Source organism: Eschrichtius robustus, chromosome 13 (assembly GCF_028021215.1).
Source record: "Eschrichtius robustus isolate mEscRob2 chromosome 13, mEscRob2.pri, whole genome shotgun sequence".
Classification (NCBI taxonomy): Eukaryota; Metazoa; Chordata; class Mammalia; order Artiodactyla; family Eschrichtiidae; genus Eschrichtius; species Eschrichtius robustus.
In genome coordinates this window covers 7,346,422-7,418,510 of record NC_090836.1, presented here as the reverse complement: position 1 = coordinate 7,418,510, position 72,089 = coordinate 7,346,422, and the positions used below count along the sequence as shown (strand labels likewise).

At 36.9% G+C, this 72,089-nt stretch overlaps 3 protein-coding genes across 3 annotated transcripts; 2 read left to right on the top strand and 1 right to left on the bottom strand.

Moving 5' to 3' along the window:
- The first annotated feature begins 14,085 nt into the window (after window positions 1-14,085).
- Window positions 14,086-21,370, top strand: CLEC4D (C-type lectin domain family 4 member D). The gene is made up of 6 exons (XM_068560858.1): window positions 14,086-14,113; window positions 15,905-15,997; window positions 18,834-18,938; window positions 19,672-19,823; window positions 20,881-20,996; window positions 21,295-21,370. Exons 1-6 carry the CDS (start codon window positions 14,086-14,088, stop codon window positions 21,368-21,370), a joined length of 570 nt encoding a protein of 189 aa, XP_068416959.1.
- Window positions 21,371-25,615: 4,245 nt separating this feature from the next.
- On the bottom strand, window positions 25,616-30,624 carry CLEC4E (C-type lectin domain family 4 member E). Its single transcript, XM_068560857.1, has 6 exons — window positions 30,588-30,624; window positions 29,689-29,781; window positions 28,999-29,088; window positions 27,182-27,333; window positions 26,451-26,566; window positions 25,616-25,766 (listed from the first exon to the last, which is right to left on the bottom strand). Exons 1-6 carry the CDS (start codon window positions 30,622-30,624, stop codon window positions 25,616-25,618), a joined length of 639 nt encoding a protein of 212 aa, XP_068416958.1.
- Window positions 30,625-41,126: 10,502 nt separating this feature from the next.
- On the top strand, window positions 41,127-57,076 carry LOC137775221 (vomeronasal type-2 receptor 26-like). The gene is given in 5 exon segments (XM_068560886.1): window positions 41,127-41,239; window positions 43,283-43,401; window positions 43,404-43,528; window positions 43,530-44,110; window positions 56,743-57,076. Coding segments are annotated over 5 exon segments (1,272 nt in total).
- The last annotated feature ends 15,013 nt before the right edge of the window (window positions 57,077-72,089 follow it).

Genomic DNA, 72,089 nt, shown 5'->3' with positions numbered 1-72,089 from the left:
AACAAGAGAAGCCACCAAAATGAGAAGCCCGTGCATCACAATGAAGAGTAGCCCTCGCTCGCTGCAACTAGAGAAAGCCCACGCACAGCAACGAAGACCGAACGCAGCCAAAACTTAATTAATTAATTAATTAATTAATTAAAAATTAATATGAAATAGATGGTTTTCTAGAAAATAAAATTATTGGAAATGACTAAGAAGAGTTAGAAATCCTAAGCCTCAAAATCATAGAGAAAAAGGGAAATGTGGTCAAAGAAATAGTCTTAAACAGGCAGCAAGTCCTGAGAACTTTACAGGTAAATTTAACCAAATTTCTAAGAAGTGTATATATACCTACATGCTGTGGTCTGAATACTTGTGTCCCCCCAAAATTCATATGTTGAAATCCTAATGCCCAAACATGATAGTATTAGGTGGTGGGGCCTTTGGGAGGTGCTTAGATCATGAGGGTAGAGCCCTCAAGAATGGGACTAGTGCCTTATAAAAGAAGCTCCAGAGAACCCCTAGACTTTCCTTCCACCATGTGAAGACACAGCAAGAAGGTGCTAGCTATGAACTAAGAAGAGGGTCCTCACCAAAATGTGATCATGCTGGTGCCTTGATTTGGAATTCCCAGCTCCAGAACTGTGAGAAATAAATTTCTGTTCTTTATAAGCTACCAAGTGTCCAGTATTTTGTTATAGCATTCCAAACAGACTACGACATACAGGTAAACTTAATGAAATGGTTCAGAAAATAGAAAAAGAAGAAAAGCATTCTGACTCATTCTACAAAGTTAACATAAACTGATTTCAATCTTGTAGAGCACACACACACAAACTATAGGTCATCTCACTTATGGATAGAGATGCTTAGAGCAAATCCTACGATGTATTTATAAAGAATGCCATATCACAACCGTGCCAGGTCTAGTCAATCAGCGCTCAGCATCCATTCCCACCTCCTTCATTGTGCCTACCGGTGCTTCAGAGACTGGAACGCTATGTACTACATTTTCCAGACTATCTTCTAACTATTCTCTTGATGCAAATTTGTAACCACCAATTAAATTCAATAGTGTGAGACTTGGACCTAAAAATGAAACAGGAGCTAACTTTCTGCTGATAATCAAGGTCATAAATCGTGAATTTCCAGATGTAATTGTTGTAGCTAGACTGAGTATTCTTGTGTCCAGCCACAAGCCCCTTATGGGTGAAAAGAAAATTGTGATGATGGTGGCATGGAGGCAACACCCTCTGGATCCTGTAGATCCTGGGATCACTGCTACTGCAGTATGATCTTGAACTCAAAGGTATCAGTCAAGAATCCCCAACTGTCATTAACTTGGTCTCCAATCAATTATTTTCCATATTTGAACTTTGGGTGTACAAAAATTTTTAATTATAATTTGAGATTCATAATACACTAACCTCTTGACATTCTTGTTTTCTTTTGTTGTGTTTGATGTTTATTATATGAACATCACTGCCCAATATAAAAGCTAGAACTTTATCTAGAACATGTCTATGTGCTCCTCCCAGTCCTGCCTCCTGCTTACCATACAAATGTCACCATTATATTGAACTTTGATGATCAAATCCTTGATTTGTTTTCACTTTTACCATATATGTGCCTAAATAATACAAGCATACTGTATAGTTATCCATACTGGTTAAAGTTATCCCCACAGAACAATTCTTCATTTTAATAACCATACTGGTTATTAAAACATACTGGTTAAAGTTATCCCCACAAAACAACTCTTCATTTTAATAACCACATTTCATAGACCCTAGATCTCTCTTAATACAGCATTTATTGGATGATGTTTCTATACGAAAAATGTAGATTTATGTACTCCCTAATGTGGTTGTACCAGTATAAACTCAAATCAGCAACGTATAAGAGATCTCATTTATCTACATCACCAATTCTTGGTATCACCTGTTTGTTAGTTTTTGCCATTAAAAAGGGTATGAAATGGTATATTAATGTGATCTTGACTCGCAGGTCTCAAATAATGAGTGAAGCTGAGCATCTCTATAAAAATATGTTTATTAGATTAGGTATTTCCTCTTCCATGAAGTGCTTTTCAATTATTTTGCCCAATTTTTGTCTTTCTAATTGTTTCACGACAGTTGTTTACATGTTTTTGGTATTAATACTGTGCTGGTTATAAGTGATTGAAATATCTTCTCCCAGTTCAGTTTTCAAAAATTTAAACTTTAAAAACTCTATAAAGCGTTTTGATAAACACAAGTTCATAATTTTAGTGAAAAAATTTTTTAATTATTTTCCTTCTTGGTCATGTATTTTGAATCTTTTCAAAGAAATCCTGCCATGATATCCAGCCTCCAAAATGGCCCTCAATGAGTCCCACCTTCTGGTATTCATAACTTTGGGTAGTCCCCTTTTTATCATATCAGGTGTGGTCTATGTGACAAATAAAATGCAGCAGAAGTTATAGTGTTTGACTTTTGAGGCTTGATCATAAAAGACATTGCTGCTTTTACTTGCTCTCTTGGATTACTCACCCTGGGGGAAGCCAGCCACCATATTGTGAGGACATTCAAGGAACCCAGTGGAGATTTCCCTGTGGTGACAAACTGAGGTCTCCTACCAAGTTGACAGCCATGTGAGTGAGTCATCTAGAAAGCAGATCCTTCAGCTCCTGCCAGGCCTTCAGATGACTGCAGACCCAGTCACCATCTTGACCAAAGAGTTTTCTCTATGGAATTTTGAGGAAGGAAAATAATAATTTTCAAAAGTTACCTCCTTGTAAGTCTTTTAATAGGCAAAATAGTACAATATCTGGCACAAGGAACATGGAACAGAAGTATTAAAAAGGAAAAAAAGAATGAATAACAAATTAAAGAAAAAACATGAAGTAAAACTCATCCTAAGATTAGTGGAAAAGATGATACTAGAAGAGGGATAATTGAGGAGAGAAAGGCATCTGAATATCCCCATGAACCTCTATGATAAGGATTATACATAAATTATAAGAGGAAATTATCATTTTACGATGGGTCTAAATTTTAAAGGTGTCAGTGAATAAAGTTCCACTCATAAGTAAATCTTCTTCATTTCACATATTGAATTCCATTTAGAATCACAGAAAACATTCCAGCCCCATCCTCTCTTTTCCCAAAAAACGATTGAAGTACATTCCTCTGCAGAAGAGTTGAGCTCATTTTGGTGCCAAAATCTAAGGAGAAACAAAGGTTAAAATCACCTCAGTGAATGCATAGTGATTGATTAGAATATATGTAGGGTTAGGGTTGAAAAGAATGGGGTTCAACATTCAATGCTCAATCATTGAAAGAACACCCTAATGATTGCTTTCCTCTTTTCATACTGCCCTCCTCAAAAAACTCATGTGCAGACACATACTTTCACATTTGCTAATCTAAAATTCTCCTAGAAAAATTTTTTGTGAAATAGAGTAAGTTTGAACTTTTCCCCTAAAGTCTGATCTTCGCTTCCTCTTCTATACAGAGCACTTATCCTGACCTCTTTCACTTGTGTGCTCTTATCATCTTCCTAAATCTCTCTGTTTTTATGGAGCTACATAAAATGAATGTCAGAATGCTTGAGTCTGGAATACAATCTGTGGTAGGGTTGGGTGGGGAGGGGTAGGACATTATTTTTGAAATTAAAAGACCTGGTATTGCTGCTGACTCATTTTGACCTAAGGAAGTAATTTAATCTCCCCAGATATTAAATTCTTCATCTACAAAAATAAGAATCACAATAAGGTCCCCAAATAGTTCACAAGGTTGTATAAGAATCAAATGAAATAATGTATAATTAAATTCTGGGGTTTTTTTTAAGCCACAAATAAATAGTATTATTATACAATTATCCTATTAGAATTGAACATAATACTGATTCAGATATTTTAAATCTTATTAATTGGAGAAATATTTAATTGAAGTGTTTAGGGGCAGCAAATGTAATGGTTAAGAGCACCATCTTTGGAGTTATATAGACATGGAGTTGAGACCCAGTTTCTCATCTTACCTTGGGCAAGTTATTTGATTTTTCATTAATAAAATGAATTCTGAAAAAGAAGTTTTTATGAAGTTTAAGTGAGATAATGCATGTACTTAGTAAGAGCTTAATGATTGTTAAACTCTGTTATCATTCTTATAACTGTTATTGTTAGCATTGATAATTGCTGTTAACAAAATTTCCCTATTTTTTGATGTAAACAAGACCCTATGAGTGGTTAAGAATCCGCCTGCCAATGCAGGGGACACGGGTTCGAGCCCTGGTCTGGGAAGATCCCACATGCCGCAGAGTAACTAAGCCCATGTGTCACAACTTCTGAGCCTGGGCTGTAGAGCCCGTGAGCTACAACTACTGAAGCTCAGGTGCCTAGAGCCCGTGTTCCGCAACAAGAGAAGCCACCACAATGGGAAGCTTGTGCACCACAATGAAGAGTAGCCCCCACTCGCTGCAACTAGAGAAAGCCTGCACACAGCAACAAAGACCCAACGCAGCCAAAAATAAAACAAATTAAAAAAATGAATTTCTTAAAAAAAAAAAAAAAGACCCTATGGTTCATTAATCTGAGTCTGCACTCACCTGACATTTTCCTTGTAAGATGTCTGATCAGTCCATTGCCAACTGCCATTCCCTTGTGGATCTGAGAGTCCCAAAAAATAAGACAATGATTTATTCAGCTGCTGGACAATGAAATCCTGCATGAAGAAAAAGAGTCATAGGCTGAAATTTCCAGATTGGATAGAGTAAGGGTTATTTATAGCTCTGGGGAAAAGAATATGCAAGGTTTAAGGAACAGTCTTATGATAGCCAAGAGAAATGGCCACAAACACCAACACTGTCACAGGAGGAAGCAAGTTGTATCCTATGAATTCCCATCTCAGACAGAATTATTTTCTTTACCAAGAGACAGAATTCTTTTTAAATGTACATATCAGTTTTTGTGCTTCCAATCTTTTTTTTAAATTTTACATATTTATATGTGTTTCATCTTATTTATCATTGTTTTTCAGTAAAATTGCCTTTGGGTTATCAAAATTCGAATTTGTTTCTCTACTCTCCTAAGTAGTACTTCTCTAGGAAGTTGTTTAAATTACTTGTGAAAGTTAAACATAAAGGAGTTCTTACTAAATTTGAATTGTAGTGTGCGATTAATTTCTTAAACAATTATTAGTCTTGACCAAGAGTGGCCAAGATAGCAGCGTAGAAACACCCCGAGTTCACCTCTTCCCACAACACACCAAGATTACAACTATTTATAAAGGAATTATCAATGAGAATTACCTTCAGACTAGTAGAAAAGATCTTCTATAACTAAAGATATAAAAAAGGAACCACAATGTGACCAGTAGGTGGGGCAGAGACATGGTATAGTCAAGATCCACACACCAGGTAGGTGACCCACAAATGGGATGATAATTAAAATTACAGAGATTACCTACAAGAAGCAATAAGCATAGAGTAGCTAGCTGGATAAAAAACAAACCCCAAGAGACTCTTTTCAGCTTTAAGAACACACACAGACTGAAAGTGAACAAATGGAAAAAGATATTCCACATATTTGGCATTTTTTCCAATCAAACTGGACTACTTTCTCCCACCATGTACAAAAATAAACTCAAAATGGACTGACTTAAATGTAAGACCTCAAACCATAAAAACTCCTAGAAGAAAACATGGGCAGTATAATCTTTGATATTGGCTAACACTATATTTTTTATGTCTCTTCAAGCAAGGGAAACAAAAATAAAAAATGAGACTACATCAAACAAAAAAGCTTTTGTACAGTGAAGGAAACTATCAACAAAACAAAAAGGCAGATATTTGGAAATGATATATCTGATAGGGGTTAATATGCAAAATATACAAATAACTCATAAAACTGAACATCAAAAAAACCAACTCAAAAAATGAGCAGAGGACTTAAATAGACATTTTTCTAAAGATGACATACAGATGGCCAATAGACACATGAAAAGATGCTCAACATTACTAATCATCATGGAAATGCAAATCAAAACCACAATGAGATATCACCACACATCTGTAAGAATGGCTTTTATCAAAAAGACAACAAATGACAAGTGTTGGCAAAGATGTGGAGAAAAGGGAATTCTTGTACACTGTTGGTGGGAGTGTAAATTGGTGCAGTTACTATGGAGAACAATATGGAGAGTACTCAAGAAATTAAAAATAAGACTACCATATATTCCAGCAATTCCACTTCTGAGTATTTATCTGAAGAAAACAAAAACACTATTTAGAAAAGCATATTATATGCACTATGTTCACTGCAGCATTATTTACAATAGCCAAAATATGGAGGCAACCAAAGTGTCCATCAATAAATTAATGGATAAAGAAGATTTTTTATATATATACATATATACATATATATATATATATATAGCATGTGTGTGTATATATATATATATAAAAAGACAGTGGAATATTCCTCTGCCATAAAAACAATGAAATCTTGCCATTTGAAACAACATGGATGGAGCTTGAAGGTAGAATGCCAAGTGAAATAAGTCAGAGAAAGACAAATACCATATGATTTCACTTATATGTGGAATCTAAAGAGCAAAACAAATGAACAAACATAGCAAAACAGAAACAGAGCCATAGATACAGAGAACAAACAGGTGGTTTCCAGAGAGGAGGGGGGTGGAGAATGAGTGAAATAGGTGAGGGAGATTAAGCTTTCTTATAAATTTCTTTTTTCTTTAGCAACTTTCAGTAGGCTTATTTTTACTGTTTGCAAATGAGAAGACTTAACATAAGACACAAGTTATATAGAAACCAAGAAGTATGAAAATGACAACCTGAGAAGGATTAGAATGGGATCTAAAAATATTGTGGTTGGAGGGACAGACACCATCTTGAAAGGAAAGTTAAGTATGTCCTTGACTATAAAAGAAACACAGATGCAAGTGTCTAATCTCAGTTTCCTAAGGGTATCGCCTTCTGTATATAAAGCCAGTCAGTAGCCTGGAAGTATGGATGCTATCTACCCTACTTGGAGAAAGTTCTTTGGTTAAAGTCCTTGATTACAGTCTCTAGGTTGCATCAGCAGCACTTATGGGAAGAAGGGCATATCTTTACAGTGGGTCTAGACATATTCACTTGTAGACATTTCTAGTTTACTCTGGCCTGTATGTCCTCTGAGAAGCATATTTTTGCTATAGATCAGTGTACTTTATTTGCTCCACCAAAAGAGGAAGCCATGGGTCCCCGTTGAGTCATTGGATTATTGACGTGGTTGTCATCCTGTTTGCCCATGCTGGTTTCATCACCGCTGTAGTGGGTATACATTGTTCCTTTTTCTTCCTCTTGCAGACGCCTTTCTGAGTGTGGACCAGTCATGATTTCCACACTAGATATGGTCTTATTCCCTGTTAGGCTATGTTTTTTTTTTTTTTTAATTTATTAATTAATTTATTTATTTTTGGCTGTGTTGGGTCTTCGTTTCTGTGCGAGGGCTTTCTCTAGTTGTGGAGAGTGGGGGCCACTCTTCATCGCGGTGCGCGGGCCTCTCACTATCGCGGCCTCTCTTGTTGCGGAGCACAGGCTCCAGACGCGCAGGCTCAGTAGTTGTGGCTCACGGGCTTAGTTGCTCCATGGCATGTGGGATCCTCCCAAGACCAGGGCTCGAACCCGTGTCCCCTGCATTAGCAGGCAGATTCTCAACCACTGCACCACCAGGGAAGCCCCTAGGCTATGTTTTTAATTAATTTGTCAGTTGGTGTTAATCAGTAGCTTTTTACCTGATGAAATGTCCTTCTTTACTCAGAGGACTATAATCCAGTAGTTGACAGTATGGGCTTGAGTGCCATGTTACCTAGATCTGAATTCCAGTGCTACCATACTCTCTGTGGGAGCTCAGACAAATTTTTAACTTTTCAAAGAGTTGGATATGTTATTTGGGAAGGTGGGAAGATAATAGTACATACTTCATTTTGGGAATATTAAGTTAACTTCTGTTCAGTACTTAAAACAGTGCCTGGCATATCAACAAATGTGAACTGTCATTGCTTTAGAGGTATTTTTAAAATAATGCTCCAAGGTTATTACAGTTAGCATGAGCTGGTACTCATATTCTCCCTGGTGTACTGCTTGGGTTATTTACATTAACTTTTTTTGACTGAAGGAATTTTTTAAATCTCTCTCCACAAACTCTCTGTAGCAGTCTAAATCTTTGCGTGTGTTTTTAAATAAAGTATTTCATTGTTTGATAAATCCCTGAAGTATTTCCTACTTGGGAAACTATTGATATTGTCTATCTTCTTCATTAATGTGAAGGGCACATGGTTTTGAGCTGCCATAACTAGTCTGTAAAACAAGCCAGATTTGTTTCATTCCCTTGTTTATAATGGCTATCTTCAGCAAAACGGAGTATTGAGTAAGATGCCTTTATTTAAATTTTCTAAACCAATATGAATCCTTCTTGGAAGCTAATTTTAAAATATCTTATGCTTGTTGTGCTTCATTGACAATCATTCAAATGGAGTTCATTAGTCTGTAGTGAACACCTGTTGTCCTCCTTTAAATGTTGTACATATATACCTCTTTTCCAATGCATGCGGAGTCTATTCCTTCTTTCTAGAAGATGTACAGAGCTGCCCAGTGACTTGAGTATGCCATCGACCTGCTAATTTGAAATTTTATAGCATTGCTTCAATTCATGGATTTTAAACATTATTCTTGGTTGGCTTTTTGCTTCCAAATAACTTGAGTGATCCTGCTTTCACTACTACCATTCGAGGCATTTTGGTCTCATTTGCATGACTTCAGTTTAAGAACATTTGTGCAAAAGAAACTATTTTTGTGCACGGTAATAACAACAATGGTGGTGACTCCTCATACAACACAACTTACACTGCCCTGGCCAATGACAGTTATCAAAGTTCCTTAAAATAACTGGCCTAATTTTATTTTTATGACCCCTCCTTGAGGAGGGAGCAAAGAAAGGCCAGAACTGTCCTTAGGTATAAAGTCCAAGTTTTGACGTACAATGTCAGGAGTGCTGTTATGTCAGACTCACTAAACAAAAGATCTGGATAATGAATCAAAGACAACCTGTAAGACCATCTTGTTAGGAATCAGTCTACAAAGCATCCTTACTTGTCAGCCACTCTTTTCTCCAGCCTTTTCCAGCTTTATTCACCAATATCAACCTCTTACAAACTCAGTATTGCTTAGTTTCTGAATTGACCTGAGATATCATAAAGGACATCAGCTCCTAATTTGTAGGTTTGAAATTAATTTTGCTGCTAAAAGACCTGAGGTGTACAGTGCAAGTTACTTGCATTGTCTGTAAATTTTGAAATTATTTACCTTATCCTCATAATACTCCCCAATACACCCATTTTTCACCCATTTAATCTGATCAGGTTTCTGTCTCAGTTTTTCTGCCCATAAGTCTGGCTCTGGTTTCTTGCTGAATTTCGGACCCTGTGCTGGAAACTGCTCAATTGACCCTCAATCCTATCCTTTCTAATCCCTTCCTTTGGCTGTTCTCTGTACCTAAAAACATGTGTTATCAAGACTTTCAGTGCTATAACTTGTCTGATTTCAAGTATGACCAAGGCTTGAACGTTCTTCTGCTGAGTCACGTCTCCAGGTTTTGGTTTCCTCAGAGACTGACAATATTTTCAATCATGGCTGAGTTAGACATGCTTTCTGGACATTGTATAATTGATTCCTCATCTTCATTCCTGTGCTCTGATGCACTCAGAGAGGTTAGCTATTGCCATCTTAATTCTCTAATCTCTTGTACTGACTTATATACTTGCCAGTTTGGGTAGTATGGAATAATAAGAAGAATGCAAACTCTGAAATCATAAAGGCCTATTGTCAAATAAAATATGCCCAGGATGACAATTCAAATAGTGCAAAGGAGTTCATGAAGGAAAGCAAGTCTCTCACACCATCCTTCTCTACCCTAACCCTACTGTGCAGAGGTGAATTATTTTAGCATTTTTTTTTTTTAACATTCCAGTGATTTTTTCCCCCATGGCTCTAAATAATACTAATATCTCTATTTCTGAATATTACAGTATAGTACTCCTTGCTCCCCTCATTCTTTTTCACTTTCTATTTTCACCTTCCTTACAATTTTGATAATTATATGGTGATTATTATTACTTTTAGCTATTAACTGATTGGTTACTTGTGCAACTCTAAATAATATTTTTCATCTTTTATTTTTTGTTACAGCTCTATTAAAATGAGAATGGTTGCCCCTACATTTCCCTCACCTTTCTTCACACTTTTCTTACCTTTTCTCAGTCACACTTTTTTATGCTTTTTTTTTTTTCTAGCTGCATTGTGCAGCACATGGGATCTTAGTTCCCCAACCAGGGATCAAACCCATGCCCCCTCCAGTGGAAGCTCAGAATCTTAACCACTGGACCACCAGGGAAGTCCTGTCAGCTACATTTTTGATTTTACCTTGTCAAGGTTGTTAACATTTACATTCTATGCTACAGCCATGATCAAGTTCCCATGTTTTGTACAGAGGCTAACACTAGTCAAGAAATGTTTACATGATCATGACTCTTCTGGGTCAAAAGATAGGCTAAGATTATGTTTGCTTCTCTATGGGTCCCATGTCTCAATTCTGATTTGTTTAAAAGAGATTGCTCCTATCACTTAGGTCAAATGGATTTTATTTGCTTAGATTCCAGAAGTTGTTTTAACTCAAGCCACATTTTAATTTTCTTCCTAATTGGACTCTACTTTCTCATATAACTTCTTTTCCTGGCATTGCTAATGACTCTTCCTTGGATAATCTGTTTCTATTATACCCTTGTTTTTCAGCCCTTCCGATTAGTCTGTCTATTACATGGCGTTCAGCTGTAATCTGGTTTCCTTAGAACCCTGCTCTGCTCCTCTGTACTGGACTCATGACTCATTATACCTGTTCACAGTTGTCAAACGTGGACTTCGCTTCACGGCTCTCCTGGTTTAGATCTACTGTTTCTTTTACACTGTGTTTTTTTCTTTGTTGCAGTAGGTACAACTCTTTGTCCTCAAACTTACGTGTGCAAATAATTCCACAATTTTTAAGGAAAAAGAAATCTGATTCTACGACTCTGTTACGTCAGCCTTGTAGGAAACACAGTCTCAGTCATCTTGGGGCTCCTTTTCGCTCATTGCAATTGCAGGAGAATCCGGGAAGTTTCTGTGTTGTCCAGTGAAAGAGAGAAGGACTCAGTCTTCAGTGCCTCCTGGTCACTACTGATTGTCTCTTTGTTCAAGTCTACATGGGATCTGGATGGTGGATGACATCAGATTTCCTGTGACCACAATCCAGCTTCTCTAGGTTAACTGAACGGTTTTTCTCCTCTGAAATCTATCCATTTCTGGGGACTTGTCAGGGTGCAGAGTACAAGTTCTTAGGGTTATTGGAATGTGACAACTTTGGTTCATAACTAGGTCTTTAGAAATCTCCCCTCTATCTCTTTACCTGCCCTCTAGTCTAATCACTCCAAGTATCTCCACTTCCCGGAAAACAAAGGGGAGAAAAAGGAATATTGTTCTTTATAAGAAACTTTTTCTTCTTGATCGTGCACCACAAATCTTCCCTGCAGTGAGCTGTAAAGTGAGGTTATTTGAAATCTTTCTTGTTTCTTAATGTAGGCATTTATCTCTATAAACGTCCCTCTTAGACCTGCCTTTGAGGGCTCCCATAGGTTTTGGTATGTTGTGTTTCCATTTTCACTTACTTCAAATATGTCTTGATTTCTCTTTTGATTTCTTCTTTGACCCATTTGTTATTCAGGACCATGTTGTTTAATCTCTACCTATTTGTGGTTTTTCCCCCAGTTTTCCTTCTATTATTGAATTCCAGTTTCACACTGTTGTGTTCAGAAAATAAACTTGAGGAGATGGAGATCAAGATGGTGGAGAAAGAGGATGTGGAGCTCACCTCCCTCACAAGTACATCAGAAATACATCTGTATGGGGAACAATTCTCACTGTAAACTAATGGAAACTGGCAGAAAGACTCCTGTACAACCAAGGTTGCAAGAAACATACATATTTAATTGGGTAGGAAGGGAAGAAAAGCAATTGAGTCCCATTTGTTTATTTTTGCTTTTGTTTCCCTTGCCTGAGGAGACATATCCAGAGAGATAAGGTCAATGTCAAAGGGCATACTGTCTATGTTTTCTTCTAGAATTTTTATGGTTTCAGGTCTTACATTCAAGTCTTCAAGCCATTTTGAGTTGATTTTTGTGTATGGTGTGAAAGTGGTCTAGTTTCTTTTTTTTTCATGTGGCTGTCCAGTTTTCCCAAAACAATTTATTAAAGAAACTATCCTTTCTCTATTGTCTGCTCTTTACTCTGCTCTTTACGGTTTTTCTGTTACTAATTAGTGTCCTGGAGCTCAAGCTCTGCTGGCCACCACAGCTGGGCCATCAAGGAGAGTGTCTCCTGGGTGGAGTGGCAAAAGCTTGGTGCCAGATGCATGTGCAAGCTGGTTCTACGGGGGCATAGTTGATTAAGAACTGTTTCTTTGTTTGCTACAGTCCTGTGGGACCTATGAATGCAAATCCCAGTGACAACTAGAGATGGGCAATCCAGGGTTGTATCCCTTGGATGACAGCCACAAAAATCAGGGATCCAGATGTGTGCACGATCTCCTTTCAGGGGATACTGGCAATCTGGACTGGGGCAAAGGGTGAACGTGGAGATGGCTTCTGCCAGCCTCCCTCGTTTCTGGGGAGGATCACAGTCAGCCCCTCGACATGTGCTAAATTAGGAGCCTGATCCTCAGGGGGCAGCTTTTAAGATAGGCAAATAAGCCTCTTTCAGGGAAAGACTGGGGGACGGGCACTTCTGCCTGCTGTCTCTGTGCTGAGCCCTGAGGGGTTAGCCACAGAGTCCTCAAGAGCTTGTTGAGATTTGTTTCCGATTGTCTTGTTGGTCTCATGGACTCAAGCCCCATTCACTTTCTGAGGTAGGTGTTTCCAGAGGTGTGACCCTGTTGCAACAAAAATAGAAATGAGGCTTTTCTTTTCTGATAAACGAGGAAAATAAGGAAACAATGAACAGGCTGGGGAAACAACATAAACAGGCCTCAAAGAGTTAAGCAACCTTGGTTATTCTTTAGCTGTTACTGCTAACAAACACTTGTAGCTAGACTTGTCCTTCACCAAGCTGATTACTCTCTGACTCCATATGAATTATCCTTTGCACGTGGCATTTCTTCTCCCCCTATACTCCCTTGTAGTACTCTTCATTTCAGAAAGAAGGTCATTGGCTGATAACTTCAGGGACACCGGACCCGGTTGCTGAGCCAGCTTTGGCCATGAATTTGCAGAAGAAAAGAAATGCAAGACCTTAATTACTTTGAGTCTTATCACGTACCACAGACCACTATATAGCCCCAGACCACTGTATAGCCACAGACCACTATATAGCCCCTGGCTATATAACCTTTCCCTGTTCCCCAGGGAAGGGAGGCACAGTTCTTGAGGCATTAGCCTGCTGTGTCTTCCCCTTTGCCTGGCAGAGAGATAAAAATCCTCTCTATTTCTTTTCCTCCAAATCTCTGTCTCCGTATTGCTATTTGCCATCGGTGCACAGGGAGCCAAGGTTTTTTTTGGCAACATGCTTCAGATGGAAGTCTTAACATTTGGGGCAGTAAATGTTGGGTTCAAAACCTTTGCTCCTCAGAGAGAAGCTGGGAATTGTGTATATTGCTGTGCCAGGTGTGGGGTTTATTCTGAGAATGTGTCTCAGCCTTTCCTGTCCATTTTGATGTTGGGTTTTTCATGTTTCCTGATATGTAGGAGTCACTCAACTAGTTTCTGGATTTCTTTCAGAGGGAATTATTGCATGTGTAGCTGTAGATTTGGTGCCTCCATGGAAGGAAATGTGTTTAGGAGCCTCCTATGACACCATCCTGAACCAGAACCTGATGTCTATTTTTATTCTTAAATAGAATTTAAGAATTTAATAGAAATTCTTAAAGAATTTCTGAATATATTTCTTTATCCACAGAAATATACCCTGGAGAAAAAATATAAGAGGCTGCTGAGGCTGTTGCTTCTCCCAACCTCTGAACCATAAGAGATTTAACACACAATGGGGCAAGAAGAACCACAAAATAAATGTGAGTACTTTTTCTCCTTTTAGTTTTGAAGAAGCATATTTAATTACGGCTAAGGTTTTAAAATATGAATTGATGATAGTTGTAGTTGTGCACATTGAGGATGGTGATGGGGAGGAGGAGATTGAAGAAAGTGAACATGATTTTGGTGAAGAGGAAGGACATCAGTTCAAAGATTTCCGGTAGTAGAAACTTCTTTATGAAATGTAAACTGGGGCAAGAGAGGACACCAAGTATATAAAAAGTAAGATGAAAAGAAAGAGAGTAATTTGGGAAGATTCTTTTAAGGGAAGAGAGAGAAGAAAGATACAGAAAAAACACTGGGGAAACAGTGTACCTGAGGCTCTGACTTTATCTCGTTTTATGTTCTACTCAAGTGACACAAATGGACTTGTATTACAAGAATATTAAAAAATGCTTTTGAGAAATATACAGAATGAATGCAGAAATATATAATTTTAAAATTAATGTTTGTCACCCCACCCAAACTTCAGTGGGATCACGATGTACAATGGTCCTGAAAATCACATTTTTTTAAACTTTAAAAAAAAAGTAAATTTATTTATTTATTTATGGCTGTGTTGGGTCTTCGTTCCTGCGTGCGGGCTTTCTCTAGTTGTGGCGAACGCCGGCTACTCTTCGTTGTGGGCCACCGGCTTCTCATTGCAGTGGCTTCTGCTGCAGAGCACAGGCTCTAGGCGCTCAGGCTTCAGTAGTTGTGGCATGCGGGGTCAGTAGTTGTGGCGCACGGGCTTAGTTGCTCCGTGGCATAAGGGATCTTCCTGGACCAGGGCTCGAACCCGTGTCCCCTGCATTGGCAGGTGGATTCTTAACCACTGCGCCACCAGGGAAGTCCGAAAATCACATTTTTATGTAATAATATGTTTTGAGGATTTGTTTCTGTCAATACATACATGTATACATGATTATTTTAATTGATATGTAGAATTTCATCATATGAATTCACCATGATTTAGAGTCTCTGCTACTGATGATACACATGCAAGTATTAGGTTCCAGGTGTTTGTTTTTTTTTCTATTTCCAAAATTACTGCAAGAATATCCTGTTATTTCTATAGGCTCGATCTCTAGAATTGAAATTGTGGCAAATGTAATGCATTTAAAATTTGATAAATGTTCCTAAGTTGATCTGTCTAAAAGGCTTTCCACTTTACAGTTTAGCAGTAGCATTTATTTCCTCACTGAATGTTTACTTCCCCTAAGCCTTGCTACACTACATATTTTCAATTTACTTTTAAAAACCTGATATATGAAAAATAATGCCATAATATTTTGGTCTACATTTCTCTGAGCATGCTTTTCGTTAGTTTGTTTAATGGATTTTTGATAATTTCAGCAAATTTCCTGCTCAAATTTTTGCTCAGTTTTCAAATTGATTTTTGAAATTCTTTCTATAGTCTGGATATTAGCCTTGTGACAAGATTTTTCTTCCATGTGTTCCTTGTGTTTTAACATTACTTTTGTTGTATAGAAGCTTTGATTTTTATGTACTCAAGTTATCCATTTGTAATGATTTTTGGGTTTTGAGTCTTGCTTACAAAAAGCCTTTTCCTAATCCGAAAAAACAACAACAAAAATTGTTTACATTTTGTTTATTTATTTATTTATCAGTGAGCTCTAAAATGGATTTATTCAGGGGAACTCTTTAAGCTCTCTTCCAGATCTAAAATATTTTGGATGATCTCATCCTTAGTTTTCTCCTTGGTGGAATTAGCTTCCCTAGTTCTTGTGGCTGAGAAGAAGATGACCTATTTATCCTTCTTTTTATTTTAGTAGAAGGAAGCCAGCATTCCCAGCTGATACCTTGGGCTATTGCTATTTTTTTCACGTCACTTCTAAGTGCCTGTTTTACTGAAAGTTGTGTGGGTAAGTTATTAGCCAAAGTGGAACTCTCCTTGAATTATTTACCCAAACACCATTTATAAAGTTACTCTAAACTTTTTGTTATCATGATTTTCCCCAACATACCAATCCAGAATGCCTTCAGGGGCTTGGATTTAATATTCAGAGCTACACACTTGACCTTATATTCTTTGACGATGCTGCCTTGTGTCAGGGAATGAAAGATGGAATTTAGACCATTTCTATACATGTGAAGGTTGGTGACTGTAGTAAATCATTCCCCATTTTGGACCAGGATTTCAAAGGACTGCATCTTACTAGTAAAAAGTAATCAGCAAAAAACAATTTTCAGATGGACTGTGGTCTGACTTTGAAAAGAAGAACAGCTGGAAGACTTGTTCTTTCTGATATCAAGACATTGTATAAAGTTATTATAGTTAAAGTAATATAGTATAGATACAAGTGTAAACACATAGACCAGAGGAAAAGAATAGAGAGCTTTGTTACAGATCTTCCATGAACTTTTTATATAAAACAGAAGGGGGTAGTGCAGAGTTGTAGGGAAAGGACAGTTTTGTTCAATTAATGTGGTAGAGAACGTTGATTATCCATACTTTAAAAACAAAATTGGTCTCCCGCCTTATATCGTACAAAAACCAATGTAAGTTGGATTATCGGCCAAAATGTAAAAAGCAAATTAAAAACACTTTTTAGAAAATACATGGAGACTATATTCATGTCTCTGAGACAGGGAATGATTTCTTAAACAAGTCACCAAATGTGCCAGCCATTAAACAGAGTATCAACAAAGTATACTACATTAAAGTAAGAATTACTGTACAACAAAAATACCACTACGAGTGAAAACAAAGCCACAGGATGATATTTGTAATGCCTATAATTAATAAAGGATTAGTGTACAGAATATAAAAACAATTCTTTCCAATCAATAGGAGAATACTGACAATACAACAGAAAAATGGGCAAAGTCTTAAATAGGCATTATAAAAAAGAAAAAAATGAAATGCCTAATAAACATACAAAAATATGTTTCACTTCATTAGTTTTCAGGGAAATGCAAATTCAACTCACAATGAGATACCATTGCAAACATTCGAGGATGGCAATAAATAAAGTCTGGCAATAGCAATTATTGATGACCTAGACCTTCAATGAATTGCTGCTGGTGGGAGTGTACAGCAGTATAACTGCTTTGGAAAAGGTTGCCGCTATCATAGTTGACAATACATATATCCTATTACCAGCGACTGCACTCCTAGGTGTATACCCAACAGAAATGCATGCTTATGTGCTCTAGGATGCATGGTCAAAAATGCTCAGAGCAACATAGTTCACGCTAGTCAAACACTGGAAACAAGGCAAATATCTACCAGAAGAAGAATAGATAAATACATTTTAGTTCATTAAGATAATAGATCACTTTACGGCAATGAAAACTGATGAATCATGGTTGCATGAAACAACATAGATAAATTTCAGAAACAATGTTGAACAGAAGACAGAACCAAAAGAATAAGTTTTGTATGGTTTCATTTATATAAAGTTCAAAAGCAGGCAAATCTGATCTGTATGGTTTAGGGATATGTTGTTAAGTGGTAAAATTGTGAAACAAAGCACAAAGTGATTACTTGAAAAGCCATGGCATTTTACTTTTTGTGTTCTGTGTGCCTGGTGTCCTTCTTTAAAAACATAAATCCAACTATAAAAATAACATTAAATGTGAATAGATTAAACATCCAGTCATAAGACGGAGATTTTTAGTCTGGATATTTTTTTTAAAAAGCAGGCAAACAAACAAAAACAAGCCAGATAACAAAGGCATTACACCTTTTAAGTACGAAGAAAGAAAGTCTACAATTCTATATCCAGTGAAAATATCCTTCAAAAATGTAAGCAAAATAATTTTCGGGCCAAAAAAAGCTGAGAGACTTCACCAGCAAAACTGCGTTCTATTAAAGAAAGCTCTTCATGTGGAAGGAAATTAATACCAGATGGAAAATTGATTCTTTTAAAGAAAGGAATAAAGATTGTCAGAAACGGTAAATATGTGGGCAAACATAGAAGATATTTTTATTCATTTAAAAATTAATTGACAATTTAAAACAAAAACAATAAAAATGTATTTCAGGGTTTATAACATGCGTAGATGCAAAATGTATAACAATAAGAACACAGATGTTGGAAGGGGGTAACTGAAATATACCTTTTGAAGATTTTAATTTAAACATGAACTAGAATAAAAGTATTTGAAGTTTAGCTGTGAAAAAAAAAGAAAACCATTGTATGAAAAAACCATTGCATGATTACCTTTAGGAAAAACGGAGGGAGCTGCGTTTGGGATGTGAAGGCCACCTGGGGTGTTGGTAATGTTGTGTCTCTTGAGCTGGGTAGTTGTGCTGGAATGTTCACTTTACAATAATTTGATAAACTGCACATTTATGTTTTTCACTTCTTTAGATTTGGTTATATTTCAAAGTGAAAATATTGAAAAGATTAATGTGTAAGGCTCATAGGACTTTGCAGAACTATCCCAGTATTCACCAAAAATCTCCACTCTAACACAAATCTTGATAGAAAAATATGCTTAAAAGCACATGCACATAAAGGTTTGCAAAACTACCCCCCAAAAGCACAAAATGGACACTATGATAATAAAAATATTAATTTTCAACAATTCCTTTCAACGAATTCACCTGGAGCTGGAACTGCATAGGAAGAATAGAGAAGGTGGGGCTCTTACCCATTAGGGTAAGAGAAAGGTTAGAGCAGTCAGCTCCCACTTCTGTAAGTAAGTAGTCATATAGGAAAAGGAAACTTAAGTGTTTTTCCTCCTTCACAGTGACTCAACACAAATTTCTATGCTGTAAGAAAGGAATGGGGGTGTTAGGGCTCCCAAAGCACCACCCAAAGCTGACATGCTTCAGAGAGAAACCAGAATGGAAAGGTATGGATAGCAGAGAGCATAAGACAATTTCCTTCTTATTTCCATTCAAATTCATAACCTGATTTAAAGCATATCATTTATGCGTTATGATATAGAGAGATTAAAAGAGCATAAGATGAGGATCTGGCACAAGAGTGAACATCAGTAAATTGAGATAGAATTATTTCTCATGACTGTAATCCACTGAATAACTAACCAGAGAATATGAACAACACATTTATGAGCCATTTTTGGCATTCAAAACTTAACATTTTCTTTTGATTCAGACATATAAGGACTGTTTCCTCCTAGAATATATAGCTTTGCCAAAGGGTCTTTGTCTCTTTTATTCTGGAATTTGTAAAGGCTCATTTGGGTGAAAGCGAGGAAATACATGAGCGTTTTAGCAGGTTCTTTGCCTCCTTCAGATAAAATGTCCTACAAAAACCTTTGTTATGAAAACACTCTAAATATGGTCGTAAATAGATGTAGGGATATTGAAAGACGATCATGTCTTCTAAGAGAAGACCTTGTAATTTTCTCATAGTCATTATGTAATTCAGATATTTTTGTTTAGAAGGTAATTAGAAATGTAATTTTCAGGATTTTTAAAAAGGGAGGGACAGAATGACTTTGGTAATCCTGGTATTATTCTCATAAATGTTAGTTGGATATTAGGTAGTGAAATAGTTATGCAATCTGTTACAGATGGCATGCATGTTGTAACTAATTTTCCTTTTAATCTTCACACGAGGGGGCACCTGGAATTGCTGTCTTGTGGGCTGGAGAGCGTTCCAGTCCAATTGCTATTTTCCTTTTAATGACAACAAGACGTGGGCTCAGAGTGAAAGCCACTGTATGGGGATGGGGGCTCATCTGGCCACCATCAGCACAGAAGCTGAGCAGGTATGTTGAGAAGCTTACGTAAGTTTCTCTGCTGGTCTGAATCTCTTTGCAGAGAAAGAGGAATTTCTATGCTCTGCTATACCTGTGTGCCTTTGCGTCATCTCTTCCAACTGCCTGGAAAGACTTTTCTTCCTCTCTCATTTTTCTTCACATGGCCAACTTCTTCTGGTCTTCCCAGATTTGATTCATGTGTTATTTTCTACAGAAAACTACCCTGACCACCTTCTCTGCTCCATCCTTCCTATTCTAGTTTGGAGATACTTCCGTGGTACTTTGTGCATCGTGTGACCATGGCACTTAACTTCAGTGTTCCAATGAGTCCTACTTTGTAGAGGGCTGGAGCCATACCTTAAGCATCTTTGCATCTCCAATGGCCTGTGCAGTGCTAGGCACACTTAGATAGGTCCTGATAAATATTTCATGAGTAAGTAAATAAATGAAGGGTTAATCAGGATTGAAATAGCTTCTCAGAATAGAGCACAGGAAAAATAATTCAGAAGTATGATTGTCATTCCAAAAAAAAAAAAAATCTCAAGGTAAATTCAATTTGAACTGAAATTTATTTCCTCATGTGATATATTTCCATATATGTGCGATACCATGACTCAGATTCTATTCTTGGTTAGCAGGGTTTCCTGGAGGATTCTGTTTCCATGGCTTTGCAACTATAGGTTCACCAACTCCTGAATAAAATGGAGTTTAATGAAATACACAAACAATTAATGAAGGCAATTTTAAAAATAAAAGTTCCTAGAAATCTAATCCTATTAAGCACTGTGCTAAGTGATTTGCAAGTTGATCTCACTTAATCTTCACAGTGACTCTATGAAATAGTGGAGTCGTCCCTTTTGGAGTTGAGAAAACTGGGATTTGGTGAAATTAACGCACTTGCTAACATTATGGAATAAATGCCAGAGGCGGGATGTGAAAACAGATCTGATGCCAATGCTTTTGTGCTTAACTAGTAATTTATTTGATTTCTTTCCTCTGTTCCTAACATAACAGCTATCACCTGATAAAGGCAAATATACTTATAAAAATTCACATTTTTATGCAGAACGTTATCACTCAATTTTTGGATAGACGATTTTCATATTTCCTGGGACTTACAGATGAGAACCTTGAAGGCCAGTGGCATTGGGTGGACAAGACACCATTTAACCCACAGATGGTGTGAATATACTGACTGGGGCAAAAGAGCTTTATAGGCAAAGGTGAGAAGAAGACAGCAAGCAGAATTCACTTTGGGGTGGAGTATACCAATGTAAAAAACTTACTCGGAATAGAGCATTGTGTGTTGAGTAACCTCTATACTACTAGACTACTATGCTTGTGTTGGACAGTGCAGCTGTAAATGTTTCACTAGGAGCATTTTCTCTGCCTTGTCCTCTGACCTCTACCATACACACCCAACATGTATAGACACACACACACACACACACACACACACACACACACACACATATTTCAGATTCTGGCACGAGGGTGAACCCAACAATTACCAGAAAGAAAAATGTGTTGTCTTTGTTAATGACAAAGACAAATAGTCCTGGAATGATTTTCCTTGTGACTTTAAGACAAGTAGGATTTGTAAGATACCTGGATACCTTCAACAAGAAGGTAAGATTAACTACTTAATAAGATACCTTTGTATTTGTAAGATACATTTGTAAGATACATTCTTGTTGAAGGTATCTTACATTTGTAAGATACCTTCAACAAGAAGCCTAAGAAGGGGTCCCTGTTGTGAGGACAGAAAAGAAGAACCAATTAGACTAGGGAAGAATGTACATGCATCGTGGGAACAGAGAAAACACTCTCAGTCATAGAACATTTTCAGTCATGATGGCCTTACTTATTTTTGTTTAATTCATTCAAGATAATGTGTTTTTGTGTAGTGTTTTGGTGGAAAAAAATCATATTTTTCTGTGAGAATCAATTTTCATTAACTTTGCTTTCTTGATAGTATTTCAAGGTATTTACTTTTCAGTCAGTGTGTATTGATTAACACATCTAAGAGTAGCTTGAATGGTGAAATCTATAAGTCATTGTTTCCTCTGCTCCAATTCTTAGCTCTTGAATTTCAAAGGTGGGATATTACTACCGGTAGTGGTGTATCATTGTTTTTAACCCAAATATCACAAACTCTTTAAAGGTTTTAAGCAACATTTTTATTGTCTGATGCTTCATTTTCAGACTTCTTAATAGTATGTCATTAGATTGAAATTCCATGAGCAAAATATTTTCTGAATAACAGAATAGAATAGTTAGAATTATGATATTACCCAGGTAGAAAAAAAAGTCTATTTACCACTTCAAAAATTTACTTCTTACTCCACTTTAAAAGTCTTCCCATAGTGGGGAGTCTCAAGCTGATTTAATTTCTTTTTGAGTGGAAAAGTCCCTTACAGGCCACCTTTACCAAACTCCTTTAATTCTATAGCTGTGGACACAAAACCCTTGGGAAGCCAAAGAGCTCACCTTCACATGTCTAGTGTAAGACAGAAACAGGACTATGGCCCAGATCTACCTTTCATAGCAAGTGAAATGTGTTCCCTTTGGTATTATGGGAGAGTTACTGGAGGTGCTGTGGCCTCTTGGCTAAAAGGTAATAGTTCTTTATTCTTGCAACATTGTATTAGTGTTTCTGTATTTTTAATTTGAATCAGAAAAAAATTATATTTTCAATCCATTTATGTAAATTGTTAGCATGCTTCTTTAGAGCTATAAAGCTGCAGTTCAAACTAGCAAGGAAATCATGCCTTTAACAACCTGAAGTTATGCGTTTGCGATGTGTGTAGTTTTAATTGTGAAGCAGTCATATCCAACATCAACAAAATAGGGTTGTCTTCTTACATATTTTCATTTTGCTGATGTTTCCTGCATCCAAGCTAAAAAATTTCAAACGACAGCTTTTTAACCTAACTTCCTTAACCACTATTTTTAAAAGCAGTATTTATTCTGTAAATTAGTGATTTTGTAAGTTTGGAATATTAGTGTTTGATTGATTGATCGATTGTGTGTGTGTTTGTGTGCGTCTGTGTTTAAAGCTGATACTTTTAACTGAAATAGCACCAAGTGACTTTAACTGTGTTAGCCATAAATTACATAGCACAAATCTACAAAACTTGTTGAAGTAAATTTATGTAAATGATAATAGGCTTGTATAGTTAATATTATCCATTTTTCATTCGTATAAAACTGTTTTTAAAGATTCAGTTGTCAATAAAATATGACCTGGTTGTGGTTTTATACATCTCTGTCTACATCTATACCTCTAATCTATTTCTCCCGATGCTGATCATTTTTCATTCCCTCCATGGCTAACATCACAGACCAAGTTACCATCTCTCTTACCTGGATTATTGCAATGGCCTTCTGATTATTCTCCCTGTTTCCACACTTGGTCCCTTTCAGTCTATTCTCAACTCTCATGGCACCTCTCCTAGTCTTCACAATTTCTTTAAGACAGCTGATAGTAATTTTATAAAAATAATTGCCTATTTCTTTAGGACATTGCAATAGTCCTAGAACTTTGAAACACTTAAAAAATCTAAACACTTTTTATCTTTGAAAATGTAATGTATGTGTGCATTAAAAAGGCAAACAGTAAAAAACATTAATAAAAGTATAAGGTGAATCTCTCTTCCACCCTGAACCCCTAAATGTCTCTTCAAAGTAACTATGATTATCGGTTTCTTATATGTATATCTATATATGTTTATATCTCCACCCATGCATCCACACAGGCACATGCAAAAGCTACCTAGCTATGCCCCATCCAATGAATGATTTTAGGGCTGTATTGTTGAGAAAGGAAAAGGGGGGTGGAAAGAGGAAGAAATAGGAGAGCAAGAAGAACATTTTACTTGATTCCTTATCATTTTTCTTTTAGGGATCCTGCAGGAAAAAATTTTTTGTGGTAATCTATAAGGCCTATAAAATTCTTGAAGTTCAAGAATTCTTAAATTTCACCTCAATTTTTTTATTCGTTAAATTCAAGTAAAATTAAATTTAATGTTTTATAAGACTCATCTGTTGTATGATTTCTAACTATCTATATCAACTTGGGATTTGAATTTTTTTCACTTTCAACTTTATACAATTGTGCTCTGTAGGAATTTTTAATAATAAATATGTATCATTTTTATAAGATGTAGTACAGCGATTTTTCTTTTTTAAAAAATTAGAGACCCCAATGGCAATAGTATTTAAGTCGTAACAGTTGTTTATTTGGGGAATATGGTCTTGGGACTATGAATGATTAATTACTCTTTATTTTTTGCAACTTTTTGGGTTTTCTGGTGCCTAAGTATTTATGTAGTCCTATAAAGTACGATATTTAAAAACAGTTTCAATTGGATGATTTCCTTCTCAAAGAAGGATTTTCCTGATAAATAATTTAGGTTCTAATGATCTTTACTTTAGCAAATAAACCCTTAACAATTGTTTCTTTTCTTGCCAAGCTTTGAAGACAGAGTTAGTTGTATAACTTAAATTATAAATGGTGAAATAATATATATTAATATTTTTATATGTCTTTCAATATTGATATAAAATGTAAGATAATTATAGCCACCTGAAGTACAACAACAATGAACAAAAAAATTTCCATATGTTTTTCAATGTTTCCTCATTGATGTTTATGAGATGAAAAAAAGAAATTAGAAAGTTGAAGATATTTTTATTGGATTACTTTCAGGTTGAATGACTTTTGTTTCAAAGGCATATTGATTTCAAAACCACAGATTGTCACTTATGCCTAAGAGAAATAAATGTTTGTAAAGAAAGCTAATATATTATATTCACTTGTTCAGTTGAATTTTCCCATTCAATGATTACGCGTTAATTCCAATGATTTCAAGGGTCTCTTTATGGTGCTGTGTGCAAGAAACATGGTTATAAAAGTTGCCACGTTATTTATGTATTCTTGAATAATCTTGTCAGTATTGATAGAATATTATGCAATAAATGGATAGGCTTGAGACAGGAAAGTGTCAAGTTGACTGTTCTCTTAGAATAATATGACTATTGGACTCTGGTTCTGGCTGAGCAATAGATACAAATTTGGGTGTGATCCAGTTAGTCAATGGAAGAGAATAGAGAGGAAATGGAGTTCCTGGGATGAGTTGACTGGATGACAGTCTCTTTGGAGCTGAAGGTTAGCATGATCTTTTTAAGAAGGTGCACTAATGCCTTTGGCCGGAAAGTCCACACCAGTCTTTTAAGCAGGAATACGTTTCATGACTTGAAGAAGTTTCCTACTTATTATATAGGAGAACATAGGGAGGAGATATGCTTAGGTACGGAATGAAAAACAGGATGAAACTGAGAAGAGAAGACAGACTTTTCAGGAACTAAAAAGAAGACATGACACAAAGCCTGATTTCGAATTGTTCAAGGCACTTTCCAAAATCCTCTTCTTTGCTGGATTTGGTGCTTGTTCTGTGTCCCTGTATTTTCTAACAAATACTCATAACTGAAGCAAATGTACCAAAAGGAGAAAGGAATACTCTTTTTTTTTCCCCCCCACAACACTGCTAGAGAAGCTTGGTAAATTCTGAGAAATCCCGAGACTGATGTAGAGAAAAATGCACTTCTGTCAATATCATGAATTATAACATTCAAAACGATGTATTTTTATTTACATCAAAGCAACAAACACTTATGAAGTCCTTATAAAGTGCAATGCACACTTTTCTTATGTTAGAGTTGTGCGGCTGTGATTATCTCTTGTTCCTTCTCATTTATACGTTTACGTTGTGCCTTCTGTCTTGGAGATTTTTCTCTATTCAACTATTTCTTTCTGGCATTTCACAAATCCGAAACATATTGAAGAAACAGGGCATATCATTCCAATTTTGCCTTGGATTTGAAGAGTCTCTTATGGTGGCACAGTCCTCCACTGTAACTATGTTGTTGGGCTCTCCTTTATCCCAGAAGCTGAAAGAGAGAGACATGGGAGATTTACAAGAGGTAAAGTGACCTGTAAACTAGGCAAATTACATTTGTGTTATTTAACCTCACAACAATTTTGTGAGGCAGGGATTATAATCTCTTATTGATAAAGAAAAGGGATCTCAGAAAAGCTAAACCATTTCTCTAAGTCACAGAGTTTGTGAACAGTGAAGTTAAACTGGATCTTTCTGACTTTCTGTTCTGCTATGATCTCTCATGGCTTTAGACCCAGAATGAAATGTTATGGGAAGGATTGATATCCTGATGGATTTGTTTCCTTCATACTCATATCTCATATCATGTTTGTTCCCTTTATTCTACAGAGTTTGTATTAACTGAGGCGCATACTTCGGTCATGTTACAGTGCTATAGTGAAACAATGTTTTAAAGGATCAGAGCATCCTACTTTTACTCCATAAGAATCTGTTGTCTTTCTCAAATCACTGTTTTTGTCTCATTGACTGCAGTTTGTGGGCATAAGACTCAGATCCTTGTACTTCTCTTTTCTGTCTTCTACATCAGCTCTTTCCCTTCTTGCATCTAATATCACCAAGAATGGACTTGAATATACCTTCTGGACCGAAAGGAAGTTCTGAAGACTCTCCTTCACGGTGGTCTAACTTTACAATTTGGGCTAGTGTTATAATTCTACTACAGGAAGGAAATTACCTCAGAGACTTTGTGAAAGGTGTACCATCTACCCATTGCCACTGACCCTCAGTCACCTGGTCCGTCAGTCCAATATAAAACTCTTTCCTTTTAGGTTTCATATTGTAAAGGAATTCCTATGGAAGATGCACACAAAATATGAGGAGATCAATTATTCTAATTCTGAACAAATGTTGAACATAATTGTTATTAAAAGGAATAAAGTAGGATCTAGACTAGAGATGACAGAAAAATGGGCCTGAAATGGTAAGATCATAGAGGATTACCTCCTGATTTGTTTATTGTGGTAAAACATACATAACATAAAATTAAACCAATGAAAAAGAACCTTCAACAGAGAAGGAGGTTCTCAGTAACACAGTCAAAATTTATCTACTGTTATTGGTAGCACAAAACATTACAAATCATAGCTTAAAGATAATGGATATTTTGCTTGCCCTCTTTCACATGTTTATAAACATACTGGTCATTCTAAAATGAAGTCCCAACCCTCTTTTTTCCTGCCTTACTAATCAAGGAACTGAACATGGAAGTTCCTTTTTTTCTAGTTTCTTCTAGTAATGAAAATAAAGTTGGTATTGACTTACAGAAATGGTAAGAACAGCATATATTTCAGTAAACTTATTTAACAAATAGTAACTGTGGGCCAAATACAGTACACAGGTATGGAAAAAGGGATGTGTCCTGTGAAGGGTGTTTCACTGGCGCTGGAGGAAGTGTACTCCACCTACCTGCTCCTCCTGCGTGTTGATAACCACCAGATGAGCTCCCATGCTCGAGCAGTTTTTTGAGCTTGCTGACCAGGTCATGGTGTTAGTAGAAAAGAAATAGCAGCTGGATTGAAAATGTACCCAGTTCAATGGACAGCAATTCTTGACTGAACCTAGAAGGAGAGAAGTTTCTGTGAGAGTCCTCTCAGAACTGGGTAAGTTACAGAACTGGGTAAGATAACAGAAACCTTCCTCTGGGCCCATAAATTTCCTCATTTATTGTCCGAAGCCTTGGAACCCCTCAGTTATGCTACTGACATGGAACCCTGTTATCTGTTCTTAGACTTCCAAGTTCAGAGAAAAATTATGCATTTTATCTGAGTGACCTCTAAGCAACCACCTCTCATGTTGCCCAAACAATGTACCCTCCACAGAATCTCCAAACTGGTTGTCCAGATGGGCTACAGTTCTTAGACTTACAGAATTTAAGTCTTTGAAGTTTAAGGGAACCCTCCTGCACTGTTGGTGAGAATGTAAATTGATACAATCACTATGGAAAACAGTATGGAGGTTCCTTAAAAAGCTAAAAATAGAACTACCATATGACCCAGCAATCCCACTACTGGGCATATACCCTGAAAAAACCATAAATCAAAAAGAGACATGTACCACAATGTTCATTGCAGCTCTATTTACAATAGCCAGGACATGGAAGCAACCTAAGTGTCCATCAACAGATGAATGGATAAAGAAGATGTGGCACATATATACAATGGAATATTACTCAGCCATAAAAGGAAACGAAATTGAGTTATTTGTAGTGAGATGGATGGACCTAGAGTCTGTCATACAGAGTGAAGTAAGTCAGAAAGAGAAAAACAAATACTGTATTCTAATGCGTATATATGGAATCTAAAAAAAAAAAAAAAAAAGGTACTGATGAACCTAGTTGCAGGGCAGGAATAAAGATGTAGACATGGAGAATGGCCTATGAGGACATGGGGTGGGAGGGGGAAGCTGGGCGAAGTGAGAGTAACATCGACATATATACACTACTGAATGTAAACTAGTTAGCTAGGGGGAAGCAGCAGCATAGCACAGGGAGATCAGCTCGGTGCTTTGCAATGACCCATAGGGGTGGGATACGGAGGGTGGGAGGGATTCTCAAGAGGGAGGGGATATGGAGACATATGTATGCATTGGCTGATTCACTTTGGTGTACAACAGAAACTAACACAGTATTGTGAAGTAATTATACTCCAATAAAGATCTAGTAAAAAAATTAAAAATAAATAAACAAACAAATAAATAAATAAATAAATAGTACAGTCTCTCTCAATTTAATGGTGAGGAAATTACAGCCCAGAGAAGGAAGTCATTTTCTATTGTCACGTAGCATTTTGCTAAGACTTGGATCAGGAATATATGGAAGAGTATAGGCAGCATACTTCTGGGATATTTCCAGATTTCCTACTCCATGCATTTTTTTCTCCTTCACCTCATTTTGGAAGCAGGTGATGAATGAAAACAAAAAGTGCACTTCTGAGAATAACACCTTCCACTTCTAGATTGACTCTTCAGACGTATACCTCAAATTTATTCTAAAAGTTTGTTATAATGTCTGCAAAGTGTCCTGCCCCAATGCTAATTGCACTTCCAAAGTTTTATTCCTGTCCTCTTACCAACTCCTCATTATTCTCTGAGTACAGGCAAGATTTTGCGTTTTGCTTTTAAAAAACAGGACCTAACTCGACTACTTTGTTTATCCCCAAATCAATCTAGAAGCCAGAAAATGTTGATGTGTAAATTTAGCTGTTCAAATTTGAGGACTATTATACCTAATCCATCATTATAGCAGGAGAACTCCGTGAAATTCTCAGGTGGCTGGAACTTTTTCTCATCACAGAGCTGAAAGGTGTGATATGTCACTGTAACGAAAGGGGCACAGTTAATGTTCATTACTCTTGATAAAAATACATTTTATCATCTCTGTAGTTATAAAAGTACCAATAATTATGATATTTCCTTACTATCTACTTTTCCTTCAGCATGGAGAGGAACCGAGGTTTACTTACTCAAAGAAAGAAGAGAGAATTCACATTTCATGGTATTCCTGATTTATGAAAATAAACATACTTTTTTTCAGGCCCAAAGACCCAAAGAAAACAAATGTGTTTGCGCTCTTTCTTATGCCAAGTCTAACCTCTCAAACCTTCCTTCCAAGAAGTGATTTGTTGTGCCTCTGGCTAGGAGCTCAGAGCAGGGTTACACTAATGACAAGGGTACGGGGGTGTGGGTGGGGGACTCAGGGCCACTAGGGAGATAAAATATGTGTACCATGAAAAACGTGTCACAGGTCACTGAAATTTGGTAACAGTTTTATACTGGGTGGGGTTTCTGGCTTGAGATAAATAGGGGGAAAATTGGAATAGAAATACCCTTTGTGGGAGAAGAGAACTCACGGGCAACAAGGAAGAATTCACTCCTAATATGCACCACGGAGCTTGAATTTGACCGTCAGAACTCACCAACACATCTGGTGATAAAACAGGCACTCAGTAGCAGTATGCAGAGCCCAGCAACGGTCCATAAGAACACTTGGGAAGAGAAGCATTCTCTTTCTGGAGAAAGACATAGACATGGTCAATCTTCCCTTAAAATCTACAAAAGAGATATAAGAAATTCCTATTACCCTGCTTATCTCCTTCCAATTGCATTGTCTATATTGAGTAATTCTCAAACTTCAGCATGCATCAGAATCATTGGGAGGGCTTGTTAAAACACAGATTGTGGGGCTTCACCTCCAGAGCTAAAAATTCAGTAGAGCTGGTATGGAACCAACAAGTTCCCAGGAGCTGAGGATGCTGCTGGCCTGGGGACCACACTTATACAACCACTGCAGTAATTCATTACTAACTTTAAGACTCTGACTCATAGACTTGGATAGATGTGCAATTTTTCCTTTCTAACTCTCCCAGATTTCTCCTCTTCTTTCCCTATCTTTCTCTCTCTCTTTCTCCCTCTCACTCTTCCCTGATTTTCTTGTCTCTCTCCTGCTCTCCTCTTTTCAGTGTCTCCTTTTCCATGTCCTTTGTAAGTCAGTCAGATAAAACATTGATGATCTAGTAGTTCCTCTCCTCCTCCCTCCCAACACACATTTTACCTAAAAGGAGAGTGAGTTGCAGAGATGTGAAGTGACTTGCCCAATGGGACACAATGAACTATGGAAAGGGTAGCTCTCCCTAAACTCAATCTCCAGCAATCCAATGTAACATCTAGTCTTCTAACCATCCTCTTTTACTTTCTTTCATTCTCTGTCTCTCCTCTTTTACTCTACTGGATATTTTCTATTGTCCTATCCCCAACATATTTAACATCTCTTCCACAAAGAGATCTATGAAAGAAATGGGATAGTTGCAAATTTTACCTGTGCTTTGTGATGCAGATGATTTGGATGAATCCATTCTTTCTCTTTCTGTCTCTCCCTCCTCCTCTCTGTCTCTCTCCTCAGTTTCTAAGTATAAGAGTGTTTTGTTGATAAGATTCAAAGAAAAAGGATCTTTAAGGATGATTACTTTAACTGTGCTTTAGGAAGCTCAACCCTAAGACTTAAGAAAATTAACTTGCTCTGTGGCTGTGTGTTTAAGTCAGGATTTCCTTTATTGCATAAGGAGGACAAGGGAGTTTATTGGGCAGCAAGTCAGTCTCCTTATTCCAGGAAACAACAAAATGGGGAAATGATAACATTTTAAGTACCAACAAAACAGACTGACCTTGGGGAGATATGAGGGGCTTAAAAAATATTGTTTTATTTTGGTCGATAAAATTTTTCTGCTTTCTTCCAGACTTAACTCATCCCTAAATTTTTCCTTGACACCTGTGGAGCTTGCCTCTGCACTCCCAATTTCACTTTGATCTTTTTTTTTTTTTAATTTTTATTGGAGTCTAGTTGATTTACAATGTTGTGTTAATTTCAGGTGTACAGCAAAGTGAATCAGTTATACATATACATATATCCACTCTTTTTTTTTTTTTTTTTAAGATTCTTTTCCCATATAGGCCATTACAGAGTATTGAGTAGAGTTCCCTGTGCTATACAGCAGGTTCTTATTCGTATTTTATATATAGCAGTGTGTATATGTCAATCCCAATCTCCCAATTTATCTCTCTTCCCACTTATCCCCTGATAACCATAACTTTGTTTTCTACATTTGTGACTCTACTTCTGCTTTGTAAATAAGTTCATTTGTACCCTTTTTTTTAGATTCCGCATATAAGTGATATCATATGATATTTGTCTTTCTGTGTCTGACTTACTTCACTCGGTATAACAATCTCTACGTCTATCCAGGTTGCTGCAAATGGTATTATTTTGTTCTTTTTTATGACTGAGTAATACTCCATTGTATATATGTACCACATCTTCTTTACCTATTCCTCTGTTGATGGACATTTAGGTTGCTTCCATGTCCTGACTATTGTAATTAGTGCTGCAATGAACATTGGGGTGCATGTATCCTTTTGAATTATGGTTTTCTCAGGGTATATGCCCAGGAGTGGGATTGCTGGGTCATATGGTAGTTCTGTTTTTAGCTTTTATTCACTTTGGTCTTTACTTTTACACATTCGTTAACTGAGAAGGAGACACACCATTTGGCACAGAGCTGGGCACATAGTATATGTATTTATACCTTAGCGAGGTGAATTTCTTTTCATCTGTCATGTTTTTCCTTCCTCTTTCATTTGCAGGTCTTAAACAGTCTATTATTGTGGATTTATATGTCTTTTATCAAGTGATGACCACTAGGCTATTTTACAGGTCCAACTCAGTTGAACAGCCTCATGTAGCATGACTACATACTTTGAAACTCAGCTCAATTTCTTTTTTTTTTTTTTTTTAAATTTTATTTATTTATTTATTTATTTATTTATGGCTGTGTTGGGTCTTTGTTTCTGTGCGAGGGCTTTCTCCAGTTGTGGCAAGCGGGGGCCACTCTTCATCGTGATGTGCGGGCGTCTCACTGTCGCGGCCTCTCTTGTTGCGGAGCACAGGCTCCAGATGCGCAAGCTCAGCAATTGTGGCTCACGGGCCCAGCTGCTCTGCAGCATATGGGATCCTCCCAGACCTGGGCTCGAACCCGTGTCCCCTGCATTAGCAGGCAGATTCTCAACCACTGTGCCACCAGGGAAGCCCTCAGCTCAATTTCTTACATCATAACACAGCTTCTGAGGCTTTGGAGGCTCAGTAGGAAGTTTAATTCTATTGTTCTGGATTATTTGGGGGTTTTTGTTTTATATTGTAGCCTATTTTTCCTAATGGGAAAAGTGAATTTGAATGTCAGAAGAAGCAATTTCAATTAGACATTAGAATATAGTGCCTTTCTGGAAGATTAGCTCGATATAGTAATGTCCCATTACTATAAAATACTTAAGAATAAGATCAACTGGTCTCAGTTGATTTAAATTCACGTTAGTTTCATATATACATATTTATATAATATTTAAATTCACGTTAGTTTTATATATATATATAAATATATAAAACCTGATAATCCCCACACCCCATGACTCACAGACTTCCTATGTGTTTGAAAATATCCCTGTTTTCAAAGGGACTTTTTATTGTTTCAGTGTATTGGTCAATTCCCTCTGCATTCTCCATTTAACAGTTACATAGATTAATTAGAGAATGTTTAAAAATTATACACGGCTATATTGTAAACATATGCAATTTAATGTGTACTATCAGCAAGTGGCTTTTGACTGGTAAAAAGAGAGAAATTATCTAGTGGGTGAGTTATATGAATTATTAAATGATAAATCACACTGACCACAGTCCATTATTTATTAATTATTATCAATCAGCAGGAATCAATATTAATAAACAATTATGCATTAATAATTTAATGAATATATAATTAACTAGATATTAATAATCATGTTTTAACCAGCCAAAATATGTATATGATTTTATCCTTTGTTTTATCACTTTTCCCCAAATTATAAAAATAATATTTTTATGGTTAATAATATGAGAAAAATATGACAGGTAAAAGACCTCCCATCTATCCTCAGTACATGCTTGTAAAGTCAATCACAGTCAACAATTTCTTGTATCTACTTTGAGAGATTTTTTTAAGTTTATATATAAGTGCAGTTTCTATATATTGTATATTCATTTTTATGCAGTATTCATTTATTCATTTTTATGCAGATAAGATCATACCATGCATGCTTTTATGCTTTGAAAATTACTTTTATATTCATCAATGTATTTGGAGTTTATCTTCTTATTTCTAATGTTTAAATTTTTCCATAATTTATAGACCAGGAACTTTTGAAGGACATTTAAATCATGTCCAGTTTTTTGTCACTCTAACAAATGAGGCGACAACAACTTTACACATATTTGCAGGTGCACAATTTTCTGCTCAGTGATTCATGGCCAAGTGTTAAAATCAATACTTGGCTTGAGCTTTCACAGAATAACATTCTGGGATATAAAAATAAATCTTATATTTTGTCTGAAGGCAATTCTTTTCATTATAATTTAATATTGAAACCTTATTATGTAAATATAACACAAGGACATTATAGCGTAGGAACATTAATTACTCAACAGGGCAGGTGGTATATTACTCTTGTGACCATAATGCCGCAAATTTTCTGTACGAGACAAACACTTCCTCTTCCTTGTGGGGGAGTAGAGAACAAGATATTTTTGGATACTTCACTTTTCTTTAATCCCTTCTTATTCATATTCGTTAACAATAGTGAAACATTCTTCCTTATTAAATATGATTTTTCATGAATTTTTCTCCCTTATGATATTTTGAGGTGGCAAAATTGATATTCTGCTGCTAATTTATCTTTGTAAAATGTGAAAAATTCCCCAACAGAATTCATCTTAAAAGACCTAAATGGAAATTAAATGTCAAAAATCATTTATTTCATTTTTAAAGATTATTATGTCTAACAGAGGTATTCTGCAAAGATTAGAATTATGATACAATTAATTTCTATGACATTTGTATTACTTTCTCAAATTTTATAAATGTGTGTTAAGTATATTATTTAAATTTTTATGAATGATTTTATTAAAGATATTTCACTTTTTAAATAGTGTATCTATTATCAATGTCCTTATTAACTTTATAATTTTAAAATAACTTTTATAATAAAAGTTTCTATTTAATATTAGTTAATTATTAAATGAAGTTCTTGATATTTAACTTTGTATATAAATTTAGCAGGTTTTTCAAAACCATTACTGTAGCATTTTATTATTGGTAATACACATAGATTTATATTTCATCACACTGAAAAGAGTTTCAACATATAAATCATGTAAAGAGTTTTTTGATTCAATTTACAGGTCAAATGCTTGATTATATTTAAACAAATGTACAAATATTAACAATAAATCCAAACAAATGCTAAGTTTATATTATTGACATTGGTTAAATAAGATGATTACCTATGTGATTACATGAACAATGATGACACACAAATCATGGGGATCCAGAAATGACCTACAGGTAGACATTCAGCTGTTTGGCCTTCCAAAGATAGAGGGTAAGGCCTCCGTGAAAATGCAGATTCTGGCTGATAAGGTAGCCTAGAGGCAACGGCACATCTCCTACCTTTGTATACTTGTTTGATTATAGTCACAGGATAAATTGCTAATGGTAGAATTGTCTAATTAAAAAGTATACATGTTTAAAATTTATAATAGACAACAATACATTGTCATCTAAAAATTCTGTACCAAATTACATGCTTACCTCATAGTATATAACTTACAAGTTTCTCTAAACCCTTACCAACATTGGACACTATCAAACTTTAAAATATCCAATCTGAGAGGCAGAAAATGTTATCTCAATCTTTTTTTGCCTTTCATTAATTACAAATGAAGTTAATAATCTTTTAGTTCAATTTGTTTGTCTTTATTTTCTTAGAAACTCTTCATAACTATAGATAATTTTGGGGAGGGTATATTTCATCTGTTTCTTATTGATTTGTAAAAGTACTTTACATATTTAGGAATTATCCATATATTATTCACATGCGTGGCAAATATTTCCCCCAGTTTATTGTCTTTGACTTTATTTTTTTATCTATCTATTTATTTATTTAGTGGTGGTATAGAAGCTTTTACATTTTCAGGTAGTAAAATTTATTAAGATCTCCTTTATGACTCCTTTATGTTGTGCTATGCTTAGAAAAGATTTCTGCACTTCAAGATGATAAATTATTCACCAGTATTATAAAATAATATTGAAATTTATTTTATGTAAGAATTGACATAGGAATCCAGCTTTAATATTTTATAAGTGGTTATTTATTTTTACACATATAACTGAAATACACATCTGTTTTGTACATCAAATTCCCTTTTTACATATTTACATTACTACGGGACTATTCCTTCACTAGATTCAAAATTATGTTATTATTGTAGTGTGTTAATGTGTTTAACTATTTGGTAAGACATATACACCTTCATTGCTTTTAGTTTCCACACTTTTGTTCTGCATCACAGGTTTATGAGAAAAATTTAAAGTCATGTTTCAAAAAATAATATTTTAACATAGAAATACATTGAATTTGTAAACTAATTTAGGAATAAATGACACTTTCACAGTATACAATTCTAACTGTGGTGAATATTGCCCATTTGCTTCCAGATCCAATCTCTACCCTCTGCACCTTGTTCTGTGCCCTGAGAGGCTGACCGTTATGGAGGACATCAGTGGGTTCCCTTGTTCTCTGGCTTCCTGGTTAGGATTGACCATGGGAAGCACCTTCAGGGCATGGGAGGGGGGCTGTAGTCTTCTGCTGAAGGGTACAGAGCCTATCCAAGTCTCTTGCCTATAGCTCTGAATCCTCTCTCCAGATTTAGTAGTGATGGCAGTCCTTGCTCTTCAGGTCATAGGGTGTGTGGATAATCCCTCTCTAGCTGTTGCTAGCTCCCAGATGCTTCATCATCATTGTTGGCTTCCTTAACCCTGCCCACACCTTGTAAACAGTCCTCTCATTAAACTCTTGTCAATGACCCCCTTTGAATATGTCATCTCTTTCTGCAGGAACTCTGATGGACACAAGTACATTTGGGATTTCAGGAACTCTTCATGCAGCTCATTCTGTAACAGAGACTGATTATAAAACCTGGATGAGAACTGAGTACAAGTCATTTTAAGATGATAGCCAGAATCCATGAGAAAACTGGTAAGCAGGCATGAGGTGGAGTATCAGAAGTCACTACTGAACTATGATGAGATTGAATTTGAAACTAATATTAGAAAATACTTTAAATTTGCTGGGCAAATATAGACAGGATGAATGCAAGCTTGCTAGATTTTTGCCAGTGAGTTATATTTCCGAGTCCTATGAGAGCACCTGTTGGTTTGTATTGTGGAAATGAGGCATATTGGATGCACACATATTTATAATTGTTTTATCCTCTTGATAAAACGACCACTTTATCATTATATTATGACCTTCTTTGTCTCCTATTGAAGTTTTTGACTGAAAGTCTATTTTGTTTGATATAAGAATACATGTTTTTTAGTTTCTATTTACATGGAATGTGTTTTTCTATTATTTCACTTTGAGCTTATGTGTGTCCTAAAAGCTGAAGTGAGTTTTTTTAAGTAGCATGTAGTTGGGTCTTGTTTTTCTTTTAACCCCATCAGCCACTCTGCACCTTTTAATTGGATAATTTAATCCATTACATTTAAAGTAATTATCAATAGGTAAGGTCTTACTATTGCTATCTTGTTAATTGTTTTCTGGCTGTTTTGTAGTTCCTTTGTTACTTTCTTCTTCTCTTGCTGTCTTCCTTTGTGAATTGAATGGTTTTAGATAGTAGTATAATTTGATTACCTTCTCTTTATTTTGTGTGTACTATTATAGGTTTTTGTTGTGTGTTACCTGAGATTTATTTGAAATATCTTATAACAGTATTTTACATTGATAACAACTTAATTTTGATTGCATACAAAAACTACCCTTTTACTCTCTCACCTACATTTTATTTTTTTGATGTCACAATTTACATATTTCTATCCATTAAAAAGCTATTGTAGCTATAACTGTTTTAAAATACACTTGTCCCTTAACCTTTATAGTAGAGTTAAGTAGTTAACACACAACCATATTACAATTAGAGCATTCTGAATGAAACTCTAAACTTACCTTTATCGGTGTGTTTGTATATTTTCATACTCTCATTTCATCTTGAAAAACATCTGTCAGTGTTTCTTTTAAGGCATGTCTAGTGGTGATAAACTCCCTCGGCTCTTGTTTCTTATGCAAAGTCTACCTCACCTTCTTTTCCTAAGGACTACCTTATTGGGTAAAGTATACTTGGTTGGCAGGTTTTTCCCAACACTTTGAATAGATCATTCCATTCTCTCCTGGCCTGCAAAGTTTCTTCTGAAATATCATGATAGCCTTATCAAGGTTCCTTTGTATGAGAGAATACTTTTCCTAAATTTTCCAATTTTTTTTCTCTTGCTGTTTTTAAAATTCTCTCTTTGTCTTTGGTTTTAGACAATTTTATTACAATGTGTTTTGGAGAAGATCATTTCAGATTGAAATTTTGGGATGACCTATTAATCTCATGAATTTACGTGTCCAAATCTCTCCCCAGGTTTGGCAAGTTCTTCTTTACATAGCCATTACTTCTTTACATAACTTTTTACCCTTTTTTCTCTTCTCTTTCTGGGACTCCAATTTTGCATATATTGTTTCCCTTATTGTTGTCCTATCAGTCCCATAGGCTTTATTTATTCCATTTCATCTTTTTTGTTTTTGCAACTCTGACTGGATAATTTCAAATGATCTGTCTTCACTTATTCTTTCTTCTGCTTGGTCCAGTCTGCTGTTGAAACTCTCTATTGAATTTTCAGTTCAGTGATTGTATTCCTCAGCTCCAAAATTTCTGTTTAATTCTTTTTTATGTCTTCTATCTCTTTGTCGAGCTTCTTATTTTGTTCTTGTTGCTTTCCTGATTTCACTAAACTGTTTTTCTGTGCTCTCTTGTAGCTTTCAGAGCTTCTTTAGAAGGATTATCTTGAATTCTTTGTTGAGCTATTTCTGTATCTTCATTTTTGGGGGTCAGTTACTGGAAGTTTATTGTGTTTCTTTTTATTTAATAAATTTATTTATTTTATTTATTTATTTTTGGCTGTGTTGGGTCTTCTTTGCTGCACGTGGGCTTTCTCTAGTTGCGGTGAGAGGGGGCTACTCTTCGTTGTGGTGTGCGGGCTTCTCATTGCAGTGGCTTCTCTTATTGCAGAGCATAGGCTCTAGGCATGTGGGTTTCAGTAATTGTGGCACACGGGCTCAATAGTTGTGGTTCATGGGCTTGGTTGCTCCGCAGCATGTGGGATCTTCCCAGACCAGTGGTTGAACCCATGTCCCCTGCATTGGCAGGTGGATTCTCAACCAGGGAAGCCCCTATTGTGTTTCTTTAGTGGTGTCATGTTTCTCTGATTCTTTGTGATCCTTGTAGCTTTGCATATGTAGCCCCCTCCTTCCAGCTTCTGCATTTAGGGCACACGGAGGAGAAACAGAGAGGAAAGTGGTCTTTTTATGCTTTTGGCCAATGATTCCTGGTGAGGAAACATTTGCTTAGGCTTATTTTGGTTCCACTGCGCCCTAGTGGTATAATGTGTAGTTTTGGCACCTAATTTTCTTGGAAGCATGTTTCAGTTTTTGTCTCTGTCACCTAATACTGCCTCAAAGAAATGAATTTTACACCCATAGCTCAAGGTGAGAAATTTCCTCACTGGGAAGCTGTCTGAGCAGCCATGTGACTCCTTTCTTCTTGTTTACACTATTGAGGACCTTCATATGGAGTCAAGGAAACCAGGAATCTTCTTCTTCCTCTTCTTTCCAGGCATGCTACATAATGAAACACTTTCCCTTGCTGGTATAGACAGTCCCAGCAGCTTCCTGTCTTCAAAAGGTACAAGCTCTCTTTATAAGTTATCACCAAATTGTAGAGAATGTGTCAAGCTTTCCCAAGAACAACTTCACCACCCTCCATTAGAATATAAGCTCCACAAGGACCTGGAACTAGTTAGTTGTTCATCACTGTATTCCTAGAGCATAGAACAGTTCAGACATCATAGGTGTTCAATATTTTTTTATTGAAAGAATAAAAAAATAAAATTGTATCAAGATTTTATTTGTTTTTAAAATCTTTAATACAGGTTGAATGACATCAGGTTTCAATTAACCAAATAACCTATAGTCTTGTGGTTCTAAACTGGTGGTCATTTGGCTCCCTTCCCACTGAGGTTATCTGGTAATGTCTGGAGACATTTTTGGTTATTACAACTCAGAGAGGGGTGCTACTGGCATCCAATGGGTAGAGACCAGGCATGATGCTAAACATTCTATGATGCAAAGGAGCAAATCAAAGAATTATCCAATTCAAAATGCCAATAGTGTCAAAGTTGAGAAACCTTGGATTAATATATTAATTATTTAATTATAAAAAACAAATTATTCAACTAACAAAACTGAATTATTTAAAAGATGCATTGTCATTTTCAGTTATCTAGACAAATTCCTGTTTTTAAAGACGTCTCTCAATTTTTGAATCACCTCAGTTTTTTCAGGACATTTTTTACAGACAATATGGATGTTTGATTGTTAAATGAAACGTTTAAAATAGGCATTTTAAACTTTATCCCAGAGGGCTTTTCAATGTGAATAAAATGACACTATGGCAAGTTAGTCCTTAGATTGTTGGGATAAGTTTTTACGCAGAAGACTTAACTATGACTCTGATGTTAACTATACTCTTGTTCATAAACTTCATAAATAATCTTTCATTATAAACTGAGCAAAAGAAATATGGACATGCAATAAATCTGAAGCCTCATCAATAGCATGCAAAGACTCATTTCATTTTCTTAGAGCGGATTCACTCTAAAGCATCTTAGTTGAAGTTTCTAATCCTTTCCTCCAACAATAAATAGCCTCATTTGTATTTCAGATTTATTATTGCAGAAACATATGGCTTAGAGAACTCCCCCATTATATGGTATTCTTAAATCTTTTCCTGGGGGTAGTATTCTTCTTTAATCTTATTCTTTAATATTGATTCTTTAATGCTTACAGAAAGCTATTTATTTAAAATTTAAATGACAGCTTTATTGAGATATAATTACATATCGACAAGTTCACTCTTACAAAAGTCATATATGGAAAGCCTATATCTAACATCATACTCAATGATTAAAAACTGAAAGCTTTCCCTCTAAGATCACATTAAAGGAATCATGCACTATGATCAAGTAGAATTTATGCCTGGAATGCAAGGATGGTTCAACAAACGCAAATCAATAAATGTGATACACCACATTAACAGAATGAAGGAGAGAAATCACCTGATCATTTCAATAGATGTAGAAAAAGCATTTGACACAATTCAACATTGTTTCATGATAAAAACTGTCAGCCAATTATGTATAGAAGGAACTTACCACAACACTATAAAGGCCATTTATGAAAAGTGAACATAGTGAAAAACTGAAAGATTTCCCTCTGAGATCCAGAACAAGGCTAGGTTGCCCACTATCACTTCTATTTAACATAGTACTGCAAGCAGGTGAGGTCAGCATGATGGCAGAACAAGAGCTCTTCTTCTTGAACCCCCTTCCCCCCCTCAGCAACAATAACTGGGCAGCCATCCACAGACAAAATTGCCTTTGTGGATGTTTTGGTATCCAGGTAGGAGACTGTGATGCCCCAGTTTTCTTGGTCAAGACTGATGAGGGCCATTTTGAGTATGCAGGCCCATGCCCAGGTGGGCTGACCCAGAAGGGCTCTGTATCCCTGTGGACTTGGCTATAGCATCACTTGGCATTGGTCCTTCCCCCGGCACCATATACTAAAGGGCTTGGGATGAGTCACACCTATCTGTGCCCACACGACAGTAAAGGCTATGGGCCCTGAAGTGGCCCATGACCTGGCTCCAGCCCCTCTCAGCCATGGTCTGGGAGCCCCTGGAGACAAGTCTGCCAAACTTAGTCCAACTGTAGATTCTGAAATGGCCCTGTAACTGGGCCATAGACCCTGCTAGCCATAGACCCCAAGCAGTCCTGTGGGCCCAGCGATCTGGAGGCAGACATGCCCGTCTGTGCCTCCAGAGATCCTGAAATAGACTTATATTTGGTTCCAGCCTGTCCTAGCCACAGTCCACTAGCAATCCTGCCAGCCCAGGGACCCAGTGGATACTGAATCCATAACATATGCCTAGTTATTTATTTACAAATATTTGTTATGCATTTCCTAGTTGTAGTAACTCTACTGAGTGCTGGGGACACAGTGGTTGTCAAATGGCATGCCTCTGCTTTCATGTAGGTTATGGCCTATTGAAGGGAGTATGTATTTAACACATGAACAAAAAAGTAAACATGTTATTGTAAATTGTGTTATGTGGTATAAAAGAAAAAATGGAGTCTTATGATAGAGAATTAGCATGGGATAGCTGATGTAGACAGGGTAGTCAGGGAAGATGTTTCTATGTGGTTGATATTTTTTTTTTAAATATTTGGTTGCACCGGGTCTTATTTACTTATTTATTTTTATATTTATTTTTGGCTGTGTTGGGTCCTCGTTTCTGTGCGAGGGCTTTCTCCAGTTGCGGCAAGCAGGGGCCACTCATCATCGTGGTGCGCGGGCCTCTCACTGTTGCGGCCTCTCGTTGCGGAGCACAGGCTCCAGACGCGCAGGCTCAGTAGTTGTGGCTCACGGGCCCAGTTGCTCTGCGGCATGTGGGATCCTCCCAGACCAGGGCTCGAACCCGTGTCCCCTGCATTAGCAGGCAGATTCTCAACCACTGCGCCACCAGGGAAGCCCTATGTGGTTGATATTTAAGCTACGATCTCAGTGATGAAATGGAACCAGCTTTTAAAGAGCAAAGTGAAAATGGTTCCAGGCAGAATACAGGCATATGTAAAAAAGTCTTTTAAGATAAATTTCAATCTTGTTATTATGGCCCATTGGCTTTTCATTAGCTGCTTATCATCCTCAATATACTTATTAAAACATTTCCACATACTATTGTAGTAGTCTGTTTAACGATACTGCTTCTCTATCCCCCTATCCTGAAGTTAGGTTTCCTGTGTTCTTCTTCTTGGACTCTCCAGTCCCTAGAGGTTCACGTTAAAGGAAAACATAAGAAAGCAAGAGGGAGAATGAGTGGAAGTGACACCAAACCTAGTAAGTTTTGATAATGATTATGAAGAAGTCATTGTTCCTAAAAGAAACTGACTTATATCACTCTTTTGGAAGGGAGATTAACAGCATAGAAGTGATCAATATTTTTTCAATATTTTTGGTAAAATTTTTGTAGAATGTAAACCCACATTTGCATATGTAATTGTCTTTCTAATTTAAAATGTACCATATGTAATTGTCCTTCAGATTGAATGAGGTCAGATCTTAATGCACAAAACTTAACACTTCACTGTTTGTTTTGAAATTTCTTCAAAATATTTACCTCTAAAATTTCTTCCTTTCATTGTTATTCTTTAAGCACTAAATAATGGTAAATCCCTTGTAAAACTGCTATCAAAATCAAGTTATAACCGTAAAGAAAGCACTTACTATAACATAGATACTCAATAAACATTAGGACTATCTATTTTCTAGGTTAATTAAATTAAAGCCCAGAAGCCTCAGAAGGTCTTCTCTCTTCCTTTCATACATTATCAAATACGATTTTATATAGTCTGTGTTTTTCCTTCATTGTTACTTTCTAAATTCTTGGCTCTCTTATTGTCCAATTCAACTCACTATTTCTGTATATTTTTGGATTTAAATGTATAATAGGTGATTTCTCTCCCATGAATGGAGGTGGTTATTTATTTTTCAATGTTATGATCTAATGAATGTAATTAGGTACATTTACCTCAGAATTCAAATATGTTTCTGTCCAAGATATATTTGCTTTATACATATATTTGGGAAATGACTGATGGACTATAATAAATCAAGCTGTATCCCTTTCAGATATGGATCAATGTATCAATATCCAAGATATTGAAGACCAATATTCAAATAAGCAATCAGTGCCTCCTCCAAATTATAACTTTTTTTGTCCCATGAATATCTTCTAGCAGCTGTTTTGGATTCTATGGCCATTAGTTCCTCTGTCCTTACTGCTCTGACTTTAGGACTATTTATCCAGTATTGAGACATACCCACTGTCAGAGCAAAAATCAAAATGTCGGTTATATCTTCCTCGTTTCCTTAATACTTTGCTTCCTCTGCTTTTTGACTTTACTTGGCTGTCCTAGCCTAGTTACCTGCATCCTAGGACGAACGTTCTTTGGAGTTATTTATATTCCCTGTGGTTATTTCTGCTATTTTAGCAAAGACCTTCATTGTGCTTGTAGCCTTCAAAGCCATGAAACAAGGAAACATGCTGCAAATATGGATGGTGACCCAATTCTCAAATACTATCATCTACAGTGGTTCCCTCATTCAAGTATGTATCTGCACAATCTGGCTGGGAACTTCTCCCCCTTTCCCTGACATTGACACACAATCAGAGTTGGACCTAATCATCCTTCAATGTAACGAGGGATCCGCTACTGCCTTCTACTGTGTTCTGGGTTACTTGGTCTTTCTAGCACTTCTGAGCTTGACTATTGCTTTTCTGGCCAGACAGCTACCAGACAATTTCAATGAGGCAAAAATAATCACATTCAGCATGCTGGTTTTCTGTAGTGTGTGGATTTCTTTCATACCCAGATATATAAGCACCAAAGGCAAGGCCACCGTGGCTTTGGAAACATTTTCCATCTTGGCTTCCAGTGCTGGTTTATTGGGTTGTATATTTCTCCCGAAGTGCTATGTGATCCGACTAAGATCAGACAGGAATTCAAGGGAAAAATTACCTCAACAAATTCCTCGCAAAAGGTAAAGGAATTAGTGTTAAAGTGGCATCATTGATATGAAATGAACAATACTATGGAAATATTATTTGGAAATATTCCAAAGGGTGGTATGAAATAAATGCATTTCATTTAAACAATAACAATTGCTCCTTAATCAAGTGGCACTATCATTGTGGCAACAAGTCACAGTGAAGAAAGCACTGGGGTCAGGTAGACCAATGTTCAAATTCAACACCCCTACTGACTGACTCTGTCAGTGTAACCAATTAACATTTCTTTGAATCACAGTTTTCTCATCTTTAAACAACATGTAGCAGGTTAACAAGTTAGAAAGGGCTAGAGTGAGAATTAAGTCATTTATGTGAAACTATAGTGGGTGCTCAAGAACATGCTTCCCTTCTGTTAGTCTTACTCTAGCTGTCTTTTCCCTTCTTATTTAAATAAAAATTGAATTTTAAGGAATTATAAGTTCTGGTAGTAGAAAGCTAGTGATGTCTAATTGTCCATCATTACACTACTCGTAGACACAAAACAATATGAAATTGGAGCTTTGGATGATTTAAATAGCATTCTTTATGCTTCCATAGGCCCAAGTGAAACATGGATCAAAGCTTAAACAAAACCCAGAGGGAAACAGAAGGAACTATTCAGGGAAAAAGACAATGCTTTATCAAAGATCCTGGTAACATCTAAGTGGAGAAACTTGACCTACTGAGAGAGAGGAACCGTCCTTCATGAAGAGGGTTGCTTTTGAATATAGTCATAACATTCAAATATCTTCTCTTTCATCTCTTCCCCACTGATATCTGATATCACTTACAATGGCATTGAAATGTGACCGTGGTTAGATGTGAATCAGGAGATGAGGTTTAAATCCAGTAAAGTAAGATAACGGTTGTAATTTAAAGGACCTGTAACTGTAGAATGATTCCTTCTGGGAGATGTAGTTTTTCAGTTACTTATTTATTTTTTTTGGCCAAGAAATTCCTTTGCACAGGTTATTTCTTATTTTCCAACGATAAACCAATCCCTCATATAAATCTTTAAAAGCAGAAGGCAGGTGGACTGGGAAGGGAATACTAGGAAGAGACCGGGCTGCCCTTTCTGTTGGCTCTTCTCAAGTGCCAGCTCATCATTTGAGTGTGCACATGGGCAAGTGTCTCCAACTTGATTTCTGGAGCTTAAATTGGAGTTTGCCACGGTGGTAATGGTCCCTGCAGAGGTATGGCGGCCATACCCCAAATAATAGAGGCATTGGAAATAACGGATGTTCAGAAATTGCTACACCAGGTAAATGTTTTTTTTTTTTAAATTGAAGTATCATTGATTTACAATATTATGTTAGTTTCAGGTGTACAACAAAGTGATTTGCTTATACATATATAGGTATATATCTATATTCTCTATTTTGATTCTTTTCCATTATAGTTTATTACAAGATATTGAATATAGTTCCCTGCTCTACACAGTAAATCCTTGTTATCTTTTATATATGGTAGTGTGCATCTGTTAATCACATGTTCCCCATTTATCCCTTCCCCCCTCCTTTAGGTAAATGTTTCTGTTTGCTTGATTTTTGGTTTGTTTGTTCTGACAGGAGTTATATGTCATTCAGACTTCTGGATCTTGAGAGGAATTGTGTTTGCATATAATATCGAACACAGTGCAACTGCAAGACTAGGGAACAGTGAATCAAAGATATTCTTAGCCTATCTCAATTCTCAGTGATCACCCATCTTTTTTCTTTTCATAGCAAAGTAGATTTCTAACTAAAAAATAAGATATAGTTCAACTCTTTGATTATGTTGGACTTAGTTGCTTCTATTTGGCCATAAAATTGGTAGAAAAAGGAGCAAATATTCCACTGGAATCTGCTCTGATGTAAATAAGCTAAATTATAGTCACAGTTTATGACCTGAAGATAATGGAAATGACTGTGTTGTAGAAGTTGTGTTGGAAAGTTTCTGCAACTATATTGTTCAATTGTTCACGAGAACATACCACTTAAAAAGGGAGAGAAGCTTAGTTTTAAAAAACTGGGAGGAAGATCAGCACTAGTATATGAATGTAAGGTCATGTTTTCTAGGGCAAATCTTTCTGTGTTGGGGTTGTATATCAACATAGTAGTAATGTATGGAATCGACAGAAGGAATAGAATATTTTCAGAAATATTTCCAATAAATGACATGAATTTAACCTTCCTGCAGGAGCTCAACCAAGTGTTTAAGTGAATGTTCATCAAAGAGATGTTTCAAACCAATTGTTCGCAAGTTGAAATGGATTGTAAATGGGTATGCTGTATGGCAATTGATGCATGGTTCATGGGGAATAACCCATCATCCAATGATCCTTTACACAGCATCTTAATTTATTATTTTGTAGCATATTATAATAAAAGTATAAATAATGTCCATATACCATATAGCTTTTTATTATATAAACACCTTTATATGACCACTTCGCTTAAGAAATATCAATAGATTTGAAGTTCCCTGTACGCTCTCTCCCATGAACATTCTGCTCCCTGCAGTTCTCTAGAGGGAAGCTCTACTCTAAATTTTGTGTTAATCATTTCGTTTTTAAAGTAGTTCTCCATCCCCAAATAATATGTTGTTGAAATTTTGACTGTTTATCAATTTTATATAAATGTATTATATGGTATGTGTTCTTATGTGACTTGTATTTCCTAAGTCTATTTTAAGGATTTATACATGTAGTTGGATACAGTATAGTTGTATTTCATCCTTTTTCATTGTTACATATTGTATCTCACTATGTAAGAATATAGCAGTAACTGGTGAATTCTCCTCGCAACAGATATTTGGACTGTTTCTTTTTTTTCCTATTGCAAAGATTGCTGTTTCTTCCATTCTTGTATAAATCCCCTGGTGCATACATATATCATTTCTCTAGAAGTGGAATTTCTGTATCATAAGGTATTTCTTTGCCAGGAAATATCAATTTATTTTCTAAATTCTTTTTGTAAGAATTTGAACTATCAATAGTTATTTATAAAATTTTGTATTGCACCACATCTTTATCAAAAGTTGGTCATTGTCACGCTCTTAATTTTGTCACTCTGAGATTATGAAATGGTATTATTTTTTTTTTTAACTTGCAATTACCTGATTTGTAATGAAATTGCTATTTTTACTTCTCTTTTTCTCTGGTTCAGTGATTTCACAACAATATGACTAAATGTGGATCTCCTTTTCTTTTCTTTTTTTTTAAATCCTGCCTAGGATATTCTGGCCTTTCTAAATATGTGAATTAAGTTTTACTATTTCAGGAAAATTCTCAAACATTATTGTTTCAAATATTTTGCCCCTTAGTCTCTATCTCCCCTTTTTGGGGTTGTAAAATAGATAGTCTTATTCTATGCCTCTTAAACTCTATTTTATATATATCTGATGTCTCAAACTCTATTTTCTGTTTTTCATCAAAAGGAAAAATTATATTTATCTCCATAAATGTCTTCAGCATTCAAAGTTCTTGACAAAATTCAATATTCATTCCTAATAAAAACCTTAGTAAATATGAATTGGTAATTCCTGAAACCAGCGTCTAATTTAAAGGGGAAATGCTACGAAATTCCCACTGAAGTCAAGAACAAGTCAAGAATGCTCACTATTTCCATTACTACTTAACACTGTATTGGAAATATGGGCCAACACAACTTTTTAAAAAAGAAAATAACTAGAAACATGACAATGGGAAAAGAAGGTATAGAACTATCTCTATTGGTGGATAATGTGGTAATATACCAGGAATATCTAAGAAAACCAATGATGCAAATAATAAAAATGTTTAGTAAGATAGTAGAATAGAAAATTAATATACAAAAGCAATACATATACAAGTAACCAGTTAGAAGTACTATGAAAGAGAAAGCACTATTTATGACAGCAATAAATAAGATGTAATTCCTAAGAATAAAATAACAAGATACGTGAAAAACCAATATGAGAAAAACTTTAGCACTTTCTTGGAAGTTGGCATGAACAAATGGAAAGATATCCCTTGTTTGTGAATGTCAATTCTCCTTAAATTAATGTAGAAATTCAGCACAATCTCAACACAAATAGCATACTTTTTTCCCTTGAACAAAACAGATTGATTCTACAGTCTATATTGTAAGAAACTTGCTAGAATACATAAGAACACTTAGAAAAGAGCCATGAATGGGAAATAGTCCTTCCAGATATTAAAGCATATTATAAAACCTTTGTATTTTAAACACTGTGATACTGACACAAAAGTAGACACACAGACGAATGGAATAAACAAAAATTCAGAAATTAATACAAGTACATAAAAACATAAAAGCACCAACTCAAAATTGAGTTTTCAATAAATGAAATTGGAAGAACTAAGTAGCCATTTGGAAAGATAGTAAAATTGGATCCATAAGTCAAACACCAGAATAAATTCCAAATAGGTAAGAAATCGAAATACAAAAAATAAAACCATACAAGTACAAGAAGAAAACATAAGTGAAGTTTTATATATCCCAAGTCAGAACTTAGCTATGACTAATTCCAACTTAAAATATATACTACATAACACATATTAAAACACTATAACTAGTGATAAATGGCAAATAACAAAATGAGAGAAAAATATTTGCAAAATATACCATACATAGAGAACTAGTATAAAGAGTTCTTAAAGAAAAAAAGTCCAGTGATACCCTGATGGTGAGGATACTTAGTCTCTAGATAGTGTTTCCCTAGATGGCAAGGACACTTAATCCTTAGATGCATCATTTCTCACTAAAATGAACTAGATGTTCTTGGAGAAATGGATGATTCTAGGTCTGAGACAGGGAAGGTACAAGGTGTTCCTGGTCCATCTTTTGTGTGTGTGTGTGCCAGAAAGCAAGATTGTGTTTAAAGACCAATGGAGACGTTAAAAGGACAAGAGAACCAACTTGAAGGGATGTGTGTTGGCCAAATTTGGAAAATTTTAAGCATAAAGGGAATTCCCTGGCAGTCCAGTGGTTAGGATTCCACACTTTCACTGTGGAGGGCGTGGGTTCAGTCCCTGGTTGGGGAACTAAGATCTGGCAAGATGTGCGGCCAAAAAAAAAAAAAAGTTAAGCATAAAAAAACCCATAATGGATTATGAAATATTAAATTAGAAAAGAATCTATGAGTCCATAATGTTACTCAGAGTATAGGGAGAGGAGGAAAAGGGCAGGGGAGCTCTTCCTTTTGGAAGAATGCCAGATAATAAATATGCAAGGAATGACAGAATTAGAAAATTGTGGTTTTGCATCAATCTCCAGTTTTAATAATTGCTACAGGCAGGAATCATCAGTGGATTTTGCAGTAATTGGGAGAAAGTTGCTGGGCAGTTAGCCATGTGAATATACTGGGAACAGCATTGCAGGCAGAGGGGCTAGCAAGTGGTTAAAATTAGGCAGAAGTAAGCAGGACGTGGATAATGCCAAAGAGGGTCATAGAGGAGGAGTACAGTGGGGGAAAGGGGGAGAGGAGGAGGGGGAAATTAGGTGGCTACATCATGTGGAGACTGAGGCCATTGTAAAGACTGGCTTTTTGTCAGACTGAAATGGAGAACAATTACATGGTTTTGAGCAAAAGACTGATACAATCTGACTTAAGTTTCAAGAAACGTCACTCAAAATAGTCTGGAGGGAGACAAGGAGAAATAAGAATAAGAATGAGAAGCAGCAGCACATTTAAAATTTTTAAATTTTATTGGAGTAGATGTAATTTACAATGTTGTGTTAGTTTCAGGTGTATAGCAAAGTGATTCAGTTATATGTATGCATATATTCATTTTTTTTAAGATTATTTTCTCATATAGGTTATCACAGAATACTGAGTAGAGTTCCCTGTGCTATACAGTAGGCCCTTGTTGGTTATCTATCTTACTTTTTTTTTTTTTAATTAATTAATTAATTTATTTATTTATTTTTGGCTGTGTTGGGTCTTCATTTCTGTGCGAGGGCTTTCTCTAGTTGTGGCAGGCGGGGACCACTCTTCATCACGGTGCGCGGGCCTCTCACTGTCGCGGCCTCTCTTGTTGCGGGGCACAGGCTCCAGATGCGCAGGCTCAGTAATTGTGGCTCACGGGCCCAGTTGCTCCGCGGCATGTAGGATCCTCCCAGACCAGGGCTCGAACCCGTGTCTCCTGCATTGGCAGGCAGATTCTCAACCGCTGCGCCACCAGGGAATCTCGGTTATCTATCTTATATATAGTAATATGTGTGTGTTCATCCCAAGCGCCTGAATTATCCCACCCCCCCCAACGCTGTTACCCCTTTGGTAACCATAAGTTTGTTTTGGATACCTGTAAGTCTGTTTCTGTTTTATAAATAAGTTCATTTGTATCTCTTTTTTAAAATTAAATTCCACATATGAGTGATATCACATGATGTTTGTCTTTCTCTGTCTGACTTACTTCACTTAGCATCAGAATCTCTAGGTCCATCCATGTTGCTGCAAATGGCATTATTTCATTCTTTTTTTATGGCTCAGTAATATTCCATTATATATAAATGTGCCACATCTTCTTTATCCATTCATCTATTGATGGACACTTAGGTTGCTTCCATGTCCTGGCTATTGTACATAGAGCTGCAATGAACATTGTGGTACATGACTCTTTTTGAATTATGGTTTTCTCAGGGTATATGCCCAGTAGTGGGATTGTTGGGTCATATGGTAGTTCTATTTTTAGTTTTTTAAGGAACCTCCATACTGTTCTCCATAGTGGCTGTATCAATTTACATTCCCACCAACAGTGCAAGAAGGTTCCCTTTTCTCCACACCCTCTCTAGCATATATTGTTTGTAGATTTTTTGATGATGGCCATTCTGACTGGTGTGAGGTGATACCTCATTGTAGTTTTGATTTGCATTTCTCTAATGATTAGTGATGTTGAGCATCTTTTCATGTGCCTCTTGGCCATCTGTATGTCTTCTTTGGTGAAATGTTTATTTAGGTCTTCCACCCATTTTAAAATTGAATTGTTTGTTTTTTTGATACTGTGCTCCATGAGCTGTTTGTATATATTGGAGAATAATGCTTTGTCAGTTGCTTCATTGTCAAATATTTTCTTCCATTCTGACGGTTGTCTTTTGGTCTTGTTTATGGTTTCCTTTGCTGTGCAAAAGCTTTTAAGTTTCATTAGGTCCCATTTGTGTTTTTAAATTTTATTTCCATTACTCTAGGAGGTGGGTCAAAAAGGATCTTGCTGTGATTTATGTCATAAAGTGTTCTGCCTATGTTTTCCTCTAAGAATTTTATAGTGTCTGCCTTACATTTAGGTCTTTGATCCATTTTAAGTTTATTTTTGTGTATAGAGAATTGTTCTAACTTCATTCTTTTACATGTAGCTGTCCAGTTTTCCCAGCACCACTTACTGAAGAGTCTGTCTTTTCTCCATTGTATATTCTTGCCTCCTTTGTCAAAGATAAGGTGACCATATGTGTGTGGGTTTATCTCTGGGCTTTTTATCCTGTTCCATTGATTTATATTTCTGTTTTTGTGCCAGTACCATACTGTCTTGATTACTGTAGCTTTGTAGTATAGTCTGAAGTCCAGGAGCCTGATTCCTCCAGCTCCGTTTTTCTTTCTCAAGATTGCTTTGGCTATTCGGGGTCCTTTGTGTTTCCATACAAATTGTAACTTTTTTTGTTCTAGTTCTGTGAAAAATGCCATTGATAATTTGATAGGGATTGCACTGAATCTGTAGATTGCTTTGGGTAGTACAGTCATTTTCACAATGTTGATTCTTCCAATCCAAGAACATGGTATATCTCTCCATCTGTTGGTATCATCTTTAATTTCTTTCATCAGTGTCTTATAGTTTTCTGCATACAGGTCTTTTGCCTCCTTAGGTAGGTTTATTCCTAGGTATTTTATTCCTTTTGTTGCAATGGTAAATGGAAGTGTTTCCTTAACTTCTCTTTCTGATTTTTCATTGTTACTGTATAGGAAGGCGAGATATTTCTGTCCATTAATTTTGTATCCTGCTACTTTACCAAATTCATTGATTAGCTCTAGTAGTTTTCTGGTAGCATCTTTACAGTTCTCTGTGTATAGTATCATGTCATCTGCAAACAGTGACAGCTTTACTTCTTTTCCAATTTGGATTCCTTTTATTTCTTTTTCTTCTCTGATTGCTGTGGCTAAAACTTCCAAAACTATGTTGAATAATAGTGGTGAGAGTGGGCAGCCTTGTCTTGTTGCTGATCTTGGAGGAAATGCTTTCAGTTTTTCACATTGAGAATGATGTTTGCTGTGGGTTTGTCATATATGGCTTTTATTATGTTGAGGTAGGTTCCCTCTATGCCCACTTTCTGGAGAGTTTTTATCATAAATGGGTGTTGAATTTTGTCAAAATCTTTTTCTGCATATATTGAGATTATCATATGGTTTTTATCCTTCAATTTGTTAATATGGTGTATCACATTTATTGATTTGTGTATATTGAAGAATCCTTGCATTCCTGGGATAAACCACACTTGATCATGGTGTATGATCCTTTTAATGTGCGGTTGGATTCTGTTTGCCAGTATTTTGTTGAGGAATTTTGCATCTATGTTCATCAGTGATATTGGCCTGTAATATTCTTTTTTTGTAGTATCTTTGTCTGGTTTTGGTATCAGGGTGATGGTGGCCTCATAGAATGAGCTCTGGAGTGTTCCTCCCTCTGCTATATTTTGGAAGAGTTTGAGAAGGATAGGTGTTAGCTCTTCTCTAAATTTTTGATAAACTTCGCCTGTGAAGCCATCTGGTCCTGGGCTTTTGTTTGTTGGAAGATTTTTAATCACAGTCTCAATTTCAGTGCTTGTGATTGGTCTGTTCATGTATTCTATTTTTTCTGGTTCAGTCTTGGAAGGTTGTACTTTTCTAAGAATTTGTCCATTTCTTCCAGGTTGTCCATTTTATTGGCATATAGTTGCTTCTAGTAGTCTCTCATGATCATTTGTATTTCTGCAGTGTCAGTTGTTACTTCTCTTTTTTCAATTCTAATGAGGTTGATTTCAGTCTTCTCCCTTTTTTTGCTGATGAGTCTGGCTAATGGTTTATCAATTATGTTTATCTTCTCAAAAAACCAGCTTTTAGTTTTGTTGATCTTTGCTATCATTTCCTTCATTTCTCTTTCATTTATTTCTGATCTGATCTTTATGATTTCTTTCCTTCTGCTAACTTTGGGGTTTTTTTTGTTGTTGTTGTTGTTCTTTCTCTGACTGCTTTAGGTGTAAGGTTAGGTTGTTTATTTGAGATTTTTCTTGTTTCTTGAGGTAGGACTGTATTGCTGTAAACTTCCTTCTTAGAACTGCTTTTGGTGAATCCCATAGGATTGAGGTCATTGTGTTTTCATTGTCATTTATTTCTAGGTAATTTTTGATTTCCTCTTTGATTTCTTCAGTGATCTTTTGTTGTTTAGTAGTGTATTGTTTAGCCTCCATGTGTTTGTATTTTTTACAGTTTTTTTTCCTGTAATTGATATTTAGTCTTATAGCATTGCTGTCAGAAAAGATGCTTGATACAATTTCAAGTTTCTTAAATTTACTGAGGCTTGATTTGTGACCCAAGATGTGATATATCCTGGAGAATGTTCCATGTGCACTTTCGAAGAAAGTGTATTCTGTTGTTCTTGGATGGAATATCCTATAAATATCAATTAATGCCATCTGGTCTAATGTGTCATTTAAGCTTGTGTTTCCTTATTTATTTTCTGTTTGGATGCTCTGTCCATTCGTGTAAGTGGGGTGTTAAGGTCACCTACTATTATTGTTTTAGTGTCAATTTCCCCTTTTATGGCTGTTAGCATTTGCCTATGTATTGAGGTGCTCCTATGTTGGGTGCATAGATATTTACAATTGTTATATCTTCTTCTTGGATTGATCCTTTGATCATTATATAGTGTCCTTTCTTTTCTCTTGTAATAGTCTTTATTTTAAAGTCTATTTCGTCTGATATGAGTATTGCTACTCCAGGTTTCTTTTGATTTCCATTTGCATGGAATATTTTTTTCCATCCCCTCACTTTCAGCCTGTATGTGTCCCGAGGTCTGAAGTGGGTCTCTTGTAGACAGCATATATACAGGTCTTGTTTTTGTATCCATTCAGCCAGTCTGTGTCTTTTGTTTGGGGCATTTAATCCATTTACATTTTAGGTAATTATTGATATTTATGTTTTTTACCATTTTCTTAATTGTTTTGTGTTTGTTTTTGTAAGTCTTTTCCTTCTCTTGTGTGTCCTGCCTAGAAAAGTTCCTTAGGAATTTTTTGTAAAGCTGGTTTGGTGGTGCTGAATTCTCTCAACTTTTGCTTGTCTGTAAAACTTCTGATTTCTCCATTGAATCTGAATAAGATCCTTACTGGGTAGAGTGATCTTGGTTGTAGGTTTTTCCCTTTCATCACTTTAAATATATCTTGCAACTCTCTTCTGGCCTGTAGAGTTTCTGCTGAAAGATCAGCTGTTAACCTTATGGGGATTCCCTTGGATATTATTTATTGTTTTTCCCTTGCTGCTTTTAATATTTTTTCTTTGTGTTTAATTTTTGTTAGTGTGATTAACATGTGTCTTGATGTGTTTCTCCATGGGTTTATCCTGTATGAGACTCTCTGTGCTTCCTGGACTTGATTGACTATTTTCCCATGTTGGGGAAGTTTTTGACTGTAGTCTCTTCAAATATTTTCTCAGACCTGTTCTTTTTTTCTTCTTCTTCTTCTGGGACGCCTGTAATTCGAATGTTGGTGTGCTTAATATTGTCCCAGAACTCCCTGAGACTGTCCTCTGTTCTTTTCATTCTTTTTTCTTTATTCTGCTCTGTGCAGTTATTTCCACCATTCTGTCTTCCAGCTCACTTATCTGTTCTTCTGCCTCAGTTATTCTGCCATTGATTCCTTCTCGAGTGTTTTAAATTTCAGTTATTGTGTTGCTCATTACTGTTTGTTTGCTCTTTAGTTCTTCTAGGTCCTTGTTAAATGTTTCTTGTATTTTCTCCATTCTAGTTCCAAGATTTTGGATCACCTTTACTATCATCACTCTGAATTCTTTTTCAGGTAGTTTGCCTATTTCCTCTTCATTTATTTGGTCTTGTGGGTTCTTATCTTGCTCCTTTGCCTGCAAGATATTTTTCTGTCTTCTCATTTTGTCTAATTTACAGTATTTGAGGTCTCCTTTCCACAGGGTCGTATTTCCTCTTGCTTCTGATCTCTGCCCCCAGTGGTGAGGTTGGTCCAGTGGCTTGTGTAGGGTTCCTGGTGGGAGGGACTGGTGCCTGCATTCTGGTGGGTGGAGCTGAGTCTTTTCCCTCTGATTAGCAGGGCCGTGTCAGGTGGTGTGTTTTGGGGTGTCTGTGAGCATAGTATGACTTTAGGTATTCTGTGTGCCAATGGCTGAGTTTGTGTTCCTGTCTTCTTTGTTGTTTGGTGTGAGGCATCCAGCACTGGGAGCTGCTGGCAGTTGGGTGGAGCCGGGTCTTTGATTCAGATAGAGGGCTCTGTGAGAGCTCTCAGCGATTAAGCTTCCCTGAGGCCAGGAATTCTCTAGTAGTCCAGGCTTCTGGACTCAGTGCTCTCACCCCAGAGCCTCAGGCCCGACTTCTGGTCGAGGGACCAAGACCCCACAAGTCACTCATCCCAGCAATAAAGGGGATTAAAAAAAAAAAAAGACTAACAAAACCCCAACAAATGGTAAAAAGTACAATCAAACAAAGAAAAACATTAGCAAGGAAACACACACATACATAAAAGAAACAAAAACAGAGCAAAATAAAACAAAAAGCAAGAGAACAACCAGACAAATAGAAGAACTCAAAACCAAAATCAATTAGGATTAAAACTAACAAAAACACATAACCTAAAAGCAAAACCAAAGCAGTGTGCCAACTGAAGAATACAGCAAGGAAACAGAATAAACTGATAAAAGTGATTTAAAAATAATAATAAAAATAAAAAGGGAAAAAACAGAACAACAGGAAAGCAAAGTAGAAATATGGAAATATATATATATAAAGAGAAATATATTAAAGAAAAAGAAGAACAAAAAATAAGGGGAAAGAACACAGAACAACAGAAAAGCAAAGTTAAAAAGAAATATATATAAAAAAATAAGTCATAAAAATGGCAATCCCAAAAGACTAAAATAAAATAAAATAAAACAACAAACAAAAAAAAAAAAGAAAGAAAGAAGGGAAGAAAAAGAAACCAAAAAAAGCAAGCCAGAACCAATAACAGAAAGAATCAAAACATAATAAAATTAATAGTAAAAATTATGTTTCCCTGGAGTCTCCTCTTTAAGTGTCCTTGCATACACTGTGAGCCACAGCTCACCTCCACCTCCCCAAGAGGCTCTCCTCTGCCTCTGGGTTGGTCTCTGGACCTGCTGTGGGCCCTGTGCGGACCACTCAGACTCTGATCTGGCCTAATTCCTGCGTTTGTTTGCCCCCATAGTCCATAGTTGCCAGAGCTAGACCATTTTCATTTGTGGGAAGGCTCACTGTCTACTCAGATATTCCATAGACACATGGTCTACCTAGTTGATCTCAGGGATTTAATCTGCAGCTTGTACAGCTGATGGAAAGATTTTCAATCATCTTCCTTAGTCACCCTGTCCCTGGGGTTCAGCTTTGGTTTTATCCCCACTTCTGTGTGTGGTTCACCCACAGGAGTCTGGTCCTGAGGCTGCCTTGGAGCTCTTGGGTCTGCCCCTGTGAGGACCAGGCACAGAGGTGGTATGACTGCTTGAATCGCGGGACCCCCGGCAGTGCCAAATGTGCAGGGAAGCCGGAGGCCATGGGTGTAAGAGATATGGCCCTAGTGAGGGCCTTTTCTGGCGCCTGGAGTAAAGCACATGAGGGTCAGCCCTGGCTGGGCTTTTTCTGGCACCCATCAGCCAGCGCACAAGAGCCAGCCCTGAGTGGGCTTCTTTTACTGTCATCAGCAGGTGCTGGCATGTGGGGAGAGAGAGGTTACAATAGTGGCTCCTCCCCCTGTGTGTGACTCAGCAATAGCACCCTGCTTCCATGGCAGTCCAGGCTTCCTCCATAGGCATCCCTGCTGTGGATTTCCTCCCTCCCATCCCCTCAGTCCATCTCCCCACAGTCAACAGAAGTTCTTGCTCTGGGCCTGTTCTCCAGTGCCCACACACCAGCTCCCAGCCCCCTTGCACACCAGCGAACACACATCCCAATCTGGGGCACATAGGACCACGGTATGGACCATCTGTGTATTTCTCACTCTGTCCCGTCTGCCACAGATTGGATGCTTCACCCTCTTCCAACAGCCTCAAATGCTTCTCTTCTGTCCCAATTGATTTCCGCATCAGAGAGGGGTTTCCCTGAATTCGGGTATCTCTCCTCTGCTTCAGCTCCCCCACCCAGGGGTGCAGGTCCCATCCCACTTCCTCTCCTTCTCTTTTTCTCTTCTTTTTTCCATCCTACCCAGTTATGTAGGGATCTTTATAGTCCTTTCCAGTGTCCAGGGTCTTCTTCTAGTTTTCAGCTGATGTTCTGTGAGAATTGTTCCATCTACAGATGTATTCCTGATGCATCCACGGAGAGAGATGAACTCCACATCCACCTGCTCCTCCGCCATCTTGATTCTCTCGAGAAGGTACTTTACTTATTTTCAGTTTTTATATTTCATTGACTAGTAAAATTACAACCTTAGTAATGAATTTAAATTTCTGGCACACCCAATAACTCCCTTGGAAATAGTTGAAATGGGCTTCAATGCATTCATGGGTACAGATTGTGTAAAAAGAAACGATGCACAGAGGATAGGGGAGAAATAAAAGCTTGTTTCAGCAAAGCAAGATAAATTGCTGAGAAATAGTTAAGAATCATTATACTGGTAGCTAGAACCCTTATTTAGAATTCTAATACAAAACCAAAATATCTACTTTTCTTCTTTAACTAAAACCTGAATGCTTCAATCTTTTGTTCCAACAAACTTCCACCCAACAATTCAATGTTTTATGTGGAAAAAATTTCCAATCCACTGTGTTGTTGTTTTTGTTTGTTTGTTTTACCATTTTATTACCCAACTTCCAGTTTGCACAAAACATCTAGAAAATCCAAAATCATTTAAGAAATATAATCTCAAAGGTAAACATTACCCAAAACAACAGGCTGCAATTTCTCCCAGATGTACAAATTTTATTTGTGATCTATCCTTCAGCTTGACAGGTCTTTATGAAGGGATTTTTTTCCTCCTTAAAAATTTCTGAAACAAGATTATTCTAATCAATATCTATCTGTCAAGACCCTGTCATCCACATGGCTCAGAATAAAAGGGAGAAAGAAAGAAAGAAAGAAAGAAAGAAAGAAAGAAAGAAAGAAAGAAAGAAAGAAAGAAAGAAAGAAAGATAAATAAAGTAAAATAAAGTTATTTAAAAAATTATTAAAAATTAAAAAAAATTTAAAAAGTAATAAAAAAAAGAAAGGAAGAAAGAAGAGAGCAACCAAACAAAACAACGAATCCACCAATGATAACAAGTGCTAAAAACTATACTAAAAAAAACACACACAACAACAATGGACAGACAGAACCCTAGGACAAATGGTAAAAGCAAAGCTATACAGACAAAATCACACACAGAAGCATACACATACACACTCACAAAAAGGGAAAAAGGAAAGAAAAAATATATCGTTGCTCCCAAAGTCCACCGCCTCAATTTGGGATGATTCATTGTCTATTCAGGTATTCCACAGATGCAGGTACATCAAGTTGATTGTGGAGGTTTAATCCACTGCTCCTGAGGCTGCTGGGAGAGATTTCCATTTCTCTTCTTTGTTCGCACAGCTCCCGGGGTTCAGCTTTGGATTTGGCCCTACCTCTGCGTGTGGGTCACCTGAAGGCGTCTGTTCCCGCCCAGACAGGACGGGGTTAAAGGAGCAGCTGCTTCGGGGGCTCTGGCTCACTCAGGCGAGGGGGAGGGAGCGGTACAGAGGAGGCGGGGCGAGCCTGCGGCGTCAGAGGCGTCGTGACGTTGCAGCAGCCCGAGGCGCGCCGTGCGTTCTCCTGGGGGAGTTGTCCCTGGATCACGGGAGCCTGGCCGTGGCGGGCTGCACAGGCTCCCGGGAGGGGCGGTGTGGAGAGTGACCTGTGCTCGCTCACAGGCTTCTTGGTGGCGGCAGCAGCAGCCTTAGCGTCTCCTGCCCGTCTCTGGGGTCCCCGCTGATAGCCACGGCTCGCGCCCATCTCTGGAGCTCGTTTAGGCGGTGCTCTGCATTCCCTCTCCTCGCGCACCCGGAAACAATGGTCTCTTGCCTCTCTGGTAGGTCCAGACTTTTTCCCGGACTCCCTCCCGGCTAGCCGTGGCGCACTAGCCCCTTCAGGCTGTGTTCACGCCGCCAACCCCAGTTCTCTCCCTGGGATCCGACCGAAGCCCGAGCCTCAGCTCCCAGCCCCGCCCGCCCCAGCGGGTGAGCAGACAAGCCTCTCGGGCTGGTGAGTGCTGCTCGGTGCCGAGCCTCTGTGCGGGAATCTCTCCGCTTTGCCCTCCGCACCCCTGTGGCTGCGCTCTCCTCCGTGGCTCTGAAGCTTCCCCCTTCCGCCACCAGCAGTCTCCGCCCGCGAAGGGGCTTCCTAGTGTGTGGAAACCTTTCCTCCTTCACGGCTCCCTCCCACTGGTGCAGGTCCTGTCCCTATTCTTTTGTCTCTGTTGTTTCTTTTTTCTTTTGCCCTACCCAGGTACGTGGGGAGTTTCTTGCCTTTTGGGAAGTCTGAGGTCTGCCAGTGTTCAGTAAGTGTTCTGTAGGAGCTGTTCCACGTGTAGATGTATTTCTGATGTATTTGTGGGGAGGAAGGTGATCTCCACGTCTTACTCTTCCGCCATCTTGAAGCTCCTCAATCTGTACTCTATATAATATTTATCACCATCTAATATAATATATATTTTACTAATTGATTTTGATTATTGGTTATCTCCTAGCTAGGATACAAATTCCACAAGGACAGAGGTTACAGTTTGTTGCTGTTGCTTATTGCTGTATTCCAAATGCTTAGAACAAAGTTATGATAATAACTAATGGTTTTATAGCATTTAGTATGTGCTTTGTAACTAGGATGACTATGTAATTTATATTCCAAACTGGGACTCTTTTTAGGCTGAAAGGAAGGCCCTTTTAATAATTATGAAAGGACAATAGGAATAATCAAGTGTCGTAGGCAAACTCTGTGTGTAACTGTTCTACACAAACTGTATTTGTGCTTTACAATTATTTCCTCATTTAATTTTCATTACAACACTTGAGATTGTTACTGTTGTTATACCCATCTTACAGATGAGATAGATACCACTGTTATCTCTATTTTACAAATGAGGAAACCATAGCATAGAAAGATTAAATAATTTAATTAAGGCCACACAACAAGTATATTGAAAAGTCAGGATTTGAACCCAGGTAGTCTGGCCTCAGTGGTCATGATCACTCTGGTATATTAACTTGAAAAATATTTATGGCTTAAAGAATGAACTGTCGGTCTTCCCTGGTGGCTCAGTGGTTAAGAATCACCTGTCAATGCAGGGGACACGGGTTCGAGCCCTGGTCCAGGAAGATCCCACATGCTGCAGAGCAACTAAGCCCGTGAGCCAAAACTACTGAGCCTGCGCTCTAGAGCCTGTGAGCCACAAATACTGAGCCCACATGCCACAACTACTGAAGCCCACGCTCCTAGAGCTTGTGCTCCACAAAAAGAGAAGCCACTGCAACGAGAAGCCTGCGCACTGCAATGAAGAGTAGCCCCCATTCGCCACGACTAGAGAAAGCCCGCACACAGCAATGAAGACCCAATGCAGCCAAAAATAAGTAAATAAATAAATTTATTTAAAAAAAAAAAGAATGAACTGTCCACACTCTCTCTGATATCTTCTGTAGTTTCAAGTACTCTCCATCAGGACACTCTAAAGAGAGATTATTCAGTGTTTTTTTCCATAAAGAATGGAATAACAATGATTCATGGGTAGTTCTGTACAAATGAGAGAAAAACCTGGGAGCATAGTGTGTGATGGTATACCCGTAATAGACTCATTAATTTATTCTAATGCAAGAACTATTTTCTGGCTATGGATAAATATAAAAAACAGATATAAATTGAAAACAATTTTATATTTCCTATAGAAAATGTTTAGTTAACTTTTTGGATAACAGTTTAATGTCACTGACTAGACTTATTTTAACAGAATATGAAGTCTATTATGTGTGATACATTTCTAAGGACGTGTACAGTGATGATCTCTGGCATAGAACTGATGGGGAGAGAAATGGGGGTGAGATAGAAATGGGGGGGTGGAATCTATTCTCATTTTTCCAGCTTTTGAGCCTAACATAGTCATTTTCTCAAGGTTATTATTAATGACTTTCTGGAAAAAATTTCCTTCAAAACTGTTTAATTTTGTTTATCAGCCTGACTATATTCAGATCTCTCCAGGATAAAAATATTAGTATCTACATTCACAGAATTTTTTTTTTTTTGCTGCCCTATATGCAAAATTACATTTATCCAGGATCTTCAGAAAACATGTATCTGGCTCAGGAGAAAGGGTAGGACGACTGATGTTTTTAAATACCCTTTCTCATGGGGAGACCACAATTTTAATTTTCTAACATTTTTATTTGAATTATATTCACATTTTTTTTCTAGAGCTCTGAAAGAACATAGAAATACATAATGGGCAACAGTTTTAGTTTGTTCTCCTCACCTAAGGGATCTTAGCAGAGAAGTACAATGAAAAAAAGAAAAAAAGATGGAGTTTCACTATAGTTCCACTAAAGAGAAAAAATATGGTGAATTTTGGAAAGTCTGTGAAGTTTGGACTCAGACCCTGAATTTAGGCTATGTAATCTAACTTGTTTTTCTCATTAAGACTCTTTCCTCACCTATAAAAATTATGATAAAAAGCCTATCAAGACCTTAGCAGAGCAGTCAAGGTTAATATCACCAAGTAATATATACCTACATCAAGTACTCCTTGATATGGTGCACTGAGAAATGCACATCAGCTTTGGCATCCTTCCCAGTAGAACATCGTCCTGATCTCATAATGAGAAATCATCAGAGAAGCCCACACTGAGGCACCGTCTACAAAATAACTGACAAGCACACTTCAAAAGTGTCAAGTCATAAAGACAAGGAAGAACTGAGGAATTGTTATAGGTTGGAAGAAACTAAGGATATAGGACAAAACTACAACCAATGTGCAATCTCAGATTGGATCCTGAAGCAGAAAAACGATGGAAAATCTGGTGAAATTGGAATAAGTGCTGTATTCATTTAATAGTATTGTACTAACACTATTAAGTACCATGTTATATACCATAATTTCTTTTGATGAATATTTTATGGTTATGTAAGATATTAACATTAGGAGCAGCTGGGTCAAGGGTATATGAGAACTCTACTATTTTCACAATTTTTTTTATAAGTCTAAAGTTATCTTTTAAAAAAGCCTATTAAAAACACACACACAAAAGAATATGTATATGTATAACTGAATCACTTTGCTGTACAGCAGAAACTAACACAACATTGTAAATCAACTATACTTCAATAAAATTAGATTAGATGGCTAAACAGGGACTTAGGAAAGTAGGATTTTGTAAATAGTGTTAAAAGAGTTTAAGCTTTTTCTTAGAAAAATGAGGAATCAAAGTATGGAAGTGGAAAAACAAAGTTTGCCACAGAAAGCCTGTGGCCACAGTGTGGAGAATGGGAGGGAGTTGATATTAGGCAACTAATATTGTGAGATATAATAATATAATATAATATTAGGCAACACCTGAGTGAGATATGATCATGTAATAGGAGTGAGAGTGATGATGGAGAAAATTGGACAGATATTAGACCTGAGGAGAATTTACCTACACATGGCAAGTTCATAACATGATAGTTATTTAATTTCTATGGAGAAGATATGATTTAGGTATTTCCAAAACAGGCAATGAAGATCATTTAGTTTGTGTCTTGTATTGTTATGTCACAAATTATAGACACTGATGCTGAAATCCGGCTTCTGTGCACTGACACCGAATTGAATTTTGGGAAAGAGTTTTGGGTGAAGTAGAAAGGAATAGCTTTATTGCCGTGCCAGGCAAAGGGGGCCACAGTGGGCTAATGCACCTCAGGGTGTCCCACCCTGGAGGGGGTAGTGAGGAGTTTTATAGTAATGGTTCAAGGAGCAGGGCCTGATCAACTCATGGACAGTCTTCTGATTGGTTGATGGTGAGGTAATTGGGAATCAGTGTCACCAACCTTCTGGTTCCAACTGGTCTGGGGTCTATGTGCTTGTGGGCAGAATACAGTTAACTTCTTCCACCCAGTAGGGGTTTCGGTATCTGCAGAACAGCTCAAAGGACATGGCTCAGAATATTATCTATAGTACTTAAGATAGAATTAAAGGTCCTTGACTTCGTTGAATGGCTAAAGTATTACTATTTTTGGCTTGTTTGACTGATTTCCTTTCTTCCTGCATTTTCTCACTTCTCTGATTAAATTTATTCCTTGACTAAAGTTTTGCTACAAAGAAAAGACAGGCAGAGGACATGGGCGGGGGATCTATTCTGGGAAGGCCTCATAGGGTCCTGCTCGGTTACAACATCTGGGATCATTTAAAGCGTAACCCATAGCTAGCATGAGAGGAGGAGTTTAAGAGGAGGGGCACACCAATCACCAGAAGTTAATCCGCCAATTCACTTTGTTGACTCTGGGTAGAGTTCAAAACAACCCCATATGTTAAAAGGGATTCTCAGGCTGCCATTCAAGTGCTACTTGTCAATGCCTGACTCTATAAATACATATATCCATACAATATCTTCTAATCTCATGTTCTAAGTTGCTGTTTATTTTGTGATGAGCCACCTTTGTTCATAAGGAACCACTTCTGTTGCCCTTTGAAGATCGATATGATATTTCCCTGGCCCCCAAATGTATTCATACCCCACTAATAGCAGCTGTGACTGTATTTCAAGTCTTTCACCAATGTAGAATCTTCAATCATTCTATAAAGAATTTGCTTCTCAAATTGTAATCATTTCTACATATATTAGTTCAACTTGCTGAAACTAAGATGATAATAATGAAAAAAAGTGCCAAGGGAAATAGATATAGTTCAAGTACAGAAACATACACGCTACTTTTGTTTTTTTATTTCCCTATTCTCAGTGCATATCTGAAACTCAATCATTTCCTTTGAAGCTCTAAGAACATACTATTTCCAATTTTTCTAATTCATTTATCTTCTCTACTTATACAAACTATTTGGAATTAACCTTCTTTGAAACATCTGCATTGAGGTTCACTTAAGTTAAGTATTAAGGAAACTTTAGAAGATATTATTTTAAGAACGATGTAAGTGGTAGCAGCTACTATACTAATACACTAAAGAAGCTATAATGTTTGATTATCTGTAATTTTCCACTGTGCCCCTCCCTCTATAATTCTCATTATGTAAATTCTCTCAGTGTTAATCTTAAATTACCAATCAATTAAATGGAAAAGAATAGACCTTAAAATTTCATTATGCTGGGATGACAAAACTGGTAGGGTGAAACGCCCTCAGATTCCTTAGAAATATTTTGAAAGCTATTTCAATTTTTTCTTTAGGAAATAAAGTGATTACCCATATGAGAAGAAAACAGGCTTATCATATTCCAAGTTTTATCTTTCTAAGGTGTAAATTATCTATGTTCCCATATTCTGGGAACATGAAATAAGGATAAAAAATGTATTGCTTCAATTTAAGACCACTCTAGGCCTCTTTGGCATGCATTCCATATTTCATAAGCAGTGATGATCATCAGGGCTAGGGTCAGGATTTTATAGAGACTCTGTATTTCTTAGACAGAGTTACATATGCATTAATGGTGTATAGGAAGAGCATAATACAGAAAGTCATAACCACTGACACTGTAGCCAGAAGTATGATGGACATTATCTTTTCCTGTGTCCCCATCACCATGCATGTATAAGGTCCATGACACATGTGGGTACTGCACCAAATGGAATTTTTAATCAGTGGTAGGTGATAGTGAATAAGAATGACCAAGAATATCACCTGTACAGAAAACTGTACAAAAAAGTAGACAAAGGTACATTGCTAGCAGGGGCTTTTCCCTAGATAAGTAAAAAATTTCGTCTCCTTTTATATTAACATGGTCTGCTTTGTTGTCAGTGCTGCTGGAGCTCTCTTTTAAAGACTGCTTCTTAAGCACCTTGGTTTCCTTATGCACAGTCTGCGAAACAAAAAACTCCATCCCAAAAGAGATGGAGGAAAAGGCAAAGCCAACCAAATACCAAACTCCTAGGACAGGTCTAGTGAAATGATTCTCATAACACTCTGCTACACAGGTTTTAGAGATATTCCCGTGGCACTGGAAGTCTTTGACCAGATCAAGCCAGGTTATTTGCACTACACACACACAACTGACATGTAAACAAAGGTAACACACCACAGTGGTGGCCCTGTGTAGAAGTTTGTGGGATCTTTGTTCATCTCCAGTATGGTAGGTGTCATAGCATCAAATACACCATTGTCAGCCATCTTGGAATCTAGGAAGACAAAAGCAAAGTGTCATCAGGAGGAAAGAATGAACTGTATTTTATCCCATTTATGTAGTCTCTGCTGTTCTCTTAATAGGTGTTTGCTGTGAGGATACTCAGTGGTCTTGATGAGAGTAGAGTGCCAAAGAAAGTTTAGGTGAGTGTCCAAAAGCAATACACCCATTTAATAATATTTGTTATTCTTTCATTTACTAACCCCTTCTTCTAATTTTTCCCTATCAGTCTCTCCTCCTCACCCCATTTCACTCTCCAACCTCTTCCTACAGTTTATTTATCAACCCTTCTGCAAAGCTATCTATCCCATTTGCTCTCATCACAAACTCTCAGTGTCATTTACTTCTTTTTATAATCTATATAGGAACCTGTGTCCGTCAACCCGCTCCAGCCAACAGTACAGTTCCAACTGTCATAGTACTCCCATGGAAATCTGGATATAAGTGCTTAAAGGTAAGTCTTCATCACTTCTCTCTGAGATGTATCTATCTGAGATGAGTTAACTGAACTGACCCGTGTCATTTTAGGCCCTTCCTGAAGCCAACTTTTCCAAAGCCCATCACCCATTTCAAAATCTGTTACTGATTAATCAGTCAAGATGTATGGATCAATACATAATTGTCTCCTACTGGGAGACCAGCTGAAATTTCTTATTTCCATCACATTCTATTGTTAATTTGAAATTTTCATTGACTCACAGGTATTTTGAGCATCAATACGGTTTTGAGTACAGAAAAATGAATGAGGCAGTTCTTGCTTTTAATTACAGATCTGATGGTGTGAAGCACTTTTTTTCCCCACTAAATTTATTGTGACCTCTGTGGTTTCTGTAATTCACTTTTCTTCCTATGAATTACAAAGACATTGTCGGAACAATTTATTATTACGATACTCTGATGGTCAACAGTTGTTCAAGGCTTACCTACCAAGACGCCTGAGACTTTTGGGTGCCTGCATCACAGTTCAACTTCTTCCTTTATTCCATCCTGTTCTCCCACACCCCTGACCCTCTGCTTCCTTTCAAAGGTATTAATTCCTAATAAATATTTTGCACCTCAACTCTGTCTCAATATCTGCTTCTGGAAAAGCCTACCAGCAACACTCTTCTTCAGATCTTTGGAAGCCTGAGAGACAAGCCATATGAAGAGAAGGGCTCTCCCTTTATCCCTGGGGTCACAGTTACTGGAAAGCCAAGCCTCTAGAATACATTATACTTAATCTTTGCCTTGGAACTCTCTGAAAATAAACTCTCATTTGACACAGAGAAGTGACAGACTTGCATCTACTTTCTCTATGAAGATTCCTGCAGGGCCTGAAGCCTTACTTGTTCTGCCAAGGACCTGCTGGACTGGTGACTTTAGCTGCTGCTCAACCTAGGAGAGGAGAATGCACTGAAATTAAAATTGGAGAGGAGAAAGGATGCTTTCAGACTGAAATAGTCCCAGCCTCCCCTCCTAAATGTTTAGGCTACTTAAAATTATTTCTCTAGTTTCATGAGCAGATTTTTTTTAAGACACTGAACTTTGTTTTGAAGTGTAAATGCATACAAAAAAGTATACACAGTACACAGTCACATTGTTCAGTTCCATAAATTTCATAGGATGAACACACTCAACTAATTGTCATTCAGATCAAGAAAAGAATATTACCAACATCCCAAAAGCCCCATTTGTACATGCATTCAGTTACCATTCTTTATCATGTAAACAATATCTGGACATCTAACAATATAGTTTGCTTGCTTTGGAAATGTATATAAATAAATCATAAAGTGTATAATCTTTTGTGTTTGGATTTTTTGTCTTATATATTGTTTGTGATGTACATCCATAATATTGTTTAACGTAGTGTGGTTCTTCCATTCTCTTTGCTGTATAATGTTCCATTGGGTGAATATACCACCCAAATTAAATTTATCCGTTTACTGTTGGTGACTTTCAGTTTGGGACTATTATGAACGGTGCCATCATAAGTACTTTGTACATGTCTTTTGGTATATTAATTACACTCCACCAAGCATGAAAGACCTCTTTGCTCCACATCCTTACCAACAGTTGCCATTGTCAGGAGTTTTTTGTTTTAGCTATTCTGGTAGGTATGTTGTTGTATTATGGAGTTAATTTTCATTTCCTTGATGACAAATGAAGTTGAGCGATTTTCAAATGTTCATTGGTCATTTGAAAATTGTCCTTTGTGAAGTGCTTGTTCAAGTCCTTTGCCCTTTTTTTTGCTAAGTTTTTTTATCTTTTTCTTATTGAATTGCAGGAGTCCTTTATGTATCCCAGATGTGAGTCCTCCATAGACACGTGAATTGCAAATATCTTTTCCCACTCTGAGGGATGTCTTTCTACTCTCTTAATAGCGTCTTTTAACAAACAGAAATTCTTAATCTTAATGTTGTTGAGATTTGTGTTTATTTCTTTTCAAGTTAGTGGTTTTTGTGTCTTATTTAGGAGAACAACTTACTCCAATATCATGAAGATATTGTAATAAAGTAATAAAGTTTTCTTCTGAAAATTTTATTACTTTTCCTTTTTAAAAATTTTGTATTAAGTTATAATACAGTAAAATTTCCTTTTTAGTGTATAGTTCTACAAGTGTTGATAAGGGCATACAGTTGTGTAACCATCACCAAAATCAATATATAGAGCTCTTTCATCACAGCAAAAATTTCCCTGTGCCCCTTTGCAATCAACTCCTCCTCTGCTGTGTTCTCTCACTTGTCTCTATAGTTTTGTCTTTTCAGAAAATGTCAGTGGATTCATACCGTAGGTAACTAATTAAGTCTCACTCTTTCTCTTGGCATAATACATTTGAGATTCATCCATATCTTAGCATATGTAAGCAGTTGTTCCTTTTTATTGCTACATAGTATTTCATCGCATGGATGTACCATGACTTTTTTGTCCATTAGTCGGTTGAGGGATACTTGGGTTACTTCCAGTTTGGGGTAGTTACATATAAAGCCACTATAAACAACCATGTACAGCTTTTTGTGCAAACATAGGTTTTAATCTCATTCAAGTAAATATCTAGGAGTGGGATCTCTAGGTCATGGGGAATTTTTATGTTTAAGTTTGTAAACATTGTTTATAAACAATGTTTTCCAAATTGTTTTCCAAATGGTGGTACTATTTTGCATTTAAACAATGTATGAGATTTCTAGTTTTTCTTCATCCTTCCCAGCATTGTCAAGTCTTTGTATTTTAGCTGCTCTCATCAGCGTATATTGGTACCTAGCTGTGGTTTGCATTTCTCTGACTAATAATGTTGAACATGTTTTCAGGTGCTTATTTTCCATTTGTAAATCTTCTTTGGGGAAGTTTCTGTTAAAATCTTTTTGCCCCTTTTTAATTGCTTTTTTAAAATCGAGCTATGAGAGTTCTTTATGTTCTGGATACAAGTTTATTATTGGGTATATGATGTGCAATTATTTTCTTCCAACCTGTGGCTTATCTTTTCTATCTTTTAACAATGTCTTTTGAATAACTAAAAGTTTTATTTCTATAAGGTCCAACTTATCAATTTGTATTATTATTATTATTATTATTTTTTAAGAAATTTAAGTCTCTTTTACCATTTTTTTAAACATTTTTTTAAAATTTATTTATTTATTTATTTATTTTTGGCTGTGTTGGGTCTCCGTTTTTGTGCGAGGGCTTTCTCCAGTTGTGGCAAGCAGGGGCCACTCTTCATTGCGGTGCGCGGGCCTCTCACCATCGCGGCCTCTCTTGTTGCGGAGCACAGGCTCCAGATGCGCAGGCTCAGTAGTTGTGGCCCACGGGCCCAGTTGCTCCGCGGCATGTGGGATCTTCCCAGACCAGGGCTCGAACCTGTGTCCCCTGCATTAGCAGGCAGACTCTCACCCAATGCACCACCAGGGAAGCCCTGTAGTATTATTAATTGTGCTTTTGATGTCATGTCTAAGAAATCTGTATACTCAAGGTTACAACAATATTTTTTCCTAAATTTTCTTCTTGCTAATGTTGGTGATGAGAAATCTGATATCAACATGATTCTATTTCCTTTGAGTATAATCTGTTTTCTTGCTCTGAAGGCTAAATAAGAATTCATGTTTTAGCTAAATTCTGGAAATTTCCCATCTGTTGTTCTCATTATAACTGTTATTGCTTGTCCTTTATTTTCTCATTTAATATTTCTATGACTCCTATTAGATGGATGTTGAAATTTCTTCATATCTGTCCTTCATATCTCTCACCTTTATTTTTATAGGCTCAATCTTTTTTTCTTAATCTCTCCATGTAATGTATTTTGGGAGAATTACTTATTTATGTCTCCCAGGTCAAGAATTTTTTCTTCCAAGGTGTCCATTCTGCACTTCAGTTATTATTTTGAGTTTTTTTCCTGTTCTGACTAGGAAAAATTTCATTTTTATGACCTATGGGGTTTTTAATTAATTTAATATTCCCTAATGTCTCTTTGAATATGTTACTTATTTTCTGTATCTTGTCTGTTTTCTTAAAACATTTCCTTGTTGTGTTTATCATCTCTTTCTCAAAATGTTTATTTTCTTCAGATGTTTGGTGCTTCTTGACTCTACAAGAATTTTTCAAGATGAAATCTTTTTTCTGACTCCCTAGATTTTCTGGTTGTGAATCTGACTTTAGTGTAGGAATGGAATTACCCTGCCAATTACCCTAGGATTTCTTTCTGCACTAAATTTGAAACATTTTTATTTATTTATAAAAATGTTAAATTTTATTTATTTATTTATTTTTGGCTGCGTTGGGTCTTTGTTGCTGCATGTGGGCTTTTTCCTAGTTGTGGCGAGCAGGGGTTACTCTTCATTGCAGTGCGCAGGCTTCTCATCACGGTGGCTTCTCTTATTGCGGAGCATGGGCTGTAGGCATGCGGGCTGCAGTAGTTGTGACACACAGTCTCAGTAGTTGTGGTTCGTGGGCTCTAGAGCGCAGGCTCAGTAGTTGTGGCACACGGGCTTAGTTGCTCTGTGGCATGTGGGATCTTCCAGGACCAGGGCTCGAATCCGTGTCCCCTGCATTGGCAGGCGGATTCTTAACCACTGCGCCACCAGGGAATCCCTGAAGCACTTTTAGAACTACCATTTTTGTGTTTCAGTAGTATTATATATGTGGCTTTTTTTTTTTTTTGGCTGTGTTGCATTTTTGTTGCTGCGTGTGGGTTTTCTCTAGTTGCAGTGAGCAGGGGCTATTCTTCATTGCAGAGTGCAGGCTTCTCATTGCGGTGGCTTCTCTTGTTGTGGAGCATGGGTTCTAGGCACACGGGCTTCAGCAGTTGCAGCATGCAGGCTCAGTAGTTGTGGCTCACGGGCTCTAGAGGGCAGGCTCAGTAGTTGTGGTGCATGGGCTTAGTTGCTCCACGTCATGTGGGATCTTCCTAGACCAGGGATAAAACCCATGTCCCCTGCATTGGCAGGCAGATTCTTAACCACTGCACAACCAGGGTAGTTCCTATATATGGTTTTAAATATACATTTAGGGGGTTGATTTTTTTATTCAGTATCATTCTATATGTTGTCTCTGTCCAAGAATTGTATACAGATCTGGGTCTATTGAGTTTCCACCTACTGAATTTAAGCATGGTTATAGATTTCCTTTAAATACTTTCCTTTTCATTCTGAAGGTCTTGATGTAGAAGGGAAGATTCTTTAGTGTGTATTTAGTTTATCATCTTAAAATGGAAACCAGAAATATTTATCTGCCACAATGACATTATACAGAAGTTTCCAAATGAAAAACAAAGAGACAATCCCTGTACTTTGGCAGGATAATTTTATATCCCAATTTCCCTATTACTGATCACTGCTTAATTCTGGGAATTTGTATCGCTAAGCCAATGTTTCTTTGTACTCTCATCTCAAACCCTTTTCTTTTTCCTTCGTGTACTTTAAATTTGTCTCTGGAATCTTTATTTCTTTAAGATGATTGTAAATTTCAAACACCCAGACTGTTAAACTCACAAATGTTTGGTGAAGTTCTTCAATAAACTAATAAGCAGAAATGAAAACCCTAACTATATATATCTTTTTTCATTTTCAAATTTATAGGCAATTTTTTTTTTAAAGATTGATTGATTGATTGATTACTATGTTGGGTCTTCGTTTCTGTGCGAGGGCTTTCTCTAGTTGCGGCAAGTGGGGGCCACTCTTCATCGTGGTGCGCGGGCCCCTCACTATCGCGGCCTCTCTTGCTGCGGAGCACAGGCTCCAGACGCGCAGGCTCAGTAGTTGTGGCTCACGGGCCTAGTTGCTCCGCGGCATGTGGGATTTTCCCAGACCAGGGCGCGAACCCGTGTCCCCTGCATTAGCAGGCAGACTCTCAACCACTGCGCCACCAGGGAAGCCCCTATAGTCAATTATTAAGCTTAGTATTAAGTAACGAACTTAAAAGACTTATTTCTACAATAGGCTGGCTGCAGAAATCAACAAAGTTCAGTTAGAGAAAAAATGAAAACG

Bases quoted from the DNA above. Each gene is read 5' to 3' on its own strand.
- CLEC4D (XM_068560858.1), top strand. From the start codon at position 14,086: ATGGGGCAAGAAGAACCACAAAATAAAT. The intron at 14,114-15,904 runs GTGAGTACTTTT...TTTTTATTTTAG, and splicing joins AGAAGAACCACAAAATAAAT to TAGAAGGAAGCCAGCATTCC. The intron at 19,824-20,880 runs GTATGTTGAGAA...ATTTTTATGCAG, and splicing joins TCAGCACAGAAGCTGAGCAG to AACGTTATCACTCAATTTTT.
- CLEC4E (XM_068560857.1), bottom strand. From the start codon at position 30,624: ATGGATTCATCCAAATCATCTGCATCACAAAGCACAG. The intron at 29,782-30,587 runs GTAAAATTTGCA...GTCTTTCTCCAG, and splicing joins ATCTGCATCACAAAGCACAG to AAAGAGAATGCTTCTCTTCC. The intron at 27,334-28,998 runs GTATAATAGTCC...CTCTCCTTCTAG, and splicing joins CTGCTATAATGATGGATTAG to GTTCAGTCAAGAATTGCTGT.